Genomic DNA, 72,089 nt, shown 5'->3' on the forward strand with positions numbered 1-72,089 from the left:
AGTCTTCTGCCTTATAGTTGTCAGATCGGTGATCTTCTTTTCTCCAGTCCTAGTGTAAAAATATGTATGAAACTTCTTCTCTAGGTTAGCCCAATTGACAGTAGAATTGACTAGCAATGATGAAAACCAAGTGAAGGCAGGTCCTAATAGGGACAAGGAGAAGAAACAAATGCGATGGGCATCCTCAGCTGATGCTTCACCCAATTGTGTAAGATACCGACTGACATGTTCTATCGTGCTTGTACTGTCTTGGCCAGTGAACTTAGCAAATTCTGGAAGCCTATAATTTGCAGGAAGAGCTACCAAATCATACCATTCTGGATATGGGTGTTCGTACGAGAAGGTCAGCCCTTTTGGCTTCAGACCGAACTGATTTTTCATCATCTTAGTCACCTTCAGCAGCAACTCATCAGCATTTGAATTTGGATTTCTCTGCACCTACTGACCCATCTATGGATTGAAATCCCATATGCCTTGGTATCCTAGATTCAGAATCATGTGAAGGGTGTTATAATTTATGCCATAGTGATAACCCTGTGGAATCTCCATCTGCTGGGTCCTTTGCTGGCTTGCTGCTTGAAGTCTCTGATTATAGACATAAGGATCTATATCTCTATGGATCCTTTGAATTGATGGTGCTATTTTTTGAGCCGACAATGGTATGTGGCCTGATGTGCCAAAATTGATCACCTGGTTCTAGCCTTGCCCCGTCAACTGTTGCACATGCTGTACTAATGGTCTAGGATTATATCGTATCTGATTCGTAGTAGTTCCTTGAGCCTGTTTAGATGAACCCTTAACTGCCTGGACATCACCATTACTAGCTGGTGCTACTTCTTGATGGCTGGTACCGACTTGATTAGTCCCTTGGGTAGACGGGTCTAGAATGTTGTAATAAGCCGGTCCAACTTGAAACCCATGAATCGCTTCTTTCATGGCGTTATGGATTGTGTCTAAAAAAGCTTCATTCTGACTTGATATGGCATCACAAACATATGTCTACAACTTTCGTAAAGAAATGCCTGTCTTCAGCTTCGGTTGTGTCTGTCTGCCTGTGTAATAGAACTCTCGGTAGTGGAAATTTCTGAACAATTGTGTTGTCACGTGTTTTGGTGTAGGACAACAAACATTTGCTCTGAAATTCTTCTGTAGCTTTGCCGATGACATCTTTATCTCCATCAGGTAGATCTTTATAATGTATCATAAGGATGTCGTTGTTGTTGTGAGCTGCCATGATGATTGTGGGGTCCCACCAGGCGTGCCAGAAACGTGTGTCAACACGGAATTTTTGTCTCATGCCGAGGACACACGAGCAAGCCGAAAGGGTCCACTCAATGGAGCTAGAGATCCGCCTAGCTTCAGCGCAGGGGTGGTCGATTCTACGTGCTCCTCCCGAGACGTGCCAGTCAATTTGACCCTGCAATTGACAAGGAGAGAAAGTTTATCAGTAATTAAGGGCGGAACGTGCCGGTGTTGCCAGACAGTCCCGAATGTGCGGCTCTGAGAGCCGATATGAAAGGAGATTGACTAAATAGTCGATTCCAACATATTCATAAGAATAAATCAGTTAAAGCTCATGGGGTTGTGTAAGAAGAATCGGTTGTCATTCAGGATGAATATCATTATTTAAACAAATATTGGTCATTGGCAAAAGGATATCAATAATGATTAATTTATGCTAAGCCAATGACTGCAAGTAACCGAACCCCTTTTATGTAAAAGAAATAGTTCATCATCATTCAACCATTTAATAAAGATAAATCTAATGAACATATTAGATCTCATCTATCGCTATGACCTGTGGGGCATGAGGCAGAATCATGCAGGCCGTAGAAACAACAATAGACTCAACGACCCTAACTTATTACTAATATTAGTGGGGCATGAGGTAGAATCATGTAGGCTGTAATACAATAATAAGATCATGGGGCTAACACATCTTTGAACCTATCTCTACTTCAACCATCTCGTGATGTGAACTATTTGTGAAAGCGCTCGATATCGGCTAAAACAGTCGATTCAGGCATAGTGCACAGTTAAGGTCATGCCCTCTCAGGAACGGATCTATCAAATAACGATCCCCACTCCACAGTGCTAACAGTGGGGTGTGAGGCAGAATCACATAGGCTGTGATAACGGGCCATGGAACAGTTTTCGCTAACTAATAGATCTACTCAAGATCAGACACGCCTTAACCGCACACTATGCACGATCAAGATTGATATAAAACAGTCGATAAAACATAACTCATCATTTAAAGTGTAGATTAAATCAAATTCAGATTAACAAACAATGAGTTAAAAAGGATATAAGGCCAATCTAGATCAATCCCAATCAGGCAAAGTGATATTGTTGTAATTAAATAAATACTGGAAGCAATAAGCAATATCGATAACTTAATGAATCTATCCGAAGGAACGCCACCCTTAGATAGAGCCGATAACTTGACCTTAATCTAGTTCGAGCAGTGGAGGTCGACCGAATCGATGTAGCCTTACTTGAATTAGACAAGAATCGATAACTAACTCATACCAGAGTCGCAGTGGAGGTCGACCAAATCGATGTAGCCGTACGAACAGAGGTATAAGTCATGACGGTACTTACAGACAAGCAGTGGAGGTCGACTGGATCGATGCAGCCTTACTTGCTGAAGAACTGGCCGAGATCTACTCTACTCCTACTCCTAAGGGGTGGCCGGAGCAAAAAAAGTAAAGAACTTGTATTTGATTGATTGTGTGTTTTACAATATCAGGACTTTGATATTTATACCCAGGACCTGCACATGACTTCTATCTAAGCATGACTCGTCACATTCTTTGACCCTAAAGAAAACATTCCTAATTTAAGATAACTTGGACTCTAATCTTTCCCTTTTTGTAGAGTCCAACATGTCTTGTCCCGACACCGATCGTAGGCTTTGTCGTTATCTACTGGCGCTATCTAAAGAAAGCCGATTCCCATTTTTGTATTCGAATCAGCTAATACCGTCCTACACGCGATTGTTTCCTTGATGACATGATCTTGGGAGCTTTTAAGTCCCTGAGACTCTTCTTCCAAATTTTGGTGTAAACACACATCCATACTAAATGATTCAAACAAGCAATTTTTAGCTCTAGCATTGAAATGAATTTCCTTTTCTTCACCCTTCGTGAGTTTATCGGGATTCTTAATGGTTTTCATCCCATCACGAGTGACTCCAAACACCCAAATCAACCGCCTCAAGGTGGCAAGCTATTCTAGCTTTATAATAGGGAAAGTTAGTGCCGTCAAAGTGCAGAGGCCTAGAGGTATCCATGCCAACCACTCTAAAAAGCGTCGACTCAACGACAGCGAAGCCGAAAGTCTAAATTGAGCCAACCTGGCTCTGATACCACTTGTAGAGGACCGTGACGCCTAAGAGGGGGGTGAATTAGGCAACTTAAAAATCTAACTCTAAACTTTGGCCTCTTTTTCTAACCTTAGCAAAACCTATGCAAAAGATAAACTATCTAAATGTGCAACTACGGTTTTGCTAGTGTGTTGCTATCTCTACCGCAAAAAGAGTAATACAATCAATGTAAATGCGGAAGCTAAAGAGCAAGGTAGAGATATGCAAACTCCTGTCGATGACTCCGGTGTTTTTACTGAGGTATCAAGAAGCACGCAAGCTTCTCCCTAGTCCTCGTTGGAGCCCCTCGCAAGGAATCACTCGCAAGGGCCAAGCTCCCGGTCAGGTAACTCCATGGATACCCTCGGGCCTTCCCCATGTGCAAGTGGTTCTCCGACATGCCTTCTGGCAAGCCTCTCCTAGATGCTCCCCGCCGTCTTCACTATCAAGCTTCCGGCCAAAACGCCGCGGGCCTTGTTCCCTCTGGTACACGGTGGCGGCCACACCACAACCGCGGTTGGTGTGATCTTGCAAGACTACAACCCCTCTGATGTACAACAATGGTGCACGCAAGCACCGAGTGGTAAGAGGTATGCAAACCTCACTAAACACTAGGCCTAAACCTAGAGCAAGCGCATAAGTGGTGGTCTAATCAACCTAAGCACTTCGCAAAGCACCTACGCTAATCACCTAATGAATCACTAAGCGCTATGCAAGTGGAGATCACTTAAATGGTGTATCAACACCCTTAATATGTTTCCTCAGCTCCACACATCTCAAAAGGCTGGTTGGGGGGTCTATCTATAAGCCCCACTGAGAAAGTAGCCGTTGGGGACGAAATCCCGCTTTTCTGCTACTAACCGGACTCTGACCAGCGTCCGGTCAGCACAGACCGGACGCGTCCGGTCATGAAAACTGCTCTCTAGAACCTTACTGATGTTGACCAGACTCTGGCACCCAGCGTCCAGTCACTTTGCTGCTCAGCGTCTGGTCCAGCGTCCGATCACTACTGCTGACGCCTGCTGTTGCCGAGCCTCTTGATCGGAGCATCCGGTCACTTTCCGCCAGCGTCCGGTCCAGCGTCCAGTTACCTCTACGAGCTCGTTTCTTCATGATCTTGCATACTACTTGGTTCCTATCTTCGTGCTTGGACTTTACTTGATATCTTGGGTCTTCTCTTGTGCTCCTAGGGTCTTACTTATGGTGTTGATCATCGAATCATCACGTCGCCTTCGTCCAAGTCACGTCTTGCACCCTATTGAACTACAAAACAATCACTTGCGAATTCATTAGTCCAATTTGGTTGTATTGGTCATCAAACACCAAAATCCAAAGTAAATGGGTCTAGGGTCTATTTTCCTTACAACCTCCCCCTTTTTGGTGATTGATGACAACACGACCAAAGCAAGCAAATAATTGAAATTTGGAATTTTAAAAAACTATCTACTTGCTAGGATGCAATGAAAGGGACAAGGTTATATGATGATAAAAGATACTATTTGTAGGACTAGAAGATACCACTTGAAAACTTATCTTGCCCTTGCAAAAATCCCCATGTGGTATTATGGATTTAAGCCTTGCTTCCTACAAATTCTCCCCATTACATAGACTAATCTATAATCCACTATCCTCCCTTTCTCGGACCATTATCACTTGTAGACCATTACTATTTATAAATTATTATGATCTAGCTTTTGGTCCTACAAATTAATGCTTGCTTTTGGTCCTCTAAATTCTCCCCCTTTGGAATCAAGCACCAAAAAGGAAGACATTAGTAGCACAAGGGAGGGTCAAACTTTGTGAATCTTTGTATGTAGAGTGAAATATGTCACAAAATTTGACTCTCACATTATATAGACTAAGCTCCCCCTAAATATATGCATACATATGGTAGAAGGCAAAGCATATGCATAATTAGTAAATTATTGCTCAAGGGAATTTAATCTATATAATGCATGGAGAAAGCATATAAATATCAAAATAAAATCAACATGATGATATCGGTTTAGAAATACCATATGTGGAAATCAATTTGATTTCTACCACTTCCAATTGGTGGTGGATATTTGAAGTATGATGCTTAACTCTGGAGACTCCATTTTCCTTGCAATGAGACAACAACACACATGATAAGCTTGAAAAGGTGTTAGTCTCAAAGTATCCAACTTGTAGAGTAACCTCCCCTAAATTTGTCCACACAAGTATGGAATACTTGTAGGAAACATGCACATTGATTTTAGAATCAAAAATACCACTTGAAAGATGACATCACATGAATGTGAGAGTTATTTTCGAAGGCGATATTCGGGAGAAACTATCTACAATTTGGACTTTGGCACATATTAGATGAACAATCGAAAGACAAGCTATGTGCCGTGCACCTAAACAATTTTAAACCATGTAGAATTGCTCCGAGGAATAAGAATGAAACCGAGCAAGCCTACCATAAGATATACCTAGTGTATGCATGACAAAAGATATAAGCATGCAAATGCAAACCTAGGCAAGAAGAGTAACTAGATGCTTAAAGATGCCACTAGTTAGGAAATTAAATCTAGTAACACTTGAAGAAAAATGCATCTAGTTACCTAATATGGGAAGGGGAATTTGGGTCCATAGTATTCACTAACCCACTTGGCAATGATTTTGTCCATCATGATGCACCCCATGAAATGCATCCATACTTTGCCAAGTCTCCAAATTCCCCGACGTCCATCGGACCTCTCACTTCCCTTTTAGGATCCAAACCTTCTTGGTGCTCTTCATGTTGGAAAAATGATTTCCTTTGGCACCCAAAAGCATTTGAGCCCATTGATGGCTTGCTTGTTCACCTTGATGGCCACCACCTTGTCATTTTTCTTCTTCTTTAACAAGTATGGTGTAGAGGCCTTCTTGTCCACCTTGTTGGTGTAGGTGTTGGAGAGCTTGCTTGTTTGCTTCTTCTCTTTCTTCTTTGCTCCTCCCCTATTCTTCATCTTACACTCATAGGACTTGTGACCTTCCTTGTGGCACACGTAGCAAACCACGGTTTGTCCTTCATCAAGCTTCTTTACTCTCTTGATGGTGTTATCTTGATGAAGTTGGGCTTGCTCCGCCTTGCCTTTCACTTGTGTCAAGTCCTTGGTGAGGCGAGCTACTTCTTGCTTGAGTTGCTCATTCTCCTTTGCAACCTCTTGTGTGCATGTATCTACAACAACTTTCTTAACACAAACTTAGTTGCACAAGGATGAGTCTAAACATAAATCATTACAAGAAGAAGATGCGTCCTTTTTAGATAGGTTAAAGATAGAACCTACGCTAATCATCTAATGAATCACTAAGCACTATGCAAGTGGAGATCACTTAAATGGTGTATCAACACCCTTGATATGTTTCCTCAACTCCACACATCTCAAATGGCTGGTTGGGGTCTATTTATAAGCCCCACTGAGAAAGTAGCCGTTGGGGACGAAATCCTGCTTTTCTGCTACTGACCGGACTCTGACCATCGTTCGGTCAGCACTGACCGGACGCGTCCGGTCACAAAAACTGCTCTCTAGAACCTTACTAATGTTGACCGGACTCTAGCACCCAGCATCCGGTCACTTTGCTGCTCAGCATCTGGTCTAGTGTCCGGTCACTGCTGCTGACACCTGTTGTTGCCGAGCCTCTTGATCGAAGCGTCCGGTCACTTTCCGCCAGCGTCCGGTCCAGCGTTCGGTCACCTCTATGAGGTCATTTCTTCGTGATCTTGCGTACGGCTTGGTTCCTATCTTTGTGCTTGGACTTTGCTTGATATCTTGGGTCTTCTCTTGTACTCCTAGGGTCTTGCTTATGGTGTTGATCATCGAATCATCACATCGCCTTCGTCCAAGTCACGTCTTGCACCCTATTGAACTACAAAACAATCACTTGCAAATTCATTAGTCCAATTTGGTTGTGTTGGTCATCAAACACCAAAATCCAAAGTAAATGGGCCTAGGGTCCATTTTCCTTATAGGGAACACAAACACCGTGATCGTGAAGCCCTAAGGCCCGAGGCATTACGAGCAAACAACATATTTATCAAGGGTAGAAAGCATTCAAGTAATGCTTACAAAGGTTCCAAGTACTAAAATAGAGTTCCAACAGGTGCGGATTATGTATATACATTGACTTAGGTAACAAAGAAACTAAAACGGCAGCATGATTCAGATGACAGCAAAAGGGTTGAGTGATCTTGCTTAATATTGCAAACATCTTCACGCTAACTCACATATTCGGATATTCCCAGATAGGTAGGCTTGACGGGACCTTCGGCTGTCTACTTTCACCTGTCCATGGTGTACATGCAAAGACAAAAATACTCTCAATTCTCAAAATTAGTACCCCTGTTGTGTCGCTGGAATGCCCCTCAAGATGACCTGCTGTCACACACAATTTTAAGGATAAAATAGGATGCAAAATCTTATATGCGCTCAGAGATCAGTCACACACATAAGCCAACAAATTATGAATAGTATCATCACAACTGTTTATTACATCATGAATATTAAGACAGTCTTCACATAGATATACCGGAAGTAATAATGAAAATCATCTGTTACCCATCCGGGATTTTTATCGAAATAATGAAAATAAACAAGCGTAAGTACATGTCATACTCAACAAGTGTAACAGGGGGTTCATGAGGCTCAAAAGGCTTGACACAGGTTTAACAGCATTCAGCTTTTAGTTGTCACAATTTTAGCATAAGAATAGCAACAAATTGTTTCAATTCTCAATGCAAAACACATGATCAATGTAAACATGAATAATGAATAGCATAAACAGGTAATTCTTAGTGTTCATCTATTCCATAAGGGTTCCAAGGCTGCTTGTGACCATGAGCACGGCTGATATACCGGTTTTACACTCTGCAAAGGTTGTACACTTTCACTGTGAGTCGTGATACCCATATGCCCGAGTTAATTACTCTCAAAACACTTCCAAGGTGAGCAGGCAGAGGTCATTATGAAGCCTTTCAAAGGTTCGTCTAACAAGTTAGGGCCATTAGATTCACTCGGCAAACAGATATGAGAACCCCCTTGTGGAATGCAAAATTCTAGCGCGGCTATACACATAAGAGTAGAGGTTGTCCTATACCCGATTCGGCGAGCCATTCTTACGCCAATAAAGGTAACCACTAACAAGCTAGAAAAGGTCCTCATACTGAGCTAAAGCTAGAGCCATGTAGCCCTCACAGCTGTACTGTAAGTCCCGGATGATCACTTACAGATATGTCCTTAGGGAGAGGAATCTATAGCATTTAGAAAGTAGCTAAATACTCTAGCCCCCTGTTTCCAAGTTGCTAAAAAGTCATATTTTAATGTTTATTGCATATACCATTAGTCAAGTTATAAGATCATGGTTTAATTGAGCACTAGCAAAGCTACCCAATGCATAACCCGTAGGTAACAAGGTAAAAGTTCAATTCTAGGGAATTCCTATCAAGGTCACACATGCAACATGAATTTAATGAATTAAAGTGAATAGGAAACAAGGATGATCCCATGCTATACTTGCCTTGAGCAAAGTACTCCTGCTGATCCTGCTCGTTAAAATAGTACCCTTGATCTCCCACGAATTGCTCACCGTCTATATTCGATAATCACAGCAACATACAAGCATCTAGGAGCAATCATGCATAGCAAACAAAAGCTATAGATTAGAACAGTACACCAACAGCATAAAATCAAGATGAAAAGTTTGGAAAATGAATCTACGTCTCACTACGAACACACAGACGTGAAGATCACAAAAATCAGAGCTAAAACGAAGAAGTTATGAATTAAACAAGATTTCCTATAGTAAAATAATAGATTAAATCTAACCTCGAATTTTAAAAGTTGAAAACCTACTAAACAGTAGTATAAACATGTAGATTACTTAATTACGAACCTAACGCAACTTGAACGGATCAAATCAGAGTTAAAATGGAGATTTTATGGCTAAAACAAGTTGAGTGGCAAAACTATAAATGGCTGAAAACGTATTTTCAATCTAACCGAACCAAAGTACGCTTTCAGAAAAAGAAAACGAAATCCGGAAACCCGCTTTGGACTGTGGGTTAAGTCCCAAATATTTGTAAGGGGCTTTTTGTAAATCTAACAGTGAAGGGGTAACTTTGATCTGGGGCCGTCGGATTAGAATTGGATGGCTGAGATTGGATCTGGCGGGTGGAAAAAAACATTGCCGGCCAGAACAGGACCGGCGGCGAGGTAACGGCGGTGGCGCCATGGAAGAGCTCGCCGGAGCTCTCGGTTTAGGGCCTACGGTGATTGGTTCGATGAACGAAAAACATTGGGAGAGAGCAGAGGGGGTGGGGATCTCACCCGAACCGAAAGAAGCGAGCGGGAAGCGATGAAGGCTGTGCGGTGCTCCGGTGAAATAGCAATGGCTCTCAAGCTTGCGGCGGCGCTAGGGTTGACCACCTCAGCTCGAGCAGAGGTGAATTCTTGCTGCGAGAAGGTATAGGGAGGCGGAGCGGGATTGGCCGGCTATTTATGAGGCGGAGATTTCTTGAGAGGCACGGCGTAGGGCGTAGCAGAACCGGACACGGCGGCGTCGGCGCGGTGTCCAAGCCGGCCACGAGCAGGAGAAAGGAGGGGCACCTGACGGCTAGGCCTAGCACGTCAATGGGTAGGAGGGAGATCACGCGCGGCGCGGGCATCTGGCTAGGTCGGGCGCTCGGCTGGCCCGCAGCGGGAAGAGAGAGGCGTGGGGCATAGCGCGACCTGGCTGGGCTGGGCAAAGGAAAGGCCTCGGCGCAGGAAGAGAAGGAGAACGGCAGCCTATGGAGAGGAAAGAGCGGGCCACGAGCGAGGCAGGCCGACTAGGCTGACGGGAGGACCAAAGTCGAGTGGGCCAAAAGCGGGCGAAAGGAAAAAGAAATCCTTTTCTATTTTCCAAACCAATTTGGAAGGCAAAATTCAAATCAAGTTGAAATTTGATTTCAAATCAAACCATTCAAAAATTAATATGCAATAGCATGAATGCACACACATGGTCGTTGACCTATATTTGATTTTAATTTAATAAAATTAATATTTTCCTAAATTCAAATGCCCACAAAAATGCATAATTAATCATTTTCTCCTATTTCAAAGTTATGCAAATTTTAGGGTGTTACAATTCTACCCCCCTTAAAACGAATCTCGTCCTCAATATTCGAACAATGCTTACTCAAATAACTACGGGTATGTTTTCCTACAATCCTCTTCTCTTTCCCAAGTAGCATCATCTTCTGTATACCGATTCCACTGAACCTTACACGTCTTTATAACTTGGCTCCTTGTAACTCTTTCTGCCATCTCCAAAATCCTTACCGGAAACTCCTCATATATGAGATCTTCCTTAACAGTAAGCTCTTCTAACGGTATTTGCTCCTTAGGTACACGCAAACACTTCTTTAGTTGAGACACATGGAACACATCATGTACACCTGACAAACTCTCAGGCAATTCCAACTGATAAGCTACTTCTCCACGTCTCTCTAAAATCTTGAAAGGCCCAATATACCTTAGTGCTAACTTCCCTTTCATGTTAAACCTTCTCACGCTTCTCATAGGTGACACCTTCAAATAAACATAATCACCTACATCGAAAACCAATTCTCTTCTCTTAGTGTCGGCATAACTCTTCTGTCGAGACTGAGCCACTCTCAAGTTATCTCTGATCATCCTTACTTGCTCTTCTGCGTCTCTTAAAACATCTAGTCTGAACACTTGAGTTTCTCCCATTTGATTCCAAAACAACAGGGTTCTACACTTTCATCCATACAAAGCTTCGAAAGGTGCCATATTGATACTCTTCTGATAATTGTTGTTATATGAGAACTCTGCATAAGGCAAACTCTTGTCCCAACTTGTACCATACTGCAATGCACAAGCTCTCAAGATATCCTCTAATATCTGATTAATTCTCTCAGTTTGCCCATCTATCTGAGGATGATATGTTGTACTAAAATTCAACTTTGTTCCCAATGAACTATGTACTTGCTGCCAAAAATGAGATGTAAATTGAGTACCTCGATCAGACACAATTTTCTTGGGGACTCCATGTAGACACACTATTCTCTCCATTTATAATTGGGCTAACCTCGGTCCATTATAAGTAGTCTTGACCGGTATAAAATGAGCAACTTTAGTTAACCGATCCACTATTACCCAGATTGAATCGTAACCTCTCTGAGTTCGTGGTAACCCAACTATAAAGTCCATACCAACTTCTTCCCACTTCCACTCAGGTATCTTCATTGGTTGTAGCAATCCTGCAGGTCTTTGATGTTCAGCTTTGACTCTCTAACACGTATCACACAAAGCAACATATTCAGCAATATCTGTTTAGTCCGTACCACCAATACTTCTCTTTCAGATTTAAATACATCTTAGTTCTCCTAGGATGAATAGAATAAGCAGACTCATGTGCCTCATTAAGAATTGCCTCTCGTATAGCCTTATCCTCAGGCACACATAGTCTTTTCCCAAACCACATAGTTCCATTGTCATCCATACGGAAACTTAGTGCCTTACCAATCACTATGTTTTCTGCTATCTCTTTCAACTTCGCATCCTGTAACTGACCCTTACGTATTTCTTGCTCCAATTTAGGCTCCAACACCAACTCCACTGCATTAGTGACAAAGCCCAAATTTAGTCACTCCAATTCAGCACACAACTCACTTGACATAGATGCCACTTGCACCTCATTGGCATAACTCTTCCTGCTAAGAGCATCAGCAACAACATTCACCTTTCCAAGATGATAGTGTACCTCTAGATCATAATCTTTGATCAACTCTAACCATCGACACTGTCACGTATTTAGTTCCATTTGAGTGAAAATGTACTTCAGACTCTTGTGATCAGTATAGATGTCACTCTTATGCCCGATAAGATAGTGCCTCCATATCTTCAAAGCATAAACCACTGCTGCTAACTCCAAGTCATGAGTAGGATAATTTAACTCATGCTTACTCAACTGTCGGGATGCATAGGCCACTACTCTGCCTTCTTGCATAAGAACACATCCAAGACCTTGACGAGATGCATCACAATAGATCGAAAAGCTCTTGTTCAAATCTGGTAAAACCAACACTGGAGCTGTAGTTAATCTCTTCTTTAATTCTTCAAAGTTAGCCTGGCACTTCTCGGACCACACAAACTTAGCATTTTTCTCCAACAAAGTTGTCATAGGCCTGGCAAGTTTAGACAAACCTTCTATGAACCTTCTGTAGTATCCAGCTAATCCCAAGAAACTTCGAATCTCTCCCACATCTATTGGTGGTTTCCAATTCAATACATCTTTCACCTTGCTTGGATCTACTGCTATTCCACCATTAGAAACAACATGGCCTAGGAAAGAAACTTCCTTCAACCAGAATTCACACTTGCTTCGCTTGGCATACAACTTGTGTTCTCTGAGCTTCTGCAAGACCAACCTTAGATGTTTAGCATGCTCTTCTTCCATTTTAGAGAATACCAATATATCATCGATGAATACCACCACAAACTTATCCAAAAACTCCATGAACACCTTATTCATCAAGTACATAAAGTAGTTAGGTGCATTGGTCAAACCAAAGGACATAACGGTGTACTCATACAAACCATACCTTGTAGTAAAAGTTGTCTTGGGTATGTCATTTGCACGAATCTTCAACTGATGATAACCAGAACGTAGATCAATATTAGAGAAAACACAAGCACCTCTCAACTGATCAAACAAATCATCAATTCTAGGCAATAGATACTTGTTCTTGATAGTAACCTCATTGAGTGACCGATAATCAACACACATCCTCTGAGTACCATCCTTCTTGTCAACAAATATAACCGGTGCTCCCCAAGGTGACGAACTAGGACAAATGAAACATTTCTCCTATAACTCCTTTATTTGTTTCTTAAGTTCTTCTAATTCATTAACCCCCATTCTATATGGACGCTTAGCTATAGGTGCAGTTTCAGGTAATAATTCAATAATAAACTCAATGTCACGGTCAGGTGGCATACGTGGCAAGTCATCGGGGAACACATCCAGAAATTCAACCACCACTGGGTCCTCCTTGTTGACGCTATCATCAAGCTGGTTCCCTGTGGCTGTCGGCTGTGCTTGTATTACAACATCAACACTGATTCTTTCCCCATTCGGTGCGGTCACAACAACTACCTTCTCCTTACACTGAATCACTGCTTGTTGTTGCTTCATCCAGTCCATACCTAGAATCACATCAATACCAGATGCTCTCAACACAATGGGGCTCACTTTAAACTCTACCCCCCTTAAGAATAGACTAGTCAGAAGACAACGATATGAAGCTTGCATACTTCCTCCCGGCGAGTTTACTAATATGGGATTTTGCATGGCACATAATGGTATGCTATGGTTTTTAACAAATGCTTGTGATATGAATGAATGCGAAGCTCCAGAATCAAAAAGAACAGTGGCAGGGGTCGAGTTGACATTGAACGTACCAAGCATGACTTTTGGTTCTGCAAGCGCCGTCTCCGTAGACACATGGTTCACCTTTCCTGTGTTGGGTGCTGGCTTCTGCGGTGTTCCCTTTTGATTACTATGCTGACCTTGGGGTGTTTGTTGATTCTGCTTCCTGGGGCAATGGTTAGCATAATGCCCAACTTCTCCACAATAATAGCATACATTGGGGGTACTAGGTGCACTGGTCTTCATGGGAGTGTTGGTGGATGTTCCCTGTCATGGTGTCTGCTGACCACTCTGTTGCTGGGGACGTGGATTACAATTCTGCTGCTGGTTCGGGTTGCGCTGAGGGTACTGACCACGATTCCACTGATTGAGTGATCCCTAGAACCTCTGCTAGAAACCTTGCTGAGGGTTGGTGCATGGACGAGTATTACTTCCAGAGGCCTGTCCCTGAAGCCTCCTCTTCTTGGACTCCATTTCTTTGCGCTTATTGTCAATAACAATAGCGTGATTCACCAGCGTCTAAAAATTGGGGTAGGTATTGTACATAAGCTGGAGTTGCAAACCATCATACAGACCCTTGAGAAAACAGCATTGCTTATCAGCATCATCAGCCACTTCATTTGAAGCATATCGTGACAATTGAGCAAACTTGTCACGATATTCAGCCACGGACATGGATCCCTGCTTCAGAGCTCTGAATTCCTCCTGCTTGAGCTCTATCAATCCCTCTGGTATGTGGTAAGATCTGAAATTCTCTCTAAACTCCTGCCAGGTGATAGGAGGAGCATTGGCGAGACGTCCATACTCGAATGACTCCCACCAGTCTTGAGCTTCTCCCTAGAGCTGTCCGGAAGCGTACAACACTTTCTGCTGATCATCGCACTACGCTATGTTGAGCTATTTTTCCACTGCACAAAGTCAATCATCTGCTTCTAATGGATCAGTGGCATGAGAGAACACCGGGGAATGGCCCTTCAAAAATTCACCACGCTTATCACGCGGTGCTCCACCAACCTGTTGGTTTTGCTAATTCTGCACCAGCGCTTGCATGAGCCATGTCTGCACTGCCAGAAGTTACTCAATTGTCGATGGTGGTGGTGGTGGTGGATGTGGGGGGACACCTCCACGACCTTGGCCTCTTCCTCTTCCAGACATCTGCCATTCAACACAAATATTCAAAATTTAGGAATTTCCAAGTTAGAATACATTCTGAAAATGTTCTGGACAAGTCTCAACATCAGCAGCTCGGTAAAACAGTCATATCTCGAGTTCTAGATATCCAAAAGAGGCGTACTTTATATGGTTGGAAAGTTAAGAAATTATCTACACCTTTTATTTAGACCACATTCCCAGATTCTGTCGTTAGGTTACTCAAAAAATAGGATACAATCGAAACTGTTTCCAGATTCCAGACTGCGCAGAAACTTTATCTTGAAGCAGCGATATCTCACAAACTAGATCAGATATGAGGGTGATTCCTGAGGCATTGGAAATATACTTAAGTCTAGTTATTTCCATAAAAATTTCATAATTTTTGGTCAAGTAAATTTTAATTGGCATGAAGATAAAGGCAGACTGCTCCAAAAATCAGATTCCGAGAGAACAAGATATACCAAACCCAACTATTTATTTATTGACCCAAACTTTAATATTCTTAACTATGGTACTTGCGGACATGCCCACAAAGTTCTAGCACTCATTACAAAGATCCAACTCACACATAAACATAATAACAAATCAACTAGGCACACCAATGTTCATACCTCACTAATAGACTCAACTTGACTCGTTCTACTATCGTTTTATTACATAAAAGGGACTCCAACATCCATGGGCGAGGTTTATGGGGAAGCTCCTCGTACATCTTTGGCAAGTTGAGGCACACCCTTTGCTCATCTATCACCTGTCGGTGCCTCTTAATGGTTTTCTGCAGTGCCTTCAACTGACCCTCCAGTCGGTGAATCTTTGCTACGGACTCATAGCCAAAGTGTACCATCACTTGGGTTGTTGGATCTGTGCCCTACGGGTCCATCATTGCCCATCCCAATTCCGGGTGTTGGTGAGGGAGGAATCGATATTGGTCATTCTTCATATCCTCGAATCGACGCCCACGGAGGCCTATGCAAGCTTCAGCGGCTGCATCTTCTATGCTGTCCTCCATGGTGGCACAGTCGGCATGATGCGCATAGTTTGAATCCAACTGATATGCGCCCTTCTGTTCGTCCTTGATGGAGATGCACACCCTGGTCTTCCAATAGGTGTCTTCTAGAGGGTGCGTATGTTCTTCGTAGACGTACTCCACAGCTACATCCCAGTCATCGTAGTAGGTCTGAAGCATGCTCATGAGTCGGTGGTGTGAAACGGAGGATTCACATCTTGGCTTATACCACACCTTTGTCGTCCACCCTAGGGAAGGGATTGGCTCATCCTCTTCAACGGCGTCTTCCTCATCATCACCGTCAGACAGTTGGATGACCTCGACTTCTTCGGGTTCCTCCTGGACTGGCTCAGGCGTAGGTACAGGTGTTGGTGAATCAAATTCTTGTTCCTAGGGTTCCTCCTCCTCAGGCTCCATGGACAAACCACGAGGCGAGTAGTAACCTCCGGTGCTGATGCGGGCAGTCTTACTGTCATGAGGCATCTACAGAATTAGATTTAGTTAGATTAGATTAGAAGCAATAATTTTCATAATAGAGTAGGGCAAAAGAAGCATAAAACTTTAGCAAATAACAAGGGTGAGATAGAAAGCAAGAAATGAGTGAAGCAAAAGAAGCTAAAATAACCATTGCTAACTAGGCTTGCGTACTACAGTCAACTTGGCTCTGATACCAATCTATCACACCCAATTTGAAGGATAAAATAGGATGCAAAATCTTATGTGCGCCTAGAGATCAGTCACACACATAAGCGGACAAATTTTGAATAGTATCATCACAAGTGTTTATTATATCACGAATATTAAGACAAAGTCTTCACATAGATATAGCGGAAGTAATAAAAGATCTCTCGCGGAAGCTCCATTTCATAGGGATGTCGACTGATTGACCAGTCTAGAAGTCCTCAGGAAAATCATCATACCCATAGCCATCTGTTAGCCATCCGGGATTTTTATCCAAATAATGAAAATAAACAAGCGTAAGTACATGTCATACTCAACAAGTGTAACAGGGGGTTCATGAGGCTCAAAAAGCTTGACACAGGTTTAACAGCATTTAGCTTTTAGTTGTCACAATTTTAGCATAAGAATAGCAACAAATTGTTTCAATTCCCAATGCAAAACACATGATCAATGTAAACATGAATAATGAATAGCATAAACAGGTAATTCTTAGTGTTCATCTATTCCATAAGGGTTCCAAGGCCACTCGTGACCGTGAGCACGGTTGATATACCAGTTTTACACTCTGCAGAGGTTGTACACTTTCACGGTGAGTCGTGATACCCATATGCCTGGGTTAATTACTCCCAAAACACTTCCAATGTGAGCAGGCAGGGGTCATTATGAAGCCTTTCAAAGATTCGTCTAACAAGTTAGGGCCATTAGATTCACTCGACAAACAGATATAGGAACCCCCCGTCGAATGGCACAATTTCATCGCGGCTATACACATAAGAGTAAAGGCTGTCCTATACCCAATTCGGTAAGCCATTCTTACGCAAATAAAGGTAACCACTAACAAGCTAGAAAAGGTCCTCATACTGAGCTAAAGCCAGAGCCATATGGCCCTCACAGCTGTACTGTAAGTCCTGGATGATCACTTATAGATAAGTCCTTAGGTAGAGGAATCTGGAGCATTTAGAAAGTAGCTAAATACTCCGGTCCCCTGTTTCCAAGTTGCTAAAAAGTCATATTTTAATGTTTATTGCATATACCATTAGTCAAGTTACAAGATCATGGTTTAATTGAACACTAGCAAAGCTACCCAATGCATAACCTGTAGGTAACAAGATAAAAGTTCAATTCTACGGAATTCCTATCCAGGTGACACATGCAACATGAATTTAATGAATTAAAGTGAATAGGAAACAAGGATGATCCCATGCTATACTTGCCTTGAGCAAAGTACTCCTGCTAATCCTGCTCGTCAAAATAGTACCCTTGATCTCTCACGAATTGCTCACCGTCTATATTCAATAATCACAGCAACATACAAGCATCCAGAAGCAATCAAGCATAGCAAACAAAAGCTATTGATTAGAACAGTACACCAACAGCATAAAATCAAAATGAAAAGTTTGGAAAACAAATCTACGTCTCACTACGAACACACAGACGCGAAGATCACAAAAATCGGAGCTAAAACGAAGAAGTTATGAATTAAACAATATTTCCTATAGTAAAATAATAGATTAAATCTAACCTCGAATTTTAAAAGTTGAAAACCTACTAAACAGTAGTATAAACATGTAGATTACTTAATTATGAACCTAACACAACTTGAACGGATCAAATAGGAGTTAAAACGGAGATTTTATGGCTAAAACAAGTTCAGTGGCAAAACTGTAAATAGCTAAAAACGTATTTTCAATCTAACTGAACCAAAGTATGCTTGCAGGAAAAGAAAACGAAATCCCAAAACCCGCTTTGGACTGCGGGTTAAGTCCCAAATATTTGCAAGGGGCTTTTTGTAAATCTAACACTGAAGGGGTAACTTTGATCTGGGACCGTCGTATTAGAATTGGATGGCTGAGATTGGATCTGGCGGGTGGAAAAAAAACATTGCCGGTCGGAACAGGATCGGCGGCGAGGTAACGGTGGCGGCACCATGGAAGAGCTCGCTGGAGCTCTCGGTTTAGGGCATACGGTGATCGGTTCGACGAACGAAAAACACTGGGAGAGAGCGGAGGGGATGAGGATCTCACCCAAACCGAAAGAAGCGAGCGGGAAGCGATGAAGGTTGTGCGGCGCTCCGGCGAAATAGCGATGGCTCTCAAGCTTGCGGCGGCGCTAGGGTTGACCGCCTCGGCTCGAGCAGGGGCGAATTCTTGCTGCGAGAAGGTATAGGGAGGCGGAGCGGGATTGGCCGGCTATTTATGAGGCGGAGATTTCTTAAGAGGCACGGCGCAGGGCGTAGCAGAGCCGGACATGGTGGCGTCGGCGTGGTGTCTGAGCCGGCCACGACCGGGGGGGAGGAGGGGCACCTGACGGCCTAGCCCGGCATGTCAGTGGGTAGAAGGGAGATCACGCGCGGCGCGGGCGTCTGGCTGGGCCGGGCGCTCTGCTGGGCCGCAGCGGGAAGAGAGAGGCACGGGGCGCAGCGCGACCTGGCTGGGCCGGGCGAAGGAAAGGCCTCGGCGAGGGAAGAGAAGGAGAACGGCGGCCTATGGAGCAAAGCCGAGTGGGCCAAAAGCGGGGGAAGGGAAAAAGAAATCATTTTCTATTTTCCAAACCAATTTTAAAGGCAAAATTCAAATCAAGTTGAAATTTGATTTCAAATCAAACCATTCAAAAATTAATATGCAACAGCACGAATGCACATACATGGTCGTTGACCTATATTTGATTCTAATTTAATAAAATTATTATTTTCCTAAATTCAAATGCCCACAAAAATGCATAATTAATCATTTTCTCCTATTTCAAAGTTATGCAAATTTTGGGGTGTTACACCATGTGCAGATATCAGAAAGAACACATCTTTCCGAAGGCCCTTGGAAGTTGGAACCGATGATTCCAGGAAATTCAGACTGAACATGTTGTGAACTTATCTAGAATATATCAGCATGCTGGTTAACTGTTCATATGTCAGCATGCATGTATAGCTACAAAAAGAAAAAAAGACAGTAGTCCAGCACACAAAACAATTTCATTTTACTTTAAGGATTCCATCAAATCCTAAAAGAATCCTAAAAGGGCATAAATTCAAACACTTTACCAGTTTGCAGTACCTATAAAATGAGCTGGTTCTTTAGACTCGGTAACAAGTGACATACCTTTTCTGAACTGAAGATCTCAAAGTGATATTAAACGGCTTGTTTGTCAAAAGCAAACTTTAAACCAGTTTCCAAATATAACCCAGGAGAGCTCCAGATCTATTAACATATAACCATTACTCATGGAAAATATATATGGAAAAAATAAATCAAGCCGAAGTGTGACCGATGTACTTAATTAGATAGCCAATTCATAAATACTTACAAATCGGTGACATTGAGGTCCTTAATTAATTTCCAAAGCATTGTATCAAAATTAGATATGTCAGCTAGCTTAACTGCAATTGAGACACATTAATGTCAGCCATTTGCTCTAAATAGAGAAGAATCAGATAAGGGCATGAGAGTTCCTAAAATAACGAACAAGTAAAACTGGGACAGGAAAACTGATTCCTCAAACAGCTAGCAATTAATCATCCATATAGTCAGAGACTTTGTTCCCAAGCATGCAAGAGCCCAGTCCAACCAACCATACCAATTCACACCAATGAGCTAAATTTAGTGATGGATTTGGGTAACAATCAACTCAATGAAAAACATATACAAGAGACTGACACATAGGATTTGATATTTCCATACAAAAACAGTAGGGTTAGATGATAGAGATGAAGCAAACAGCTAGAATACAAAATCAGTGTAAACTTGGTAACCTGTTTGTCAATCTATGGCGTTTTTTTTTCTTCCTACCCTACCCAATCCCAGATAGGATATACTGAGGTGCTTAGCTGCTTTCTTAGCTGCTTTAGATAATCTTTTTATTACCTGTTTAAAAAAAAAACAAATCAAGGCCCACTTGGAATTTAAATGGATTTGTTTACTCCAACAGTCCAACATGGACCACTACGGAGGCTGGATGAAATCAGAAAGTAAAATAGTAGCATTATATAAATTATAAATCGAAAAGTATAGAAGACCATGAAATAACATTTACGCTCACCATATTGATCCATGTGAGTTGACCATTATTCTAGACCACCATTAGTTGTAGAACATGAACGCTAGACAAACTTCTTAATAGAAATAAATTGGTAGCTCTTATTTATAATAAATATAATATTCTAAGGTCACCATTAGGCTAGAGAAAATGTGAACATGATTTGAGAAGGTCACCGTCGTACCACTTTTACCCCTACACCCAGTGGACTACACACAACACACAACACACAACAAACCTATAAACCTACAACTGTGTCGCTGACTAAAATCTTCCTCCGCCCATTCCTCGCCCTCGGACACTTCCCCTGCCTTGGCCCCGGCGTCGAAAATCTCTTCTACCACCACCTGCTTTATCTGGGCCTCTGAAGGCGAACATGCTCATCCATAACGTTCAGCATCTGAACTCTCCGCCCCACCACTGAAAACATCTGCCCCACCATGAAAAACATTATATTGACACTGAATTCAACATTCTGGCATTGGTGTTGTAAAATAATCTGGAAAGTTATGCATCACCACAACAGAGAATCAGACTAACATGCATATCTAGGTGTTCCTGCAGTTGCCTTGCCAACTCCTCATCTCGGAACCAGTGGCTTTCCTCTTCTCCCATTCATCAAGGGTACCTGAGCATCTTCTTCCTTAACTTTGCCCTTGACCAATTATAACGAGTAAATTGATATGAAAGGTAAGGTTTTGGAGGGTCACCTATATATCTTGAGCAATTTGTTTTGATTTACCTTGCTTTCAATAGTGTCTTTGTTCACATTGTTCAAATCCTCATTCATTTGTTTGCCGTCATAGTTAACTGGCACATGGTCATGAGCAACTGCCAACTTCCTAGCTTTATGAAAGGAAGATAGATCCAATCCGCCCCCACTAAATTCACCAGAGAAAAAGGGATTAAGTTCACTGTATTTGAAGCCTATATAAGTTTCGCTATTTCAAAAGAGAACAGAAAAGCATGGTTCGTTATTTCAGAACAGGACAGAAAAGCATGGAAGAAAAGCATGGTTCGCCATTTCAGAACAGGGACGTTTCCGTCTTGTGGCCGCACGCCATAGTGGACGCACCCGCTTGGCGGGAGGAAGTCGGAGGGACAGGATCCGGCTGTAAGAGAGGCGGGACGAGTTCCCAAGCAGGCAACTTTCGATGCAGGCGGCGAGCACGACGTACGGCATGGCTCGGATCTTACAACGCAGACTTTAAGGGGCATTTCATTGAAGGGCTTACCTGCACGGAAATAGTGACTGTGAGTTGAGCACACTGGCGCATGAGGAACGGGGGAGGGACGGCTTGGCGGTGTGCGCTCGCCATGGTTGCAGCCGCAACCGGAGCCCTATAGATCAGCCATGGCCGCCGCCGCCATTCATGGACTTGTGGCCCTGGTCTCCGGAATGCATAAGAGGGAGAGGGAGCCAGAAGATGATCACGTACGCGAATGTGGTGACGCGTCGAGAGGGCAGCCACGGCATCGATCCGGCTGATGATGGAGTCGATCCGACCACCTCAACACTAATCCAGTTGGGGGAGATGAAGGGGCGGCGCGTCCACGCGAGGGCAGCCACGGCGTTGATCCGGAAGACGGCGTCGATCTAGCCGCCCCATGCAGATCCAGCCGACGGAGGCGGCCACGACGCCGATCCAGGAGACGGCGTTGATTTAACAGAGGGAGACGGAGCGTGCGGCGGCGGCGCGCGGTGGATGCGTAGCGGTGCAGATGAATCACGGGAGCTATCCTTCATTTTCAAATCACGGGAGCGAGGTTTGAGGCTGAATCAGAGCAGCGGTTTCGTTTTAGCTCTTTCCTTTTAAATATCGTAAGGGACCACCACGCGTCGGAGCGAGGATACGAGAACACAGCAGGCAGGACGATGGACCACGTTGGAATGTAAGCACCAAAAAATATCAACGCTTTATTCTTTTTAGTTTTAGGATGTAGTGTGTATATATATATATATATATATATATATATATATATATATATATATATATATATATATATATATATGTGTGTGTGTATATATATGTGTGTGTGTGTGTTTGTTTGTTTGTTAGGCGCTCTGATCTATTTATATACGTTAGGAATGGTTTTATACTACCTCTTACTTGAAATGATCAATGGTGGACGATAAATACAGTATGTATGCACGCTTGACGCCTCAGCTAGGCCAACAAATTTATTTTCTTTATCTAAAGCAGGTCAGATGGAGCTTAATTATGTTTACGTTTGATCAACTACTAGACAGTAGACACTCTCCAACTATCAGTACGGGACCCACAGGATACCCCGCAAGGAAGGAAGAAGACCTAGTCTAATTAGGATTCTTCTCCTATAATCTTAGTAGTAGTATTACTCTGTAATCCTACTAGGAACTCTCATTGTAAACCGACTAGGATTCTGTCCTCCTGACTATATAAAGGAGGGCAGGGCACCTTGGATCGAGAGTTCAACAGAGCAATTGTACGACACAACACTTTACAATCAATTCAACGCAAAGGCTAACACCGACTGGACGTAGGGTTATTACTCGATCTATGATCGAGGGCCCGAACCAGGATAAATCGGCTGTCTCTTGCGTTAACCATCGAGTTCTGCATACGCTGAAGCCCGAACATACTGCCCCGAGTACCCTCGTGGCAGGCTATCGATGGTCAAACATCGACAGCTGGCGCGCCAGGTAGGGGCTTTCGACGACTTTGCATCCGAGAGCTTGATGGACCTCGATAACATGATCTTCTCAAAGGGGTCAACCTTCATCTTCGGTTCATGGATCTGCAAGGCAGGCGACGATGGCAAGCTCCAAGGCCGTCTCCTTGAAGATCCAGATCATCATCAGGACCATCCTATTTCGACGATAACGACAGATCAGCTTGCCGGAAGATTCACACAGCTCAATCCGACTCAGTTCTCGCAAGTTCATGCATCCGACTCAAACTCAAGTTCCGCTTCCGAAACGAAGCCTTATCCGAGTTCTTTCGGAAAACCAAGTTCTTTTCTGACAAAGCTCCGGGACATGACGTCAACCTATCAAGAATACTACTCGGAATACACCGAGAATACTTCAAAGAAGTCAGGTCTTTTTCCGTTCGGACTCCACAACATGGCAACATCCTATCAGGCATGGCACGAAGGATCCACTTATCCCATGCTTAGAATGCCACTAAAGGGAGCCCAGGAAGGTCTCGTTTTAACCATAACATCTCAAGACTGCATCATTCACTGGCCAGAAACGGTTCCTAAGGATGATGACGCCCAACTAGTCAATGATATGACAACAACAATTCTACCCTACCAAGAAGGAGATTCCATCTATGACTTTGAGACCTCTACTGAAGTCATCAACAGCTCTGCCACTACGGAAATCAACGACGATGATAGAACAACTCACGCTAGAGAAGTACTCATGATTCGTCGTCCTCGACCACCATTGATCCCCCCAGAAGCACCCGACGTAAGATCTTCAGATGAATCCGAGTCCAATATATCACCATTTATCCAGGGATACGATGGTGAGACTGAGAGCCAGAGGCAAGCAAGAGAAAGAAAGAACAAATTGAAACAAGGACGACAACGCCGTGCGAAACAGCGGAAAGACACATGGATCAAATATGAATCAGACCTAGCCGAGTACAATAGAAGAAAATCAGAACGAGAAATCAAAGAAGGACGAGCAGCAAATACTCCCTACGATAAGATCCGGGAAGCACTAGAAGAACTCAGGGCGACCTCACATCCCAATGAGAAACAAGAACAGCTCCAAGATTTCCTCCGATCAACAGTCTTTAAAACGAACGATGGAAAGGCAACATCTCATGAACAGGAAGATCAAAATCAAAGGAAGTATGCTTTCGATAGACTAGGACCGAGTGGAAGTCACAACGGAGGAAGCCAAAGAAATCACAGTCAAAATAACCGAGTCGAGCAACCAAGAAAGGACAGAAGCAGAGCACCTACTCGGACGGCCACACAAAACTACTCTTACCAAGATGACAGTTGGCAAAAAGGGGGCGCAGAATCAGAATATACAGAAGCCAGAACACACGATAGATTTCCCTGTTTTGCAAATAGACTCGCATTGATTCGACTACCTCACAAGTTCAAGTCATCCAACCACTCCAAATACGACGGCAAGACCAAACCAAAGCAATGGCTTAGGATTTACTCACAATCGATTGAATTAGCCAGAGGAGATGATGACATCAAAACCTTGTTCTTCCCCATGGCCCTAGAAACCATGCCGCTTCAATGGTTTGACAAATTAAATCCCGGATCAATCAGAAATTGGGAAGACTTACAAAGAGCTTTCTGTGAAAATTTTGCGGGAATTATTACACATCCAATCACCCACGCGGAATTAAAAGGACTCAAGCAGAAAGGAGGTGAAAGTCTCAAAAATTACTATCGACGATTTGGCGAACTACGAGCTCAAGTACATGACATCACACAACGAGAAGTAATCGAAGCTTTCTCTCACGGAATCGTGGCTAGGTGGCAATTCCAAGACTTCTGCAAAGAAAACCCAAGAAATAACGAAGAATTCAGAAGAACAGTAGAAAAGATGATTACTGCAGAAGAAAAAACGAAAGAAAGATTCCCAGAAAGGAACAACAGAGACAACCCGGACAGGCAAAATCCTCGAAACAACAGACATCAGGAGAGAAAGCGAGGTCCAGACAACACGGTGGCAATGGCTGACAAATCAAAGAAATTTACCAAGCCCAGAAGATATGACGACATCGAGAACATGCGTTGCCCTTTGCACCCCAACAGGAGGCACACCATCGGAAATTGCTACACCTTCAACGAAAGGTACACTAGAAAAGATAGCAAGGCAAACAATAAAGAAGACAATCAGAAAAAAGAAGGAGACAACCATGATGACAAGGGATTCCAAAAATCTAGAGGGACAGTAGCAGTAATCTTTGCCGGAATTCTAGACTCCAGAAGCAAACATCAAGAAAAGCTCGCGCTACGAACAATTATGGCCGCAGAACCCGCTACACCAAGGTATCTCAACTGGTCAGAATACCCAATCCAATTCTCAAGAGAAGACCAGTGGACCAGCGTAGGAAACACAGGCCATTACCCATTGGTTCTAGATCCAACCATTGCCGGCATGACGGTCACAAAAGTACTAATTGACGGAGGAGCAGGACTCAACATCATCTTTTCAGAAACTCTAAGGAAGATGGGACTATAACTCGCCGGGATGATCACACCAACAAGCACACCTTTTTATGGCATAGTACCCGGCAAGGCAGCAATGCCACTTGGACAAATCACTATACCAGTTACCTTTGGGACTCCCTCGAACTACCGCACAGAGTTCATCAAATTTGAAGTCGCAGATTTCGATTCCTCATATCATGCAATTCTTGGGCACCCGGCACTAGCAAAATTCATGGCAATACCGCATTATCCATACCTGTTGCTCAAGATGCCAGGGCCTAACGGGGTTCTTTCTCTTCGGAGCGACTTAAAGCGCGCATTTGACTATGACGTATAGGCGATCCAAATTGCAGCAAAGGCACAGGCAAACGATGGAAGAAAAGAAATAGCCACTATCGCCGTAGAAACAAGCCAAGAAGAACTAGAGATACCGGCTAAGAGACCAAGCATCCTAGCACCACCAAAAGAAGCCAATGTGAAGCAAATCGACCTAGGCACCGGTGATCCCACAAAAATAGCAACCATCAGTGCCCACCTATCGGCAAAATAGGAACTCGCGCTCACCAACTTTCTTTGGGACAACAAGGATATCTTCGCTTGGAAGCCGGCCGACATGCCAGGGGTCCCAAGAGAGTTGGCTGAGCACGGAATTGATATCAATGAAGGCTCCAAGCCTGTAAAGCAACGACTACGACAATTCTCTCCCGACAAGAAGGCAGCAATTAAAAAGGAAATTACAAAACTAATGGTAGCTGGATTCATTAGGGAAATTCTCCATCCGGATTGGCTAGCAAACCCAGTTCTGGTACAGAAAAAGAACACAGACGAGTGGCGCATGTGTGTTGACTACACAGATCTCAACAAACACTGCCCAAAAGATCCGTTCAGGCTACCACGCATTGATCAGATAGTTGATTCAACAGCAGGATCTGCCCTATTATCTTTTCTTGATTGCTATTCCGGGTATCACCAGATCGCATTAAAAGAACAGGACTAAAGCAAGACATCTTTCATCACTTCGTTCGGCGCCTACTGCTATAGGACAATGTCATTTGGACTTAAGAATACTGGAGCCACTTACCAAAGAGCCATCCAAACATGCCTCGGTGATCAGATCGGCGAAAACGTAGAAGCATACGTGGACGACGTGGTTGTAAAAACAAAGAACCCGGATACATTGATTGAAGACTTAAAACAAACCTTCGAGAATCTAAAGAGGTGGAGGTGAAAATTAAACCCAAACAAGTGTGTATTTGGAGTTCCCTCAGGACAACTACTCGGATTCTTGGTCAGTCATCGCGGAATCGAAGCAAGCACCAAGCAAATTCGAGCAATAACAGAGATGGGCCCTCCTCGAAACATCAAAGAAGTACAAAAACTAACAGGCTGCATGGCGGCACTCAACCGTTTCATATCAAGACTCGGTGAAAAAGGGTTGCCTTTCTTTAAACTACTAAAGAAGACAGACAAGTTTGAGTGGACGAAAGAAGCCAATGAAGCTTTCAAGAAACTTAAGGCATACCTCACCTCCTCACCAGTCCTCACACCTCCAAAGAAAGACGAAGAAATGATGCTATACATTGCAGCAACTACTAATATAGTCAGCACGGCAATAGTAGTGGAAAGAGAAGAAGAAGAGCACGTGTATAAAGTACAATACCCAGTATACTATATCAGCAAAGTGCTATCAGAATCAAAAATCCGGTATCCGCATGTGCAAAAACTACTCTACGCCTTACTGATCACTTCACGCAAGCTTCGTCACTATTTTGAAAGCCACAAGATTACCGTGGTGACAGATTTCCCACTAGGAGACATCTTACGCAACAAAGATGCAATAGGACGCATATCCAAGTGGGCGGTTGAACTCTGTGCTCTCAACGTTGATTTCACCCTGCGGAAAGCAATTAAATCTCAAGCCCTTGCTGATTTTGTTGCCGAATGGACAGAAATTCAATAACCCATATCAAGCGCCATCCTTGATCATTGGAAGATGTACTTTGATGGATCACTTAAGCTAGGCGGAGCGGGTGCAGGCGTCCTCCTAATTTCTCTAGATGGAAGACAACTAAAGTATGTCCTTCAGATATTATGTCAAGCCACCAACAACGAAGTAGAATATGAAGCTCTCATACACGGGCTAAGAGTGGCTATTACACTCAGAATCAAGCGACTACTCATATACGGCGATTCGGCAGTAGTAATCAACCAAGTCAATAAAGATTGGGATTGCACCAAAGAAAACATGGGTGCTTACTGTGCTGAAATCTGAAAACTCGAAAAACACTTCCAAGGACTAGAAATTCTACATGTCCTGCGGGATTCCAACATTGCAGCAGATGTTCTTGCCAAGCTTGGATCCGACAGAGCAGAGGTCCCACCCGGCGTATTCATAGAGGAGTTATCAGCTCCTTCTATCAAACAACCCAGTGAGACAACCACAGAACTCACAGCCAAAGGCAACCGGATTCTGGTGATCAACACATCATGGACACAGGTTTTTATTGATTACATCAAAGAGAATAAGTTGCCAGTAGAAAAATAGCAAGCCAAACAAGTCATCCGCAGAAGCAAGAATTACATCCTAGTAGGAGACAAGCTATACAGAAGAGCCGCATCATCAGGAGTACTCCTAAAATGCGTCTCGTTTGAAGAAAGCAAACAAATCCTAGACGAAATACACTCAGGCTGCTGCGAAAATCACGCCACTTCAAGAACACTAGTTGGCAAAGCATTCCGCACTAGTTTCTACTGGCCAACCGCTTTGAAAGACATAGAAGAACTCATCAAAAGATGCAAAAGTTGTCAGATGTTCGCAAGACAAGCTCATGTGCCAGCCCACAACCTCATATGCATTCCACCCGCTTGGCCTTTCTCCTGCTGGGGGCTGGATCAAGTGGGACCTCTCAAGAAAGCAAAGGGCGGTTTCAAGTACATCTTTGTAGCAATCAACAAGTTCACCAAGTGGATCGAATACAAACCACTCGCAAAATACAGCGCAGCCAAAGCGGTCGAGTTCATCCAAGATATTATGCACCGCTTCGGCATGCCCAATCGAATCATCACAGATTTGGGTTCTCCCTTCACAGCTATAGAATTCAAAAGTTGGGCACAGGATTGTGGCTTCAGTATAGATTACGCATCAGTCGCACATCCAGAAGCCAACGGACAAGTAGAAAGGGCTAATGGACTCATACTAGCCGGATTAAAACCAAGATTGTATGAAGAACTAGTAGACTATGGGTCAAAATGGATCAAAGAATTACCCAAAGTTGTATGGGGACTACGGACTCAAATAAGCAGAGCCACCGGATACTCACCTTTCTTCCTGGTATACGGATCAGAAGCCGTACTACCTGCAGACCTGATCTGGATGTCACCAAGGATAGAACAATACGACGAAGGAGAAGCAGAACACACCTGAAGATTAGAACTCGACAGCATAGAAGAAGTCAGAGTAAACGCTACCCTACAATCAGCGAAATACCTCTAAGGACTAAGATGCCACTACAACAAGAATACACAGTCTTGATCGTTACAAATCGGAGACCTAGCACTAAGAAGGATACAAAAAACCGACGGACGCCACAAACTACTCAGTCCATGGGAAGGTCCTTTTATCGTCGCAAAAGTCATCGGACCAGGCACATACAAGCTCATAACTGAAGATGGAAAAGAAGTCAACAATACATGGCACATCAGTCAGCTACGAAGATTCTACGCATAAAAACAACTCAAGGGAGAATATGTATACAAGACACAAGAGATCAACGTTCATGATCAACAAAGATACCACAGTGTACCATTGTAACACATCAATATTCATGATCAATAAAGATGATTATTTCTCGACAAACATATATCTCATGGCTCTATCAGAGTTGTCTCTTAAATGCAAAATGGCTGAAAAGACGCCTGAGCATCCCGATCGAGAGCAAAATAGCTGAAAAGACGCTTGAGCCCACCGATGAGGGTAGCTAACAAGCTAACACCTGAAATAAAATGCAAAATGGCTTAAAAGACGCCTGAGCATCCCGGCCGAGAGCAAAATAGCTGAAAAGACGCTTGAGCCCGCTGATGAGGGTAGCTAACAAGCTAACACCCAAAATAAAATGCAAAATAGCTGAAAAGACGCCTGAGCATCCTGGCGGAGAGCAGCTGAAAAGATGCTTGAGCCCACCGATGAGGGTAGCTAACAAGCTAACACCCAAAATAAAATGCAAAATGGCTGAAAAGACGCCTAAGCATCCCGGCCAAGAGCAAAATAGTCGAAAAGACACTTGAGCCCGCCGATGAGGGTAGCTAACAAGCTAACACCCGAAATAAAATGCAAAATGACTAAAAATACGCCTGAGCATCCCGGCCGAGAGCAAAATAGTTGAAAAGACACTTGAGCCCGCCGATGAGGGTAGCTAACAAGCTAGAACCCGAAATAAAATCAAAACGACTGAAACTAAGCCTGGACATAGACCAGAGCAATATCAAAAGCAAGACCCTCTAGCTACTTGTACAAAATAGCAAGAGGCTTGGGGGCTACACTGGAGATACCCAAGAACACAAAGATCTACATATAACGAGTTGTTTACAACTCGACGGATCAAGAAAGGTCGTCAACACAAAGATCTACATATAACGAGTTGTTTACAGGGCACAAGAGAAGGCCAGACAAGCACTCGACAGATCAAGAAAGGTCATCAACATGAGTTGTTTACTTAAACAGAAAAGTACTCGACAAATCGTCCGAGGAATAGGCAGGGCATTCAGGCAAAGAAGACATCAACAAAAAGACCTTCATTCAAAAAAGAAGTATAATGTCATATTACAAGGCACGGGCATAAAAGTCAAATACATCAAGCCTCATCATCAGGAGAAGGGAGAACGATATTAAGATTATCTACTATCCTACTAGCTAAGTCTTCAACTTCAGGCTCCATCCTCTCAACAGCATCGATGTATTCTTGACTATTAGTTTCCTCTGCTATCTTGGACAAAGGAGCCGCTGGAGCAAGAACCCGGACTTGGGCCAGAACATTCTTGGTACACAGTTGAGCGCACCTCTTCACAAACTGCCAACAAGTCAGAATTCGAGGAATCAACTAAGCCCAAGATTGCCCGTCATCTGCTGGCGTTCGAAGAACGTCGGCTACTGAACGAAAGGATTTCCATAAAGCCTTCTAGTTCTCAGTAGCCGTCACCAACCTACCAGACAAGTCTTCAATGGTTTTCTGAGCCTGCACAAGATCTCTATCAGCTCCATGCCTAATCAACTTAGCAAGCACAAGTTCCTCTTCAGCATGAGTAATTACCTCCTCAGCCTTGTTATGACTTGTACGAACAAGAGTCTTCATTTCTTCAACGCCCTCCGAGAGTTTTATTTCTCAACCCGAAGAGCTAGACGAAGCAGCAGACAACAAGTCAGCAGAAAGGAAAGTTTGAATACAAAAAGAAACAAAAATAACCCTCAATACTGTTGCACTCCTTCTTCACGGACTCCAAGTCCTTCACGGCCTCCGAGTTCTTTCGAGCCTCCTGAAGAGCGGCATCCCTCTGCTTCTAGATTTCAATAGCCCGGGCATGAAGAGATTTTTCTTCATCCTATTGCGTTTGATGCTCAGCCTCCAGCTCGGCCCGGAGGAGATCAAGATCAGCTTTCAGGGTGCTCACTTCTGAAGACAACTTTTTCTCATTTTCGGACGAGAAGAAGCCGGTATGATCATGAGAGAAGGACTGAGCAAAAAGATAACAAAGAAAAACAAAGAAAAAGGACCAAAGAAAAGCGAACATCCAAAGAAGGAACGATGAAAAAGCTTACCTAGAGCTTTTCTCCAAAAGAAGTTGCAAGGGACGACAAGTTTCCCCAGGCAGCAGTTAATTCCGATAGCCGATAAGTGGCATCGAACTGCTGCACCACATCATCGGCAAAAGGAGGACTACCGGAGGCAAGAGAAGGAGAAGGAGAGGCTGGCCGAGGCGAAGAAGGAACGACCAGAGAGACCTCCCGGGAAGCCGAGGCCAATCCCTCAGAAGGACCCGACGCAATGGCCACGGTCACCTCCGGGGCGGCCAAGTCTGCAGCGGCACCATCGCCAGAAAGCTTCGTAGCCCCTACAGCCACTTCACCAACAGTACGCTGCGAGTCCTGAGGCTCGGTACTCGGTGGCACGATGGAGGGCTAAGAAGAAGTCGACAAAGAAGCGGGAGAAGACGAAGGACTGAAAATTGATAAAAGAAATCGCCGATGAGAACCAACAAAAAGGAGAACAGAAGCAAAAAGATGAAGCTAGAATCTACTCACCCAGCCACCTTCTTCCTCGCAAAGCCAAAAGAAGACCTCGCAGGGGAACCACGGTGGCAAAAACGTCCCCGCCACTTGGCGACAGGAGCGGTATAGCTGGTACCGGAGCCCCAGAAGAAGCCAGGGCTGGAGCTACGGAAAAACTCAGCACCAGAGGTGCGGAAGAGCTCAGTACTAAGGCTACCAAAGAACTCAACACCGGAGCTTCAGAAGAAGCTAGCGCGGGAGCCTCAGAAGAACTCGTACCCGACGTCCGGTTACTTCAAAAAGATCAAGACTAAAAGTCAAGATAAAGAAGAGAAATTCAATGGAAGGGGAATATGAAAACAACTCACCGCCGCATGATGAGGGGTACTTCATCATCCTCTTCCCCCTCGGTCTCAACCAAGGCCACCAGAGCACCCGCTGAAAAAAGAATAAAAGTACTCGGTTCAAGATAAAAACAAGAAAACAAAGGGACAGAGAGTATTAAATATGCTCACCTAAGAGCATGCTAGCTACAACTGGAGTACCTGGAAGAGTACTTGGCTTGCGAGACTTCTTGGAAGTAGGCAGGCCAGATGAAGACCCATCTGTTCGCCCCCTCTTCGGGACACTACGAGGACCACGGGGGACTAGACGAGGAACATATTTTTCATATACATCAACAAATCCGAAAGAAACTCCAGGAAGCGTTGTGGAGATTGGGAACTTACTAGTTGCGGAAGCTCCAACAAGTTTCTCCCCAGTTTTCGCCACGGCAGGGAGAGCATCAAGAGGGATCGGGTCAACAAAGTTGCGCCCAAACTCCTACGAAAAAGAATAAAACAACAAGACAGGGAAAAGTTAAACAAAAATGGATATAGTAAGAATACATAAAGTACCCAAACAAAGAGATAAACAACTTACAGCTGGAGGCGGGTTGTTGGCAGAGAACTCAGAGACAGTAAGCGGGACAACGCTTGCTCCTTTCAGCATCTTCTGGAGACGCTCGAGTACCTCCTCATTGGTCAGCTCAAGAGCTAGGACCATGCGTGAAGGATCCTCAGCCCCAGAGTACTCGAAGCCAAGGTGCTCTCGCTCCTTCAAAGGCTAAACTCGACGATGAAGAAAACTCGAGACAATACCGAAACCGGTTAAACCCTGTTGTTTCAATATACTAATCCTATCAAGGAATGGCTGGATTGCCTGGACCTCAGCGGGCGACACCGGGTTCTTATCCCATCAGTCATTAACCATGGGACCAGATCCAGAGTGGATAGCAAGGGAAGGGATCAGATTGGCGGCATAAAACCAGTCGGCACGCCAATCTCTTATAGAATCAACCAGGTCATAGTCAAAGAACTTGCTCTTAAGACCCTGGCGAAATTGAATCCCACAACCACCAAGAACACTGGTTTCTTCACGGCGGGGTTGGGGTTTCAGGCGAAAGAAGTAATAAAACAGAGAAAGAGAAGGGGGAATTCCAAGGAAAGCTTCACAAAGATGAACAAAGACAGAAAGGTGAAGAACTGCATTAGGAGCAAGATGGTTCAAGCAAATCCCAAAATAGCTGAGAAATTGATGAAGAAAAGCAGAAGCGGGAAGGCAAAGTCCAGCGTGAATGAAAGAGGCAAAAAGAACGATCTCACCAGGACTTGGAGCAGGGACCCGATGCTCGCCTAGAACTCTCCATTCAGCAAAAGCCTTGCTCTAGATCAAGCCGTCACTGACAAGCTCGTGGAGCTACTCTTCGGTGGTGGTCGGAGTCGGCCAAGACTTCTGGGCGGCCCTCATGGCAACAAACTCCTGATTCTCGATCACGGAGAGTGATGTCTCCTCATCCACGAAAGAAGACTGGGACTTACTTGTGGTTTTCTTCTTACCCATGAACTAACGGAGGCAAAAAGCAATTAGGGGAAAAGAAAGCCTAGATGGCGGCGCTAAAGACAGTGGCGGCAATGGCGACGGCGGATGACTGAGGGCTAGGGTTTGAAGGCAAGAGAAAGGCAGTAGAGAAAAAGAAGACGAAGGGTCTTTAAATAGATTTTACAGCGTTAAAAACGGCCCACCAGGCCCGTTAAAGCACAGTGTGAGAAGGCAACGGTCCATTTACCGACACAGCTAAAATGACGGAGGGCACAAATCCATACAACGGTATAATTCAACGGGCAGATTTCAGACTTATCCATCCAGCAATACTACGGAGTTATCAGATAACTGCAACAACAACCCGTCAACAAAGAAAAAAAGAAAGGCAACTTCAAAAGGAACATAAGAACTTGGTTCTTACGAAAAGAACTTGGGAATATCATGAGCAACCGGAACTACAGCAGAAAAGTAAATAACAACTCAGAAGACAAAGATTCTTTCCATTACAAGCTACTTCAAAAATAGAAGATTACAAATCTTACAAGACCCAACGTGCTCGGTACCATGAAAAGCAAAGTAGCAAAGAAGAACACGGACACGGCTGGGCTCTGGAACGACTATGTGTCCCAAATTGCTACTCGGAAGGATAAACCGCCATCGGCTACATTGTTTTCTTCAATGGATGGACGCAGTGCATCCAAGGCGGAAATCAGCAGCACGGCAGGACAACATGGAGCAGAGAAGGCCGGCAGGCATCTGTCTACCCAAGACCGATGTGATGCTGGATATGGTGTTGATCTGCACCGGATAGTCTCAAGATAGGCGACGAGGATCAACCCAGAACTACCAGATGAAGGAACGAAGTCCACATCACAAGACTTCCTCCAACTACCGCCACGTACATCATGGTACATTGCTGCCGCGGGATTAGCCAACCTCTAATCCCTATCACAAGACTTCCTCCAACTACGACAAGATACACAGGAACTACGAAACACGTCCGGGGGCTGCTCTACTTCACAAACTACCATGTTAGTGATCATAAAGATTTCAACAGAATGTTCAATGGATGAAAGCAAATACTCCGGGAGGGTATTTATAGATCAAAGGAGCGGTGCACATGGACTAGGAGTACCAACAAAATAAGACTAACAAAGGGCACAGTGAAAAGACAGGACTCAATAATGGAAGACTCAGGCGAGAGGGAACAGTACTCGAAGACGGGCATATTCGGAAGAATATACCGACATAGTACAACCCGTGAACAAAAGGAATTCAAACTCAACCACCATCATACAACTACATCTGACAACAGCAGACTACCAGAGAATATGCCAAAACCCTGCTTCCGAGTTCTTCCTGAACAAAACAACCCGGATATATGCTCGGGGGCTACAAGAGGAGAGGTATACAGTTCTATCAAACAACTCAGATTCAAGACCCTCCAACTTTTTGTTCCAAATAGCAAGAGGCTCGGGGGCTACACTCAGTGAGTGCACTTTTTTCTCCAAAAAAGTGCACACCACTCAGAATGTTTCTTCAAGACAGACGGCGTCAGGGCCACAAGACAAAAAGAACCCGAACACAGCATCAGAGCTCTTTTCAACAAGGTAGTCGGGGAGCCTTTCAACGAAGAATCAGGAAAGACCCTCAACCTCCTTCTGCCAAACAGCAAGAGGCTCGGGGGCTACATCCAAATGGGAGTACTTTTTTCTCCAAAAAAGTACACACCATGCAAAGATCTCACGAAGCGCTACACGGTTTCGCTCAAGAAAGCACTCGGACGACGCTTGTTCCTGCTCAACGAGACTTGAAGGAACAAGACAAGGCTTCCAGAACTCAACCATGAAGTGCTCGGGGGCTTGTCGGTACGGGACCCACAGGATACCCCGCAAGGAAGGAAGAAGACCTAGTCTAATTAGGATTCTTCTCCTGTAATCTTAGTAGTAGTATTACTCTGTAATCCTACTAGGAACTCTCATTGTAAACCGACTAGGATTCTGGCCTCCTGACTATATAAAGGAGGGCAGGGCACCTTGGATCGAGAGTTCAACAGAGCAATTGTATGACACAACACTTTACAATCAATCCAACGCAAAGGCTAACACCGACTGGACGTAGGGTTATTACTCAATCTATGATCGAGGGCCCGAACTAGGATAAATCGACTGTCTCTTGCGTTAACCATCGAGTTCTGCATACGCTGAAGCCCGAACATACTGCCCTGGGTACCCCCGTGGCAGGCTATCGGTGGTCAAACATCGACACCAACCAAACCGAGGATAACTATTAGAATTATATTCCCTATGTTTCAAATTATAAGCCGCTTTGACTTTTTTAGTACACCCAATTTGCTATGTATCTACACATACTTTATATCTAGATGCATAGCAAATTTGAGGTACTAAAAAAAGTATATATATATATATCACCATATCCTAGATTAGATATATCACCCTATGAAATATATTCAGACATGATCCAACTCCGCCCTGCATGCAAACAAACAATTTAGAACATGAGAAGTGTTGGATCCAAGTTGGAATGAAAGGAGTTAACCTAGGGTTGAAGGGGAAACATTTCAACCAAATCAGCAAACTTAACAGTGAACATTCTTGGTTGAGCCATCTTGAGCATCCACATCACAAAGGCGGTGGATCAGAGGGCTGGGGTTAAACCCCCTGGCCAGTCGGCCCCACACCACTGCACACTCAACCGCTTCAAACAGTTTCATAACCACCTCTAGGATGTGAGGCGTCCAATGAAAGGTTAGCGCATTCCTGGGCTAGCCAACTCCACCTCCACTTTAGTGCTCCGTCACCTATAAAAGGCGGTGCCATTGCCACACACCTAGCTAGATCATTGTGACACAAACCACTTTGGAACTCTCCACTTCACTTTGGTTGTGTCTTAGAGTTAGTTTAGGGTAGCTGGAAGTTAGAGTTAAGTCGAGCTTGTCTCAATGTTTCAAAATCATCCTCACATTTTGATAAAGCTATAATATCCTTTACCTTTTCCTCTTGTAAGGCTTTGAGCCTTTTAATAGTAGTACTTTCCTATTTTACTTTGAGCTACAATTTATTTTTTGCAGAATAGTGACAATAGTATCTTGGTTGAGTTATTGTATATTGCTTTCGTTGCTTCCAAGGATCTCGCCTCATGCTAGTGGATCCTTGTGGAAGATATGAATCTCGAGTATCGCTAAGAAAGGATTATCTGGCAGATCGAGATCAAGATAGGGTAGGACTCAGCCTCGAGGATCTCACCTCATTCTAGTGGAGCCTTGTAGTTTTTCATCCAACCATTACTGAAGGAAAAAAGTAGCATCTCTCACTAAAACAGAAGAAGCATTATCATCATCGGCTCAGAAACCCTCATTACTGTCGATTTAGCGCTTCGGTGATGATGCTTAGGTTCATCACCGCTGGTTTGAAACCAATGGTGAAACCTAATTAACAAAACAAAAAAGGATACCTGGTCGCCAAGGATTGTTGCCCTCACGTAGATCTAGGCCCTCGTGTCGTGCCTTCGGCATCCATCCGCACCTGTGCCCATTGCCCTAACGCCTACTGACACCATGCCATCATTCATCTCTGTCACACAAATATGAGGTAGGGCATCATGCTATACTATGGCCTCGCCTTGCCTTCGTGCATATTCAAGTCAGAGCCACCGGAGGGGGGCATCATGGGTGAGAGACGACGGGTGAGGGAGAGAGAGGGGCTAGTGCTATGTCGGGGATGGGAGGGAGGGAGAGAGAGAGAGGTGGGCAGGTGGGGACTGGTGGGCTAGGATTTGTGGCTGGTTATATACATACTCGAGGTCGTTTTTCACCACTAGTTTGTCACTCAAACCAGGAGTGAAAACTAGGTCAATTTTCAATGCTAGTTTGTGGCTTAAACTGGGAGTGAAAACTAGGTCGATTTTCACCGTCATTCCCATTACGAAATGGCCGTGATATACTATCACTAGGAGTTTTAAATCTATTTCTATAGTAGGGATCTCAATCATTTCTGTAGTATAATATAGTCCCTCACACATGACGGAACATACATTTCTGTTGTGTAAGAAGAAAGAGGTCTCTTAGTATGCTTATACACAGGACTTCTTGGGAAAATGTTTTTGATTGCATATATAATTAGACTTAGACTTGGCAACAGGAGAAAGCACTGCACCCTTTGCTTCTCACCGACATCGTCGTCTAGGGCCTCTCTCCTTCTTTCTCATTGGTGAGTCTGGTGATGGCAAGGAGAGGGGACCCATCTCTTGGTCACCAAAATTCTTAAGATCTAGTTTGCTTAGGTTTAGTTCAAATAAATGTACTGGTAAAATTAGATGTTTTTTGGTTGAGATCTTGTTACCTATGATGATGATTTCGGTGATTGCCACGATAAGATCGCTGTTGCAGGTATCGATTTTATCGGCAAGCGGCCAGTCTGTGGCCAATATATGCAAGGGGAGAGGTGCTCTCTAGCATGTCCGAATAAGGACAGTTACTTCAGGTCATCAATCTCATCATCGATTGTCGTTGAGAGCAGTCAAGGATTGAAGGAGATGATGAATCTGCAGCCTATACTATACTTGACGATGCAACTAACTATGTTCTTTCATCGATTCAGATGTGTTTTGGACCGGTTTCAGAACATTTGATTTTGCGGCATGTGTAATGTTTTGGGATTGATCGTTGGATTCGACGTAAGGATCGTTGTACTCAGGCTTTGGTGTTCAATAAGGATATGTTCACGTAGAGCATCGGCTGCATCGAGAAAAGCTGCTGGCGATGAAGGTGATGGTAGAATCAAACTAGAATATTGCATCTTTTTTATTTGGGATGAAATTTGGAGAAGAATTCAGCATAAAGGCGACTTTGATCTTCGATGACCGAGGCCGTTGGAAGTGCATGAAATAACAGAATCTTTATTTCAGATGATTTCACACGTAATTTGAAAAATACTGTACATGCCAATTTTTAATATAACCCCCCTCTCTTTAAAAAAGATAATTAGATTTAGAGATTGCATTTGTTGTTTCGGTATGTCGTGGATGCTGCGCTAGAACCGAACGGCCGATAATGCCGAGGTCACGAATAGTGATTGGTAGCAAAAGCTAAGCTCCTCGAGTCCCTCCGGTCTTTCCGACAAGTTTAAATGAAATAAAATTAAAACTGTGATGGTTTTAGAGATGCTTTTCAATAATGGAGTCTTAATACTTTTTTTTCTGTTGTGGACGGTTAGTTTTGTGAAGATATCCCTCGAGTCCTTGGTTTTGACTTTTGAACAGCATGTTTTGGAGTTTTTGGTCTGCTTGCATTGTAACGGGTTTGAGCTGCGGTGCCGGAACTAACAGCTGGCACAATGCAAAAACTACAGTTATCCAATTGCACCATTTCCATTCGGAAAAACTACGCGCTTCCCCTGCTGTATTTTGGCCCGAAGGCTGGAGGTGTGTTTGGGCCGAGCCCACCTTTGTACCTCGTCGGGTGTTTTACGTGGACCGCCATGATCCTTGAACAGTACTACATATTTTTTGGAATGAATTTAGGATGCTAGTAAAAGAGTTCCTGATTCTCAAAAAAAGTAAAAGAGTTCCTAATTCATATGAATATTTTTATAATTTTTTAAATATTTTCCATTTTCTTGTGGAACTAGAAAACATATTTTACATTAACCTACAATATTTTCTCGCAAAGATGGAACATTATTCTCCTAAATCTAGAACAAATTACATCATAAACATGTGTTCTAGGTGTGTAAGCCTTCTTTCTTCTTATCAGCCTGTTCACTTGTTGGTTTCAATCAGGGCTTATCAGCCAACCAACAGTATTTTTCTCTCACAATAAACCAGTACCAATCGGGCTTATCAGCCCAGAAACCAACCAGCGAACAGGCTCTATGTATTTCGGGCATTATTTTCTTCCCTACTCCTCCCTCTATTCCAAAAAGTAAGGTGCCTCAGTTTTGTCTTAAATTAAATTTCACTAATATAAACCAAAATCAGAGGGAAAAATTATTAACGTCTATGATCATCTCTTACTAGACGAATTTCGCACCATGCTCTCCGGCATCTCGTTTTGCCACGTCGCTGGAATTTCTCGGGTGTTCCATTCACGTGTTGACCTCGATCGAGCCGTCCACACATCCATTCTCCCTGCCTCCCCTCCTCTCTGTCTCTCGAGATCTCACGGCGGCGGCGCAGAGGCCCCGACACGGCTGCGAGGCAGCCATGGCGGGGCGCAGTTGGGCGAGGTGGCACTGGCCCCCGACCATGGCCATGGCAGGGCGAGGCGCCCTCGGCCACCGGCGCGGCGGCGAGGTGTCCCGGGCGCGGCTCGATGGGCCCTCGGCGCACGGCGGCTCCCCCGGCGCCGCGGCGCTCGGGCAGGGTGGACTCCAACGCCGTCGCGGGCTACAACGTCGAGCGAGCTTGAGGTAGCAGCGGGGGGATGCGGCCGTTGATTCCCATCGCGCCATTGTTGCTCTGATTGGCTCCGCTACAGGCTCCTTCCTCAAGTTCATCGATCTCTAATTCTCTATGATGTTTTAGTCTTCCCTCCCTATTCGCGCCAGCACGCCGCCTGTTTCTTCCCGTTCGCTGCCTGTGTCTTTCGCCGCCTTCCTCAGCATCACCTCTGCCGGCACCATCCCGGCGAAGCCAATAGCATCGCAAGCATGCCTCTTCCACTCGTGGGTCATGGCAGTTAGGTGTTCGATGTAATGCCATGAACACCATGGTGCACCAAGGTGTCATGACCGGTCAAGCCATGGCGCGAGTCACAGCTTCATTCATTTGATTGGGCTCTTGGCGTCGTGACTAGCCAAGAATGGAGCAAATGTGGCGATTAGAAACCTTGGCAGCCAAGATTTTTATATTTGACAGGGCATTGGCCATTGCATTGCTGCACAGGTAGCCTGCAAAGGCACTGCTCACCTCCACTGCCTGGTACGACTCTTATTTTTTGCTTTGTAGTTTGTGTACAGCACTCATGAGAACAGACGGGAGGCAAGCTTAGGAGCCAGGAAGCTAGATAGCCCAGTCTATTTCCTCTCCTCTGCCTGGCTTTGCCTCCCCCGCTCCGAGCTGTTCAAACGAATAAATATCCATGTGGCATCTACTGCAGATTCTTTTTTTGTGTGTAGGCTAACGGCAGCTACGATTTGTAAGTTTATCTAAATATATTTTTGTCAGAAAATCAAATCTATAATGTAGAAACCTTATTGTATATGCTATGAAGTTTTAGCTGATCCATAAGAGATACGTTCCGCTACTCCTACATTTGATGCATTTTTACAAGTTCTACAAGAAGGAAACATGTTGGTGATTAAGCAGTTTCTTCTAGAACTTCACACAACATGTGCTAATAGCTTCAGCGGTTGTCATAATTAAGACTCCATTGGTACTGCCCATTGATTGATTCCTTATTTTTAGCTTACCTTACCATAACCAGATGCTAATGGAAATTTCACCAACACTTTTTCTTATAATCTTGTATAGTGCGAGAATCAGATTACTTGAATTTTTTGGGTGATGCATCCCCATCACTACATTGATATTTTGTGCATGTGTTGGAAGCAACTCTAGGCTATGATCCTTGACATGTAGAGTCGGATCTCATGGGTTAACAATATAGACCAGAAGGTCATCACAACCAATTCTTGACCTTATACAGACTAAGGCACAATGGTGTGAATTCTCAGTAAAGATTTTTTTTTCGTTTTTCCTCTGGTTCTGTCCAAGAAAAGGCGTTCAGTGACAATTTTGACATTATCATGTACTTTGCCACCACATCTTAATGCTGTTATCTTATGTTTTTTTTTACCTAGGCAGCTAAAGCCATAGCTGATGTGTTGACCTTGTTTTAAAATATTCTTAGAGTAGTAATGTAGCATACATCCTTAGATAGCGTAGAATATACTATTCTCTGTCTTGAGCTGTCTGCTTACCACGTTGTCTCTGTTCCAGAGTTCTTAAGATCAACCCAAAATTTTTGCATATTTCATATTCCACTTCTACTATAAGACTGCGACACTTTGCTGCAGGTGAAGCGACAGGAGTTATCACTGTAACGTTTGCTCCACTTTGAGCAGTGTTATGTTGTAGTTTTTTTCTCGAGTACACGTAGGTGAGCTGCATATATTTCTACTAATAATATTGAAAACATTGTAGTTGTATGTTTAGATTTCAAAGGAAGTTATTTTCTGTGTTCTGCTTTTGGTCTATTAAATTCAATAGCTAAACATTATTCTTCCTTTGTGTTGCATTTAGGGGACAGTACACAAATTTCTACAAATAAGCAAGGACTAGTTGTTATTATCATCAGGTGCATGGTTGAGATTTTCATGCGTTTTTCTCCCTACACCATTGATCACTGTGATATTCCAAATTTTGCATGCTTCTCTCCCATTTTGCACTAATAAACATGCCCAGATTTCCACATGAATAAGAATCCTTGCCATTTATGAGCATGCGAAGCAAAACAGAAAAAGAAGAAATAAAACGAAAAACTGAACTACTGTACTATCCCAAGATATCCATGTTATTTGATATGCTGAAATATGAATGCTTTTTCTAAAGCAATAACTTATTCCAGTAAAAATACCATGCACAGCGTCAGCACCTAATTTTGAGCTGTGGTTGATAAATTTGTAGGGTATAAACTTAGTGCCATTAATTTATTTTGATCAAGTTATGTAGTACGCCTAAGATATGTTCCAATATTTAAATTAATTGGTTTATGTGTCATACAGGAGGAACACAGTTACTGAGCACGAGCATACAGTGGGTGCCAAACAATATTACACTGACGATCTCCTATGGTCTATGGACACTTGAGATACTCAGATTAAGGGTGTTTCCAGAGCTACTTAGATATTACCTTTCTCTCATACCATTTCCTGATTTGATAAGCTCCCAAAATGTAATCCATGTTTGCATATTGGCTAAATTCTAGAAGTTGCATGGGTAATTATACTCATTGCTAGGAAACAATTAAGAAGAAATCGCATTATTGGCTGGGTTCGTCATATTTTATACATTCTATACGTAATCCGTGGAGCACCTGTTGGAGAAACTATAGGCAGTGATTTGCTTCTCTGGGCCATGAACGAGCTGCCTTAACAGCTGTCCACGGGGGCAGGGAAATGCACACGTCACTGCCGGCGGAGAGGCAGAGGAGGGGATGATTGGGTTCGCAAGCGGAAGGAGTACCGGAGTATTGCAACCTATGAGTCAGTGCGTTAGTATATTTCAGGCATGTTTAGTTTGCCAGATTCTAGAATTTGGCACTATGCAAAAAGAAGATTCCCCGTCACATCAAATTTGTGGTACATATATGGAGTACTAAATGTTGACAAAATTTAAAACTAATTGCACAGTTTGGTTGTACTTTACGAGACGAACATTTTGAGTCTAATTAGTCAACGATTGGACAATTATTACCAAATAAAAACAAAATGCTACAGTACTCAGCAGTGTCGCTACAGTGCCGAAAATTTCGGCGGCGCCGAATCAGGAGGCCAACTAAACGCGGCCTCAATATCACAATTACTAGACCATGTATACCGACATAATTTGTGCAAATCATACATGTTCCTGTGAGGGGCGGAGCTACATAGACAACATACAATAGAGAGAAGCAGAATCGAATTTATTCCTATCAAATGTTGAGAAGATACCTACCACCAAAAGCTACCTTGAGCTTTCACACTCTCAAACCATGGGCAAAAAAACAAGATGGGATATCAAAGATACAACATGGGTTATCGAAGATGGCGCGGCAACACCGCGCCCAAGTTTTCTAGTGCACTCTAAACTTTCACAATTGCTGAAAATTGCTACCCACAATACACCCAGGTCGTGGTACCATCATTATACATCCACAATAGGGTCTATTTGGATGTTGCCTGCCACGCAGCTAACCAGGCAATAATCCAGACTTCAGGATGAGAAAATCATACGTCTGGGAGCACCTGCCATCGATCTAGGTCTGTTTGGTTCGCTGTCTCGATCTTCTGGGAGCCGCGGCCAGGCAAGCGCATCCGACCTCAGGCATTCGAACCGAGTCGTTGCCTGGGCCAGGCACGGTTTGCAGGGTACGAACCAAACACACCTAGCTGTGGCTGACATGTTTTCTAGGGTCTCAAGCAAACACACCCATAGTGTGAGCACTTATCAATAATCTAGATAGACTCTAGTGCCGCCGTATCAAAATTTGGAAATGACACCTCAACTTATGCAAAGGTGAATTTGCATTAGCATGAGCCTCGGTGAGGAACCTGATATGACGAAGACTGATGACAAATGCTAGGCCGCCTGGCATGCGGATTTGGTAGTGTTCCTTCCATCATCACCATTATGGAACCTCGTCTTCGCCGGTGGAGTACCCCCACCTCTTCCGATCCTCCTCCTCTTGAAACCGATCGATGGACAAGTTCGCCACTGCCTTGCTTGCCTACTGGCTAGTGGCTTCATATGCATATTAATTATTGCGTCATATGTGTTGTCGCATCGTAAAACTGATGAGAGTTTGCATCACTTCATCTCGTATCTGTCATCGTTCTTCTTTTCTACTGCCGCCGCCCCACCATCGCCTCCAAAATGAGCTGAGAATGAACTGATGGCTTCTGATGGACTTCCACGCGTGATGAGTCACCTGCAAACACCCAATGCGGCATGCAAACCTGTCGCGGCACTCTATATATGTTGAATTTCTTTTAGTCATATTCATCAGATCGGGATATTTTGCATAGGAATAGAATACATGTTCGGGATTTACATGAGAGGCAGAGAGAAGGGGAGTGTGATGTAGCAAACCATCGAAGGCCGTAGTGGTCGAAGCACCGGCCGGGGTCTCGTTGGCGGACGCCATCTGCGCGCCGGCAGCGACGTTCGGTGGAGAGGGAGGAGTCGGCGCTGTGGCGTCCTCGGTGGCGGCGTGTGCGTCGGGGTGGCGTTGCCGGCGTCGGTGGTGCTTCCCGTCGCTGGCAGCGCCCCTTCTCAAGACCGGGTTAGGGTTAGGATGTCGGTGGGGTGACTGGCAGCGTGGTGAACCTCGTACTGCGAGCCCCGGCCCCCACCTTTCCTTTATAGCGTTGTGCGACGGGGCCCACCAATCATGTAGGGTTGGGCGCCTCCGATCAGGGCGCGAGAACAAGGCCCAAAAAGGCCGTTGGGCCTAACTGGTGGGAGATCAAGCCTAACATTCTCCCCCTTGATCTCTCATCTATTCTTCGCTCTTTAATTTCATACTCAAAACTTTCAATTCATATTTTTCTTGCTTCCATCCTATTTCATCACAGATTAGTGCATAGAACTGTCCCATCGTTATAGCAATTAGTGCCGTTAGACTAACAGCCACAATACACTTCTCCGTTTTGAAATGTAAACTTTCTTTGGGCCCTTCGTATGTTCGGGAATCATAGGCTTTCCCTTAAACCCATGCCAGCTACGTGTTCTCTGAACACAATGGGTGGTAAGCCCTTTGTGAGCGGATCCGCGAGCATTTTCTCTGTACTAATATGCTCAAGATTTATTACAGGATCCCGAATTTTATCTTTCACAACATAGTACTTTATGTCAATGTGTTTGGCAGCACCACTTGACCTATTGTTGTGAGCGTACTGTACCGCTGGATTGTTATCATAATACAATCTCAGTGGTTCATTTATATCATCAATCACTTTCAATCTGGGTATGAATTTCTTCAGCCAATTCACCTGCCCCGTTGCCTCATAGCATGCTACAAACTCGGCATATATTGTCGAGGATGTAGTCACGGTTTGTTTGGAGCTTTTCCACGATATAGCTCCTCCTGCGAGAGTAAATACATATCCTGACGTGGATTTTCTTTCATCTCCCGCATAATCAGAATCTGAATACCCCTCTATCTGCAGGGAATCAGATCTTCTATACGTAAGCATGAGGCCTTTCGTACCCTGCAAATAACGCAAGACTTTCTTCACTAATTTCCAATGTTCAATTCCTGGATTCTTTTGATATCTGCCAAGTAACCCGGTAACAAAAGCTAAGTCAGGACGTGTACACACTTGAACATATTGTAAACTTCCAACAGCTGAAGCATATGGTACCGCTTTCATTCGGTCAATTTCATATTGGTTCTTGGGACACTAATGTTCCCAAAACCTATCGCCCTTGACTATAGGAGCAGGTGAAGGACTGCACGTATGCATACTAAATTTCTTCAGGACCTTTTCTATGTATGCCTTTTGCGATAATCCTAGAACCTTTTTTCTCCTGTCTCGGTGAATCTCTATTCCCAAAACGAACGAGGCCTCACCGAGATCTTTCATATCAAAATTTGAGGACAAGAATTTCTTCGTTTCCATTAGTAGATTGATATCACTACTAGCAAGCAAGATATCATCCACATACAAAATTAGGAATATGTACTTTCCATTCTTGAACTTTGCATAAACGCAATTGTCCTCAACATTTTCTTCAAACCCAAAACCTTTTATCGTTCTATCAAACTTCAAATACCACTGTCTTGAAGCTTGCTTCAATCCGTAGATTGATTTCTTCAGGCGGCATCCCATATTTTCCTTTCCTTTTACGACAAAACCTTTCGGTTGTGCCATATAAATATTTTCTTCCAAATCCCCGTTTAGGAAAGCTGTCTTTACATCCATTTGATGTAACTCCAAATCATAGTGGGCTACAAGTGTCATTATAATTCTGAAGGAATCTTTACATGAGACTGGAGAAAACGTCTCATTGTAATCAATCCCTTCTCTTTGCGTGAAGCCTTTCACCATAAGTCGCGCTTTAAATCTTTCTATATTCCCTTAGGAGTCATATTTCGTTTTGTAGACCCATTTACAGCCTACTGTTTTGGATCCTTTAGGAATATTTTCTAAGTCCCAAACTTTATTGGTAATCATTGATTTCAATTCATCTTCCATGGCCTTAAGCCACTTTAATGAGTGGTCGCTTCTCATGGCTTCTTCAAATGAGGTGGGATCATCCCCCATCTGACATTCTTCTGTTTCATAAACTTCATAGTCATCAGTAATAGCTGACCTTCTTATTCTTTGAGACCTTCTAGGTGCCTCCGGCACTTGTTCCACATTTGGTTGTTGTTGTTCTTCCTCATATGCAACATTTGGTTCTATAGGTTCCTCAAGGATAGGTTCCTCAAGGACAGGTTCCTCATATTCATTCATTGTCGCCATGGGAGAACTTGCAATAGGTGTTGGCACTACAGTGTCCTGCACTGTCGGTGCAACAGCAGCAGGTAGCGTGAAGAATGGTTCTTCAACCATCGGAGTGGGTACATGTACCCGCTTCTCCTGTAGGCTGATTTCTCGTGCTACCATGCTCCCTCTGATTATGTTATCCTCCAAGAACACAGCGTGTCTTGTTTCTACAATCTTCGTATGTCTGTCAGGACAATAGAAGCGATATCCTTTCGATCTTTCTGGATAGCCAATAAAATGGCAGCTGACTGTCTTGGAGTCTAACTTTCCTATGTTTGGGTTAAACACTTTTACCTCAGCCAGACAGCCCCACACACGCAAATGGTTAAGTGAGGGTTCCCTTCCTGTCCATAATTCATACGGTGTTTTAGGCACCGATTTACTCGGTACTCGATTAAGTATGTGAATGGCGGTTTTCAGTGCCTCCATCCATAAACTAATCGGTAATGTGGAGTAACTTATCTTGCTTCTTACCATATCCATTAAGGTACGGTTACGTCTTTCAGCCACTCCATTCTGCTGAGGCTCCCCCGGTGTCGAGTACTGAGCAACTATGCTATTTTCCTGTAGGAACCTTGCAAATGGTTCAGGAATTTGGCCATATGGGGTATGTCGCCTATAGTACTCTCCACCTCGGTCTGATCGTACTATCTTGATTTTCTTATTGTGCTGATTTTCAACTTCAGCTTTAAATATTTTGAATTTATCCAATGCTTCCGATCTTTCTTTAATTGGATAAATATTGCCATAACGAGAGTAGTCGTTTGTGAATGTTATAAACGAGTCATAACCATCCATACTTTTCACAGGAAAAGGACCACATATGTCTGTGTGGATTATTTCTAAAATTCCTGTGCTTCGTTTGGCACCTTTCTTAATTTTCTTGACATACTTTCCTTTGATGCAATCAATACATTGTTCTAAATCTGAAAATTCTAAGTGCAAGAGAATTGATTCCTTAACCAATCGTTCCATTCTCCCCTCGAAATATGGCCCAAGCGATAATGCCATAATTTCGAAGAGACAGTATCAATTCTCTTCCGCTTCTTAGTTACATCCACAGATGGGGAATCATTCACATTCTCATCGCATACATTGTTCGCATTCTCAGCAAGAGATAATAAATAAAGCTTGTCTTGTCGGAAGGCACGACCAACACATTTATTATTAACCAGTATCTTACACTTGCCATCACTAAAATGGCAATCAATTCCATCATCATCAAGTTTCGAAACACTTATCAAATTTCTACGCAAAGAGGGAACATAAAGTACTTCTTTAAGTCTAAGTACAAAACCATTATTCAATTCTAAAGAAAAAACTCCAATGGCTTCAACATTGGCTTACACTCCATTTGCAACTTTAATCGTTCTTTCTCCTCTTTGCAAGGTTCTTGTCCCACTTAACCCCTGTAAGGAATTTGCAACATGAGTAGTTGCACCTGAATCAACCCACCAAGTGGATTTATCATAACATAAATACAGGGATTCATCTACAAATATAATAAATTCATCACTTTTCTTTAGCAGAGATTTCAGGAAGTCTGGACAATCCCTCTTGTAGTGTCCCTTCTTGAAGCAGTGCTTGCACTGATCCTTTTCAGCTCCACCATACTGCTGATTTCAGAATCCTAGGGTTTCTTTCCCTGTGAATTGCAGGAAGAGGCCTTATCCCACTTAGGTTTCCCTTGTGGTTTAGAATTCTTGCTATTAAAGTTCTTTCTTTTGTTATCCTTCACAAAATGAGCAGATTCACCTTGTGGGGACTTTATCCTCTCCTCTTCTTGAGCACACATTGAGATGAGTCTTTCTATGCCCCATCTTTCAGGCTGCATATTGTAATTCACAATAAAGATGTCATATTCTTTTGGCAAAGAAGCAAAAATCAAATGAATCAGGAAATTCTCCTCCTTCAAATTCATTTCTTTTAGCTTAGATGCCATAGTGTTCATCTTCAAAATGTGCTCTCTTATGCTACCACCAGTGAATTTCTCATTCACAATCTTGTTAATCAGTGAACTTGCTGTGGCCTTGGTAGACCTAGTAAACTGACTCTTGATTTTCTCAAGATATTCTTTGGCAGTAGCACATTCAGGGATTGAGCCCCTTATCTGTTCTTCTATGGTGGCTTTGGCTACCAACAGGCACTTGCGGTTGGAGAGAGTCCATTGCCTATATTCAAGGTCATATTTCATTCTTATTTCAGCATGATCACGCTTTCGAGTAGCGAAATCAGCGTCAGATTCATTTTCACCTCTCACCGGGTCCTCTGGCTCAGTAGGACACGGTGAGGTGATGGCAAAATCGACCTCTCCCAACGCAAGTTCCAATTCATACTTCTCCCGCCACACACGGTGATTGGTCCCATTGAGTGTCGGGATGTTGGCAATGTTCACAATGCATTTGCCTCCTGAAATCACACCAGAGTAAGTAAAAAACATTTATACATAAAATTTCATGCTTTAACTCAACGTTGGTCAAATTAAAACTTATAATTCATCCATGCAAAACATTTTACATCACCGTTGGGCAGAAGTAAAATTAATGCATAATTTCTCATGGGTCAAAAAATTATAATATTGTTATTAACAACGTTGGTCAGAAAATAACAATATCATAATCGCATCAAAATTATCAGAAATTCATTTCTCTTAAAATTAAATTATCCCGTTGGTTCAAATTTAATCAAAGAGAACAATAATTATCATGCATAGCAGAAACATTAATAATCTTTTCATATTATTATTTTCCAGAAGCACTAAAAAATTCTCTGTTTTCTAAGCAAAATATCGTTGGATAAAATTTGCACAGAAAATCTGTATCAAAATCATTCAAATTCATCAAAAAATATGCATTAAAATTGCTCCTGGAAAATAATAAGAAAAAAATTTCTTCTTCTTTCATTTCAGCCCGGCGCGGCCCAAAACGGCAAAAAACCGCCTCGGCCCAGTCCTCCGCGCGCGCCCAGGCCGCACCCAGGGCCTGGGCCGGCAAAGTGCCTCGGCAGCGCGCTCCTGCCTGGGCCTCAAGTTGGCCCATCGAATCTCGAGCATCCGTCTCGATCCGACGGCCAGGCGTCCATTTCGGCCGGATCAAAAACGTCGCCGCGCTGGTGCCTTGGAAAACCCTAGCGCATTCGTCCCTGCCCTTTCTCTCTCTTCTTCGCCGCGCTCTCTCTTCTCAGCCGCAGCGATGACAGCAGCCACCGAGCAGCCGCGAGCGAGGACGGCAGAGCGGGCAGCCATGGCGAGCCTTGGCGCCGTCGCCAGCCCCCTCGCCGGCGCGCGTGCTCCCCAACGGGTGAGCATGCCGCCGTCGAGCGGCCTAGCCGCGGCGCTTCCTTGGCCGAGCCCGGCGAGCCAGCGCCCCTGGCTCGGCTTCTTCTCCTGCGCCGGCGAAGGTTCATCCGACGCACCCTAACCCTAACCCCACTTTCCCCTTTCTGTTTTGAGTTGTTCTTTTCGGGTTCATCCGAATGGGAAACTAGGGTTAGGGTTAGGGTTCGTTCTTACCGATTCGGTTTTCTGCTTTCGATTTCTTTCTTTTTCGTTCATCCGAATGGGAAACTGGGGTTAGGGTTAGGGTTCCGACCCTTCTTTTCTTTCTTCTTCCCCTTCTTCCCTCTTTCGGATTTGGGTCTAGGGTTTTCTCTTATCTGAAAGGATTTAGGTCTAGGGTTCTTGTTTCTATTTTCTTTTTCCGGTCCGGTTTCTTCTCGGAACCTCGCTTTGATACCATTGTTGAATTTCTTTTAGTCATATTCATCAGATCGGGATATTTTGCATAGGAATAAAATACATGTTCGGGATTTACATGAGAGGCAGAGAGAAGGGGAGTGTGATGTAGCAAACCATCGAAGGCCGTAGTGGTCGAAGCACCGGCCGAGGTCTCGTTGGCGGACGCCATCTGCGCGCCGGCAGCGACGTTCGGTGGAGAGGGAGGAGTCGGCGTTGTGGCGTCCTCGGCGGCGGCGTGTGTGTCGGGGTGGCGTTGCCGGCGTCGGTGGTGCTTCCCGTCGCTGGCAGCGCCCTTTCTCAAGATCGGGTTAGGGTTAGGATGTCGGTAGGGTGACTGGCGGCGCGGTGAACCTCGTACTGCGAGCCCCGGCCCCCACCTTTCCTTTATAGCGCTGTGCGATGGGGGCCCACCAACCATGTAGGGTTGGGCGCCCCCGATCAGGACGCGAGAACAAAGCCCAAAAAGGCCGTTGGGCCTAACTGGTGGGAGATCAAACCTAACAATATACACTATACGTACGTACGTATGAAGCGAATCCGTCTTCTCGGATTTCCAATCCCATACGTACAGACAGACGATCGAGCGAGACAAGCTAACGTCCTATTAACAGTGACTAGGTAGCTGATGTGATGCTAGCTAGCACCTAGCAGGTAAGGTAGCTGATGATCTATGGATCGAGATGGTACATTAACGTAGCCTGTCGCGGAATTCCATCGATCTCTCTCTACCTTAGCTTGCTGCGAGGTGCAAGCAGCTACACGCCGTACGTTATGTATTTACTCTTAAAAGTCTTCTTTTTTTTCTTTTTGGAAAGCTACCGTCGACAAACACTGTGGCTGTGCGGCGGCATGCAGTCACTGCATGTAACTGTAACCACGGCGGCCACACACCACTTGTGAGTGAGATGGAAGAATTAATTCGACAGATGGATCGGCCGGAGTAGCAACTAGCAACATGTATGTATATGTATACATACATATACAATACAACGAGAGCTGCCGCGCGGTCGTTTTCGCCGTGTCCTTGGACTACTGTTCAGTTTCTTGCTCAGAAGGGAACGCGATTAATTATGCAATAATCAATGCACTTAGACTCAGACAGACACGCCATAAACATAATCTTCCCTGAGTATTTTATGGCAGCCGTTGTAGGGAACTGTAAACAGTGTATACATTAACACTAAGCAAATTAAATCGATCGCTACTATAAATGACATGATGCAATATGGAAAACAAAATCTAAATGTGAACAACCTCAATTATTGGGCAACGTACTACTATATGTACTGGATGATAAGTCACTGATCACAGCAAACGATCGAATTACCATTTACCACTTTTTTCTTTTTCCCCTATCTCTAGATATCTCTCGCAAATCTTTACACACTACGTACTATAATTTTTTTTTAATAATAAATCAAATTACTTTGACGACGATGATTATAGTCTGCTAAATTTCTATTTTTGCGAGTGTCTATACAATTTATCACTTTTTCTATAACATCTGAAGATTCTGTACGTGGTGCCCTCAAAATGGGCCTATAATTAGTGACACCAACATTTGATCAATTCTCTGCTTGGACTGGAGCAGCAGCGCAATTCTCTGCTTTCGTCATGATCTATGTAGCCTCTCTAGGTAATATCGAAAAGTCAAAGCCTTTCTGCTTTCATCCTAGAATATAGCTATGTTTAGCGTTTCTAAGGCATATTCAGGAGTATGGTAAAATAGCAAATACGTATGCCCATCACTGAACATGTCCCTACATGCGCCCACGGTCAATGTATAGCAGCAATCACTACCGGATTCAGGTTCTTTGCCGAGTGCCTGAGGCACTCAGCAAAGGCTAGATTATACTCGGCAAAGCCTTTATCGAGTGCGGCACTCGGCAAAGCACACACGGCAAAAAATTGATCGGCAAAGCACTCTTTGCCGAGTATATTTTATCGGGCACTCGGCAAAGAAAAGCGACCGTCACGGTGCCGGTCCCGTTGACGGTCACTTTGCCGAGTGTCAACCCTGCAGGCACTCGGCAAATATTTTTTTAATTTTTTTAAAAAATTTCTTTGCCGAGTGCCAACCCGTGAGGCGCTCGGCAAAGATTTTTTATTTTCTTTTTGAAAATTTTCACTCGGCAAAGATTTTCTATTTTTTTTAAAAAAAATTCTTTGCCGAGCGCCAACCTGGAAGGCACTCGGCAAAGAGCTTTTATTTTTCTTTTGAAAATTTTCTTTGCCGAGTGCCAACCCGCCAGACACTCGGCAAATATTTTTTATTTTTTTAAAAAAAAAATTCTTTGCCGAGCACCAACCCGGAAGGCACTCGGCAAAGAGCTTTTATTTTTTTTTTGAAAATTTTCTTTGCCGAGTGCCAACACGCCAGGCACTTGGCAAAGAGAAAAAAAATTAATTTCTTTGCCGAGTGTTATAGTCACAGCACTCGGCAAAGCTGGAAAATCTGTTTTCTGGTCGCCCATTTTGCCAGCTTTGCCGAGTGTTGTGACCATTGCGCTCGGCAAAGTGACCCAAAACGGTATTTTTTTTTTGCATTCCATCATGACAAATACATTCATACAAACATATATCACATATATATCTCATCCATCACATATATATCTCATCCATCGCATATATATCTCATCCATCACATATATATCTCATCCATCCACACATCCATCCGCCCATATCACATCCATCACAATATATAATAATAAGTGCTCAAGTCCATCCAAATAAGTCCACAAGTCCATCAAAGTCCACAAGTGCATCACAAGTATATCACAAGTCCATCACCAAGTGAACAACAAATGTAAAAAATACAACATGCACTCATCTCGGCCACTGCGACTGTGGTGAAGGCCCAGATACATCATTCGTAGGTGCATGAGGTGGATTATTCGAACCACCGTCAGATGAAGACTACACAAAGGAGAAAAGATTGCATGTGAGACAAGATTATTTTGATAGCTAATCTAGGACGATAGAGGCCATACAAGCAAAGCACAAGCGAAAGTAAAAAACTTTGATACTCACAGGAGTAGCTGTAGCTGTAGGACGCGGAGGCGGAGGTGGAACCAATAGCCCAGGTGGCAGAGACAAGCCCATACGTTGCCCAAGCCCTTGTAGGAAATCCGTAATGTCCATCAGCCTCTGCGCCTGGGCCTGCTGCTCGGCCCGCTCGGCCTCTAGCTGGGCCCCCAGCTCCTGACGTTCCTTCATTTCTTGTTCCAGCCGAGCCTGCAATATTTCACTCCAATGTTTCAGTAATGCAAAGTTAATTAAGGTGTGTAAAGATCAATGTATGACGAGTAAAACAGGAATAACCTCGAGTGCGTCGACCCGGTGCTATGCAGCGGTCGGCCGTGTGCGAATGGCCGGGCTCTCGCTCATGCTCCGTGCTCGGATCTAGGAGAGAGAGGGAGTAGAGGCCGTGTCGATGACGCCGTCACCAAGCCAGAACCGCCCATGCTTTTTGCCTTGCCCCGCCCTCATGACAGCCTCTCCATCGAAGTCCTGGGTGCTTGGATCGTGGTCTGCCCCATGGAGCGACCTCGCCATCTCAGTGTACTCACTGATGCGGGAGTGGACGCTCGGGTTCGTGTATGCCTCGGGCGGGTCCTCCAGGTTGAAGGAGACGTCGGACGTCGCCTTGCCCTTGTGGGCCATACACCATGCCTGGAAGTCTGAGCAAGCCTGTCCACTATGTGACGCCGACTGCGAAAAAGACAGCACGATGATTAGAAATCAGACAGAACTGAGTGTGACAATAGATAAATCAATTCGCGTACCCATGCTTCTTTGTATCCGACTAGGTTGCGGCTGCCTTGATGGTGTGCTGGACCTTGCATCAGCAAACGACGGTCCCGGGCATCCCTGTGCATCTTGAGGTACTCCTCCGTGAACCACCTGTCCACCATCATCGCCCAGCACTCGGGATACGCTTGGCACCACCAGGGAATCACCTATACGTCATCAAGTATTGGACATATAAGAAGATCAAATTAAACCAACTTCGTATGTGACAACGTGCACGAAATCTTCTGAAATTTTTATCATAGCCTCCACATATGATATCACGACATCTCAACAAGTTTCATGATTTTCGGACTTCGTTTGCTTTTTATAGAATTTATAAACACTTCACACGCAATTTCGCGGACATGTTTCGTGAACAAGATGTCCGAAATTTCTGGTCCGTTTCTGGATACGGCCTCTCACAACACTCACTAACATGACTATCAATTTTCGAATAATTAAACTCCATTATTCGTACCACGTGCAGCTCAAATTTCTAATTTCTGAAAAAATTCAAGTAAACGAAATAAAGTAACTAAATATAACAAAAAGCCACAAAAAATCCCCAAATTATAACTGGGAGTTCCTGGTGCTTTAAAAAGGCTGCACAAAAAAATTGGAGGCCAAAAACAAAAAAACAAAAAAAACTTTGCCGAGTGCCGGTGCATGGCACTCGGCAAAGGGTGTCTTTGCCGAGTGCCAGCCATCAGGCACTCGGCAAAGAATGTTTTAAATTTTTTTTAAAATTTCCTCTTTGCCGAGTGCATCCACAGGAGCACTCGGCAAAGAAATAATAAAAAATAAATAAATCTTTGCCGAGTGCCGTCCCAGGGGCACTCGGCAAAGTATTTTAAAAATAAAAAAAAAATTCTTTGCCGAGTGCCAAATCTGAGACGCTCGGCAAAGAATTTTTTTAAAAAAAAATTTAAATCTTTGCCGAGTGCTAGATCTGGGGCACTCGGCAAAGAAATTTAAAAAAAACAAATCTTTGCCGAGTGCCTAACTGCAGGCGCTCGGCAAAGAAGGCCGTGACCGGACGCCGTTTTCACGGGCAGCCTATGCCGAGTGTAGAGATTTTGCCGAGAGTCTGGCACTCGGCAAAGAAGTTCTTTGCCGAGTGCCCGTGTTTGCCGAGTGCCCGGCACTCGACAAAAAAATCTTTGCCGAGTGCCCGATTTTTGACACCCGGCAAAGAATTTTGCACTCGGCAAAGTCTCTGTTTTCTGGTAGTGAATGCCTGCCTTGCATGTCTTCGTATAAATTCTTAAATTCGATGCAAATTAATGTGCATCCTGCAATTAATTTATTTCCACTAATCACACACACAAATCAAGCAGGGGGTAATTTAGTCTATTCCTGCTTTCAAGCTTCCCTAGGAACCATACATACTCTCTCGGTCCCTTAAGAAATCAATTTTTTAAGTTATCTTAAATCAAACTTTTAAAGTTTAACCAAATTTAGTTAAAAGAGCGCTAAGATTTGTGACACCAAATTAGTATCATTAGATACACCATATACTATATTTCATAATATGGTCATTTGGTGTCACAAATATATATACTTTTTTATATAACTTCGGTTAAATATTAAAAAGTTTGAGTTAATACAACTATAGAAATTGATTTATTCAAGAACGGAGGGTTTTATTCTGGGATAAAATTTGAGTGCTAATAAATGTAGTTATATTATGTATCGGAGGGAGTAGTTTATTTTACTGCATAGATCCATTGAGAAAAAGGGTACTAGAATACATGTTCTGTTGTTTTCTTATTGAATTAATCAAAGTTATATAGAATAAGTCAGACTTATGTAATTTGAAGCAGAGAAAATAATATTATGCTTTGATTGCACGGTAGCCAATCTCTTCTGCCCGTTCAGTATAAGCTCAAACCGTCCGCCCAAAAGGAAAATGGCAATGTAAAAGCTAGCCTGTCCAATCCAGGTAAAGTATACATTGAGTTTGGGTCCAAAAAAAGATCCAACCCAAGCACTTGCACATGTTCAGAAATTAATTTAATACCACACCGCCATATCAACAACCAAAAAGAACCAGCAGCCAAAGAGTATATACATGCATTGCAAAGGTTGTGTTTGGTTCGAGGAATTGGGTGGTCCATCATGTACTAGTATACGAGGAATAGAGTCACTCCACCAAATTTGATAAATAAACTTTGCATCACCTCATCTAGGATAGAGTGGCTCGTAAACCAAACACCCTAAACAGCTTATAATAAATAATAAAGAACGGATGGAATAGAAGTAGTGTTCGAACATAAAACACTCGCCCCCACGTCGTCCCTCTCGGGCGGAAACTCAACCTTGGCCGCTAGGCCCCTCTCCCTCCTTCCCTCCACCTCGCCGTCACCTGACCATGCCTCCAGGAGCCGATGGCTGCAAGGATGGCGGCGGCGAGGCTCCTTAACATCTCCCATCTCCTCATGGCGACCCTCACAGAGCTTCATCGTGGTGGCGGCCAACTCCTCCAGAGGCTTCTTCGGCGGGGCTCCAGCTAGATCCGGCGGTGTGGTGTCCGGATCCGGTTGCCCGATGGCTGGATCTGGCTGGCCGGCGCTTGGACGACCGTGGGCTGGCACGACACTAGCGCTCGGACTTGGCTCTGGTGGTCTCGTTGACGACTAGCCAGGGGCTACGGCGTCCGTGCGGTTGGGCCCCGTGGCGGCCTCGTGCATCGACCCTCCGGCTGCGTGCATCAAGCTCCCGGCGGCCTACGTCCTCCACTCCCCGATAAGGTCGGCTGCTAGGTGCCGGTCTCACACTGGCATGGGCTGGCAACCGGATCTGCCTAGCCCGGGACTGGGGCTTTCTGCATCCTTCCTCGGCCAGGCCCCGGAAGGTCGCAGCAAGCGGTGGTTGAGTCTAGGGCGAAACCCCGAACAATGACATTTGTGGACGCCGCTACCTCCTTGGAGGCGTCCTCTTCGTTCCTCTTCCCTTGCCCCTGTTGGCGTGGATGCTTGCCGGTGTGCGCCTCCCACCATCGCGGGCGAGTCCAAGTATGGCTCCACGTGGTGTGGCGGCAACCAGCACCCCCTCCGTCTAGATATGGACATTTGTCGGTGCACACCTCCCACCATCATGGGCGAGTCCGGGATGGCTCCACGCGCTGTGGCGGCGATCGGCACACCCCCGACCCTGTCCGGGCGCAGACGTTTGCCGGTGCGCGCCTCCCACTATCGCGGGCGAGTTCGGGAACGGCTCTGTGCGGTGTGGAGGCGACCGACACACCCCTCCATCCAGGCGGTGTGTGTCTCCCATCGTCACGAGCGAGTCCAGGAACGGCTCCGCGCGGTGCGGCGGCGGCAGCCACCTCCCCCCTCTCCATGCATGGACACTTGCTGGTGCGTGCCTCGCACTAACGCGGGCGAGTCCGGGAACGGCTCCGCATGGTGTGGCGGCCGCCGACACCCTCCCTTTCTCCGTCTAGGCACGGACACTTGCCGGTGCGTGCCCTCCATCGTCGCGGTCGAGTTTAGGAACGGCTCCGCACGGTGTGGCGGCGCCCGGCATCACTCACCTCCCTCCGTCCAGGCGTGGACGCTTGCTGGTGGGCGCCTCCCACCATCGTGGGCAAGTCCAGAAACAGCTCCGCACAGTGTGGCGGCGGCCGGCACCCCCTCCGTCGCGGTGCAGCTATCCCTCAACACAAGGCTCGGGTGAAAACCTCGCTAGGCTCCAAATTTGCTGACGATGATTATGTGTTGGCGTCATTCACCTCCCTGGAGGCATCGTCGAAGAGCTCCTATGTCTTGTGGTAATTTTTGCATTTCGCTAGTTTATTTTTGGTTTATGCCACTCCTCGCCCTGGTGCTTGGGCGCTGTTGTTGTTGTTTTCCTCTTCCTCAACGTTGTAAAACATAAAACGAGCCGATTTGGGGCTATATTAATATACATTCAGGTGGGGAGTAATCCCCCTGGGGACATTCAAAAAAATAAATAATAAAGAACAGAAATACTCCACTGCAGGTGACTAATAACGGGCTTATCCGTCAGTCACCCGGCCCAAGCCAACGGAGCGAGCTCCTTTCACGCCCCGTCCGCACACCCCAGCACCACGACTTATCTCCCCACCTCTCTCTCTCTCTCTCTCTCTCTCTCTCTCTCTCTCTCTCTCTCTCTCTCTCTCTCCGGCGAGATCCTCCTCGGCGTACAGCGAGCTCCTCGTCACGCCGGCGCCCCACCACCTCCCCCCGCCCCCACCCGCGCTGGCTTGGGGTTACGGCGGGTCCAGCTCCGGCGGCGGCGGCTTCCTCCTCCTCCTCCTCCTGGATCTGCTCGTTAGGGTTTCGGTAAGCTCTCCCTCTCATCTTTCAAAACTCCGACGGGTGTAGAAGGGCTCGACCAAGGGGAGGCAGGCTGGGCAGGCGGTGGGGAAGGAGGCCGGACGGCTTAGGGGTCCTGGCGGCGGAAGGTTGCCGCTGCCGGAGCTCGCCGTGGCTGGAGGGTAAGGGGAAGAAGGCGGCCCCGGGGTCGAGTACGAGGTGGAGGGCACGGCCACCACCGAGGCAGGCGGGGTGGGCGTGAGGAGGAGGCCAGTGGAGCTGGAGGTTGAATATGACTGATTCAATGGTAAACTTTCAAGCACCTGGAGACACACCGAATAAAGAAACACTTTGCCTGTTGGTAAACTATTTCTCTGCATAGTCACCGTTCACCGTTACCGGATATCAAGAAGATTTAGGAGCTCCGTGCTCTCACTGGACGATCAGATGAGCATCACGATCTGAATCAGATCTGACGGCTGGTATTCAACACCATGATCTGCTAGCATTGGTCCCCAAAGGGGATAAGGTCAAGAGGCAATGTACTGGAATGATGGCGACACTGTGGTTTTTTTTTTTTTTTTTTTTTTTTGGCGATCGTGCCGTGGCACGTTTTTCATTAAGGGGACACTGTGTTATGGATGGCTGTCCCCTTTTATATTAGATCCCGTGAAGCTGGCTGCATGCATGCATCATGCACTGCACGGCCCCGGATGGCGCGGCGTGCATCATAGATCACGTACGCCTGCATGCTCCAGTCTTTCGACTCTCCTAATGATAATGATGCGTGTACTGGAGAAGGCATCAATCATTTGCTTAGCACAACACAGTTTACAAACTTTTATATATGCCTGTTGAACATATACGAGTCCTTACTAGTATTATTCTATGGATGCGGACGTACTCTCCTAGTTCAGAAAAAAAAACACAATTCTGGCTTTCCATCTGGACATGCGTCATGTCCAGATTCAAAGCTAGAATTATGTTGTTTTTTTTTAGGGAGGGTACCTCTTCGATCAAATTGCTCCTATCCAATATAACAGATGGCGTACTAAGTTTCATATTGATGCTTATTTTAATTTCTCTCTTGGATCAGCAGTCCCACAAAGTGGAATAATATATATACATATACATGGATTTTTCAGTATTGAATTTGTAAATTCCAGAGAGAGAGAGAGAGAGAGAGAGCTATATATATAGTAGTATACTCCCTCCGTCCCAAAAAGAGTGATGTTTTTTACTTTTAGACATCGTGTTTGACCTTTCATCTTATTAAAAAAATTTATGTAAATTATAAAAGAAATAAATCATTAGTAAAGTATCTCTAATGATAAAATAAGTCATAACAAAATATATGATATTTATACAAAAATTTTGAATAAGACGGATGGTCAAACAAGATGTCTAAAACTAAAAAAACGACATTTTTTTCGAGACCGATGGAGTATAGGTCACTAACAATAATGGATTGTTGTAGTTTGCACTTTCTACTAGTCTCCTACCACTATTCAGCTGTGTTGTTGGATCTCATCCTATATATACACTTTTGAGGGCAACTTGTGTGCAGTGCAGTGCGTATCCCCTTGTCCTCCAGCCTTTAACTCCCGTCGTCGTCTCCACATCCTTTTGACCGGAACCCACTGCCGTCATGAGAGTGCAAGACCACAACTCCACAAGGATGAGCTCAACCTGAAGAAGAAAACTACAAAATGGGCGTACGTGCAACAAAGGGCACATCGTCCTTGCAGGTTCAGACGTCGCTGCCAATGGGAACAGTGCCGTTCACTAGCTAGCTTAGTGTCCAGCCAATGCAGGTCTGTGTCCATGGAGATGGACGATCGATGGAGGGGCCGGGGGCTAGCGCTATCCAGTTATCCATGCCGAAACATGGAACTGTGGAGGAACATGACGAAATACAGTAATTGGGACGTCGATGTGCGATTCATTTTATTTTGGTGCTGTTTTTCTTCCTTGGAAATTTTAAAATATACATGACACTGCTGCAAAGGCCAACACAGCGCTGCTTGTTGCGAGACTCACACGTGTGGGTCTTGCTTCCACAGGCCAGTGATGAACTGATAATATATGGTATAACAACGACACCCAACAGCATCTACAACTGTTATCTATCTCTGTCATTATAACAAAAAATATCCCAAGTACTCTTGTATATATGTTTTTAATTAAATTAGCAAGTTCTGTTAAATTTAGTTAGACTTAATATCATCTTAATTACCGCCCAGCTCAACAGTAGAATTAATTAAGTTTGACCTTTGTCTGTGGGTGAATTGATGCCAACAACAAGATAATAGAACAACAACACTGTTATGGGCTATTAGGCCCCAGACGACTCGGTCAGTCATTGACTAACCCGATATCACTCCAACAGCAAGTTCCCCCATTGTTAGTATTGCGTAATTAATTTCCACGTACCAAATAACAAGATAAGTTAGACAACAAAGGATACCCTGTAAATTTGAATTGTTTTTTTGTGTTTTCTTATATCGGTCTTCCTTCAGTGTACACAATTTTTATATTACTCAAATGTATATATTCGCATAGTGTTGCTGTCAGCTAGCATCATAACTTAATTTAATACTCTTTCTACTAACATGCATATATCAATGCCTATATACCAAGTGGTTAACGGTGCTTGTATGTAATCAACCTTTGTTCAACATGGACACGGTCGTCATCGATCGCGGGCCCCCTCTGTCATCATCGGATATACACCATTTCGCCACCCTACAAAGCGGAAAAGCGCTGGCCGCTGGCCGGTCTCTCGAGTGGATGGCGCGGATCTAGGGTTTCACTAGCTTTTGAAAAAGTCGTGCCGCGCGCCGATGATTAGACCAGAGCGAGTGTAACCAACGCAATCAAAATCGATTCAGGCGGCTTTGGACACCGCAGAATATCTCAGACGACGACTAATCCCCCCTTCTAAAGACGAAAAGATGGAGACTCACAAGCTGCTGCTGTGTCAGTGTCACTATCTGATCCTGCATTCCTGCTTTAATATAATCGCATCACGGATTTCGATGCGCGCGCGGACGGTACGCGTACGTGGACCAATGGCAATGCATGTTAGTGTTAAGCAAAACATATAGTAGTATTACTATTGGACTAATTAAACTAGTGAGAGTGGAGTACGTGCTTGGGAGGCAGATTAATTGAATCCATTCATTATCTTCGGCCTGTTTCGTTTCGGCTGGATTGATTTATAAGTCATGGCTAAAAGTACTGCTGGCTGATTTGGTGTGAGAGAAAAATATTGTTCAAGTCATGGATTATAAACCAGATACGAGCAATCCAGTCAAAACGTACTTATTTCAAGAAGCAAGTGCATGCAATGCAAGTGTCCCAAAGCAAGGCAGAGCATAGATCCTGACTGGTGCGTCCAGGGGACTAGTAAACAAACAAGCGAGATGTATCCGTCCGAGAGCCCGTGGACGTAGCCACGTAGGCACAACAGTGCTGGGGTGCCACCACGGCATGCAGTGAAGGCGGAGGCAGGATCTGGATCTACACGCTGGACGCATGCATGCATATGCATGCCGTTGGTGTAAATAAATAAATATTATGGGGTGGGTGCATGCATGCATGTGCACCAACCATCACCTTTGGTATCCTCGTCTGTGTTTTCGATGCGTGTGCATATATATATTCTCAGGCTGTGCACCAGAGTTTTTATTATATATATGTAAATCGGTAAATATGGTATATATGTAAATATATATATATATGCTATTTGTTAATTAATATAATATATCCTCATGTTGTGCACCACTTTTTACAAGCATGTCACATCACAATTCTCACATGATTTGCTTGTTTGGTGAGATGGGAATAATGGAAGTTGGTGTCAAGCGCGGGTGCACAGCATCAACTCCGTACCGAAAGGATTAGATATCAGATTTACAATCAGGACCATAAATATTTCTCGGATGCTAGTTTAGGAACTAGAAAAATTGAGGATTTGTTTCGTTCTACCGCCAGGCAAGGTTGCTTGCCAAGCAGCGGATCCATGCTATCGATTTCGTTCACCGGTAGGCTAGGATTGATGCCTGCTAACGAGGAACCTACTCCCTCCATTTGAAATTATAAGTCGCTTTGACTTTTTGGGTAGACATAGCAAATTGATTGTATTAAAAAATCAAAGCGACTTATAATTTAGAACGTAGGGATCGAGTACCTGGCAGGCCACCAACCAAATACGTCATGAATCCTTCCAAAATAACAAGGCTTTAGTAAGTAAGTAAAAATCTAACACACACAGGCACTCACGCAAAGTTTAACTGCCATTGTAGATTGCCCTGGTATTTTTGTCCACTGCATGCGTAGTATCTCGGGTGCTCCACTGTTCCTGTTTGGATTACAAATTAACCCGAGTTTGAGTTACAATCATCTTTTCTTTACTCTCGTTCTTCTTAACATTGAGGGAATGAAATTAAGCTTTAATTCCTCACTCAAAGGTGTCTGTTTTCGGTTCCAAGAACGTTTGAACTGCCAACTGCATCTTACATCATATCATCCTCTTACAAGTGTTTGGTTCCTATTTCTTTTTTTAGAACACGACTTCGCGTGTATTTCATTAAAAAGAAAGAGTGCTGAAAGAATGGCTTACACAACGCATCTATGAGTCTTGGGAGATCCCATAGTACTGGTTAGAACCACCAAGAAAGTGGTTAGGAACCCAAACGACAACAGGACGGAAAGAAATGAGGCAAGGAGAGTAACCGACTAGACCTGCAAAATGTTTGGTTCAAATTTCAAAGGCTTGATACTTTTAATAAGGGGGGAGGAGTTTGGGTTTTTTTCGGATACATTATATATGTACGATCGTAAGTCCATTATTATTCCATATTCTTCCTCAGTCGTCACGCATGGTTCATTAGAATTTTAGTTATGTTATATGGGAGTTGTTATATTTCAGGTGTATGAATTTTTAGACAACAATCTTTGACCATCAACTAGTACGATTGTTATTACTCAAACAATAAAAAAATACATATTATCTGAATAACAACAAAATAATCAAGCACCTAAAATACAGAAGTGATGCTATATTTATTAATATAGACATCCTAGCAAGCTAAATGCTGCGCGGTCTCCATCATAAATTCTTAAAATGGTTAAGCACAATATGTATGAGAGGACACACATACACCTACCTACTTGATTCCTTTCACAAACACAAAAGGAAATAAACAAAACACACAAATAGAGAAAGCAAGGCAACTTTCTACCAACCAAATTTTGGTCTCATGCATGGACGATGCATGAGCGATCGATATGCACGTATAAGAAAAATAAGATAAACACACATTGGTGTCAATGCACGCTCGTGAGCCTGCATGCATGTCCGGTCAGATCATAGCATAGCAGCATAACATAACATATTCAACGTCGTTGCTGAGATGCGTGGAATCCTTATCGATGGAGCATGTGCGTGCATGGCATGCAGACAACGGGACAAGTCGTCGTGTCCATCGATTTCTGACGACGATGCCCCTCGGCTTGAGATTCTTCATCTCAGGCCGCATCCTGATGGTGCTGGATATATACACTGACACTTGTCAAATGGAGTGTACGTCGTCAGCCTTTTTGCAAGGGTAATCCATTGCGTTGCATTTCTCTAGTAGTACGAGCGTACGACTAGATGATAGCCGCTGCAGGGGCGGGCTCAGCGTGTCAGTGACGTGCGGATCCATATATATATACATGCATGCTATCGATGGATGGATCAGTGGTGTTCCCCGTCCGTTGCACACGGTGAATTATGCTGTGTGATGGATGAATGGATCGCCGGACGCCGGCGCCCAATCATAGCACCTGTGCTGTCCGAATGAAGAAGGCGCCTGTTTGCCGGCCGGCGAACTCCATTGACCGGCACCGCAACCGCATGCGACCGCAATGAATATAATGACTAGTGAGAGAGAGATGCAAGCAAATACTACCCCTACTATGCATGCAAATTCGTGCAGGGAAAGAAGGCCCATGCTGTGTGTCTGTGCGTCGCGCCTTGTCATTGATGCTCATAACTAGGAGCAGTGCACGTCGTTGTTACCATCTTTTTCCGTACAACAGTTTGTAGTAGGGGACCGGCCATTTGCCGACCCTACTAATCCATCTCGATCGCTGCGTATATACTCGTAGATAGATGCTGTCCTGGAGATCGATAGCGACGGAACCGACGCGGCATACGTACATCGTCTACTACTACTTTGTACGGATAACGTACGTACGTGATGGATTCGTCAGCGTATGCAAAGCAGCATGTATGTGAACAGCGTTGTCACTACACCTACGGTTGATCGATTGTGTGGTGCGTGCATACTGCATACGTGTGCGTACGTCCCTTTCTTTTTTGTCTGTCGCTGGGACTACTTGAAAAGGCTATATACAGGGTAATTTGTTTGGTTAAGTTTATAAGTTGTTTAGGGTCAAAGTCAAATGACGTGTTCTTTTTTTCTTTTCTGGCCACTCATGTCTTTTCTCTTATTATCGGCTTTCTTAAAAGCCGAGTTAATCTCTTTAAAAAAACATGTTTTTTTCTTTATTGCCTGTATTTTATATTAAAACGCAGGAACTAAGTTACATCATCTTATATTGATCACCGTGTTTTTTGTGTATTTGTAGCTTCGCGTTTCTCGTAAAAAAATTGTACCACACAGGCCATACATATATATGAGCATTGCTAGTGAAACTCGAAGGGTGTTTAGATACACGAAGCAAAATGGAGTGCCGGATAGATATGTGCCAAATCCTTCCTTATTCGGCGCGTGTGCGTCGGCATTAGGAAGCAACGCACAGACACGTGACGAGATATGTGAGTGGTGACCATCGTCTTATGCGGAAGACCCACAATGTTAGGGGAGGGCAGTGGCCGCATGGGGCAGGCAGGGTGTGGGCAGGCGGCGCGGTGACAGGGTAGAGGTGGTTAGTGTTAAGGCTCAGCTTTGAGCTTTGGGGCTCTCCGGTGTCTTCCAAACCTAGAGGGATGGCCGGGGGTGGCAGCCGGCCCGGCGACGGAGGCGGATCGTTGGGCGGCGAGATAAGACAGCAACGGCGCCTATAGCCAAGCGATGGAGGATACACTACACCATGACACACTTTTCCCCACTATTATCTGTTGATAAAGGGTTAGTATCATAGACACTTTATCTGTTGGCAAAAGAACGATCTTTTGGTGTGATCTCATCTGTCGACAATCATATAGGAAGACTACAAATTATCTGTCGGCGTTTCTCTGATGACTGATAAACTGTCGGCCAAACTCAGTAGACAGACTACCTGTCGGCGTAGCAATAGCTTAGCTACTGGTCATCTGTCGGCCAAGGGTATGAGTACGAGTCCAGCCTGCACCTAGAGCACATGGCGCCATGACACGGAGCAGAAAAAACGTTTCTCGCTGAAATGAGGAGACGCAGGAAGGAAAATATTGGCCTGGCGCGCGCGGTCTTTGCAAAGGGCGTCGATGAAAATTTGACTCCGTGCCACACCTTCCCAAGTTCCACCTAAATAAATAAATAAAAATAAAAAAGAAAAGAAAAAGAATCACTAATCAGACGCTCAACGCCGCTGCCCGTCCGTCGTAGCAGCCATCCCGCGGCCGCGCATGCGTTCCCCGGACTCACTCGCACATCCCCGATGCCGAGCCCCGGCCGCCGCCCGTTCAAGCTCAGCGTCGAGCCCTGCTGCATCGCCACCCTCCGAGCTCCGCATGCCTCGCGCCACCAGATTCCAATCTCGTTCTCCTGCCCTCCGCCTTCGCCGTCCTGCCCCGGTCGCTGCCAGTGCACTCCATCGACGCCCGACACGGATCCCCCATCGCCTGCAGTTCCGCGTCGACGCAAGATGTGGCCCATCGGTTGCAGCTCCGGATCTGCGCGTAGGATTTGTTAGGGTTTGGAGTTCCAGCGACTGGCACCAAATCCTCCCGCCGCTGCTCGTGCACTGGGCTCCACTCCGGGTGCTCTCCTTTGTTCCAGGTAAGAGGCCCCCCTGCTCCTAGAGGCTGCACTCTCCTCGATTCGGCCCCTTTCACCCGATTCTAGGATTTACAATATCCCTGGATCTGAACAGATCCCTCTTTCCAAGGAGGTATATATGTCATAGAGGATCCTGCTACTGCCTATGCTCTCGAGAAAGCTGATAATGCACATGGAAAAAACAGAAATTTTAACAAATGGCTTCACTGTAAGTGTGCTTAGCCTTTGTTTTTTCTTGCCCAATGATTTTGGAATTGACTTCTATCCATCAGCATAACCTAAAATTCTAATCAAACTAGAGATTTTATAAAATATAGTTTCCAAATTTCTATCAGCGTGGAAGGGGGCTCTTTTTCAGCATTGTTTCTGAAAATACTTTGCAGACATTGTCTAAGTAGCGTACCATTGTTTCCCTTGTACTGCAGTGGGTCAAAGAAGCTGGTAGACATGAAAAGCTATGTGAAAAGCTTCTTAAGCAAAAGAAAGGACATAAACTTCCAACATTTATACCACCAAAGGTATTCAATTTCCGTCTCAGTTTTTAGTTCAAGTGGAATGTTTAAGTCCACTAAGAAATTACTGCCTTTATTCCTGTTTGTCTCAGCAGTATGATTTGAACTCTATGAAAGAGATGATAAGGAAAAAAACCATGGTTGCTGCTAGGTACTATAAGCCATAGTCTTCATGTCTGCAACAAAACAGGTAATGGCCATAGTCATGTCCGCAATAAAACAACTAATGCTTATCCATGTCTATTTATTTTTTTATAGATGCTGATCTCAAATAATTTCAGCCATACGTGGAGTAGATAAACTTTGTGTAATAATATGTTAAGGCCATTAAGGCTAATGGTTGTTGCTGCACTTTTCATGTGTGAAGCATGTTCTGAAATGTACTATCTTAATTTATCCTATATCTTTCAGTTTTAAGTTAATGCTAGATGGGAATCAGGTGTGGGTAGTCATTGCTATGGCTGTCATTGAGTAAAGATCTCAGGAAAAAAAAACATCTGAACAGCTTCAGAAATTTATCACTAGGATTTTTTATATATGTTAGCTTCCCTTAGAAAACAATCTTTAGCCATTATTTTTTAAATCATTGGTTTAGCTATGGCTGTTTGACATGATTCTGTCTACTGTTCCATGAACTCGAGTCTCAGTAGTTTTGCTAGTGAAAGCTATTTGTATTATCTCTATACAGGTTCTTGTTTTATCTCTGGACATGTTCTGAAATGTAGTATCTTAATTTATCCTCCTGGTGAAAGTTACATTCTTGAGCCTGCTGATGTGTATTGTGATGTTTTCGACTAATCCTGATAGCAGTTTTGGTGTGCATTCCATCATGGAAGTGATGTTGTCATCAATGACTCCACTGCTATTTTCTAGTCCTGATTAGTTCATAGATCACATTGTAGCAAAAGACAAATAGTAGGAAAAATTTGTAGGTTTGAGAAGCTCATATTATATATGCCATATCTAGAGATGTGTTACATTGTGGTATGTTGTTCACAATAAAATTGTCTTTGCCTATGACTTTTAGTTATCTATTCTTTCTTTTCTTCTAGAAGTGCGGCTATGGCTTAGCTCCTCAGAGTGTTTAGTTGATGGTTATGTGGTGCCACTGAGAAAGTTAGATAATGCTGAAATGGTACCACTCTGCCTTTCGCTAATGGCTGCAAAATATTGAAGTTACTAGTGGGTGGGAATTAGCCAATGAGATGTTTGGATGACCCCTTGCACTGTCAGATTTGATGTGTGCCACTCAGTCACTGTAGATCATTGTCTATGCATGCATTCTCAGGTTTGGGTGTTAGGATGATTCATATCTGCAACCAGCTATTCAGTGCAATTGAAAGTTCTTTTATTTTTCCAATTAACCATTGGCAACCAGGATTTACAAATCAAAAGATGCAGACTGATTCATTGTGAAGTTATTAGACTTTGTTGGCTCATAGTAGCCCTTTTTTTTGTACACTTGGAACATATTCTCATGGGTTTGGAATTTTTAATTTTAGGAACAATTGAAGGAGAAACACATGATGCTGATGATCTGTATAGAATTTCAGTAAAGAGAGACCAAATGTTCTATAAATTTTTTTCAGTGTTTCAAGATCAACAATGAGTTAAGAACTTTGATTTTATCATTACTTGGATCTATCTTATGTAGATTTCTGTTATCTTTTTCCTGCCTTCTAGATTTCTGGTTCTGTTATTTAACTTTAGAGTTTTAGTTAATGCTGTAAGACAGTACGTGTTGTATACCATACCATCTTGCCTCCGAGATCGGCAGGATTCTGATTATTTCAAATGCCCGAATATGACCATGAAGTTGATAGGTTAGCTATAAATAAATGCAGCACTGATGACAATTGTTTTAAGTATCCAAAATCATGTATGTTATGTAGTGTTTAAGATTACTAATGGTGTTCATTTATGTCATTATGAGATATGCAACCTGATTTGATTTGTCCCAGTTAATAATACTTTGCTTATGCAGGACTTACAAGTTACAAGTGCTTCACTACAAGGGTGCCGGAGCCTCTTACTTCCATAACAGCATGCTAAGACAAGGACACCTATTGCTGAACTTATTCACTTTTTTTCTTGAATTTATTCCAGTTACATCTATGTTGCTGGGGTGTAGAATTAGAGTGGGCTGTTGAAATGTCCTTGAGTGGTTTTGGTAATTGAATGACAACCTAGGTGGACTAATTGTGTTTATGTGAGATATACAGATGATTAGTCCACAGGTACATATGTGTGAGCAACATATGCCATGAAGGTGAAAATGGCTTGGAGATGTTGCAAAGCTCACACATGTGATGATGAAGGAGCTCATTGCACATGAGACATGACATTGAGTCATGTAATCAAGGTGGAGAAGATCAAGACAAGACTTGGCTTGATGGACCGGTTGCAAGCGTGAAGGGCAAGTCGGAGGCTTTAGAGCGATGGACCGTGTGGCGGTAAAGCTTGAGCAAGACTTGGCGCCAATGGACGAAGGCAACGGTGAAAAGAAAGTGAAGTCAAGATCGATGAACCAATATGATCACATGATGATATGAAGTGGATCATATCATTGTTGATCATGTTGGTGCATGTGTTGCATCGACATTGGAGGAGATGGAATGGAATGCGCAAGGCAAAGGTATAACCTAGGGCATTTCATTTCACCGGTCATAGGTGTGTAGAGAAGTTGATGACCGGGTTTAGGATAGATGGTCGTACTATCAAGAGGGGCAAACTTGTTTGCGTATCTGTCATCTAAGTGCCACTCGAGTGATCTAACTTTTCATCGTTGCTAGGATTGAGTGGCATGGCAAGTTGAGTGGCAAATCCTTTGGAAAAGGTTTGTGAAAATGCTAACACACATACACATGGTGGTGTACACTTGGTGGTGTTGGCACATTTACAAAGGAGATGAAGTTGGAGTTGATATGGATCAACTCGACGATGAAACAGAGGCGGGAAGGGTTTGGAACTCCACCGACGGAGTCCGACGGTGCCACCGGCGCCCTATATAGAAAAGATAGGGTCTCACAGAGTGGACCAGACGCTGGTCACGTGGTGATCAGACGCTGGGGTCCTGCGTCCGGTCAGTGGTGGCAGAGAGCGTGCAGGCGTCGGTCTTCGACCGAACGCTGGCGCTGGAAGTGACTGGACATTGGCAGGGTGCGTCCGGTCAGGCTGACGTACGGTGACGTAGGCGACACAGAAAAGTTGGAGAAGGACCGGACGCGTCCGATCGCGACTGGTACCTTACTGGAAACGACCGGACGCTGGGGTTGCTACGTCCGGTTAGTTTGTGCAGCTGCGTTCGGTCATCACTTGACCGTTGAGATCAAGTGACTGAGGTTGAATGGAGGCGACACATGGCGAGCATCCGTTGACCGGACGCTGAGGTCCTACGTCCGGTCGATACGAGTTTTGCCCAGTGAAGGGGTAACGGCTAGTTTAGCCCGTGGGGCTATAAATAGAAGGTGGCCTCGGCCATGGCTGGTGCTGAGCACCTCGGGGGACTTTGTGTCCATGCTTGTGAGTGTTTGGGAGCCCTCCATCTCACATATACTTGATAGTGATCATTCGATTATGTGAGAGAGCGATTCTAGTGCGATTGCATCTTGAGGTTGCATTGAGTGGCACTACGTGATCGAGTTGTAAGCCGATGGTGCTTGTTACTCTTGGAGGTTGCCACCTCCTAGATGGCTTGGTGGTGGTCTCCGTCGAAGCCTGCAAGAAGCTTGTGCGGTGCTTCGGAGAAGAGCTTTGTGAGGGGCATTGTGCTCGCCCCGCGGGAGCCACGAAGAGCAACTCTAGTTGAGCGTGTCATTGAGCTACCCTCATTTTTGGGGTAGGTTCTTGCGGTGCCCGACGTGCGGGCTTGGCGAGTGATGCCAATTAGCCGCCGAACCACCAAGTGAGCGGTCGACACAACGGGGACTAGCGTGTTGGCAAGCACGTGAACCTCGAGAGAAAAATCACCGTGTCAACCTTGTTCTCCCCATTGGTTTGCATCCTCGTTACACAAGCTTGTAATTACTTTCATATACATTGTGCTTGTGTAGTTGCTCTTGAGTTAAACTTGTGTAGCTCACTAGTTACCTTCTTGCTTGTGTAGCATAGAAGTGGCTTCCTTGCGTGGCTAATTTGGTTTGTGTAACATTGTTAGTCACATTGCTTAGTTTGTGTAGCTAAGTATTTACGCTCTCTAATTTGGCATTGGTTGCCTTGTTATTGAGCATTGCTAGTGAGCTTAGGTGGCTTTGTGTTTTTGCTTACTAACATGTGTAGGAGCTCCCTTTTTGCTTAAAGTACTAGTGGCATAGGTTTATGTGACCTTGCTTCTAGAATTTGTTAGGTGAGCTCTAGCTAGCCCGTCACCTTTGTTACTTAATTGGTATCTTTGGAAGGTGCTAGAGAACATAAATAGAGGGGTGTAGTCTTGGCTAGACTGATAGTTTTAATTCCGCACTTGTTTCGGTTAGCCGACACGATTAATTTTAGAAAGGACTATTCACCCCCCTCTAGTCCGCCATCTTGACCTTACAGCTGCTCATGCTTCGATGACACAAAGGGTTGGCTCTTAACGTGTGTGAGATCATGCT

General features: G+C 44.3%; 2 long non-coding RNA genes across 2 annotated transcripts; one reads left to right on the forward strand and one right to left on the reverse strand.

Moving 5' to 3' along the window:
- Positions 1–20,598: 20,598 nt before the first annotated feature.
- Positions 20,599–22,441, reverse strand: LOC136544758 (uncharacterized). Its single transcript, XR_010780825.1, has 4 exons — positions 22,115–22,441; positions 21,418–21,910; positions 21,216–21,330; positions 20,599–21,105 (listed from the first exon to the last, which is right to left on the reverse strand). It is a non-coding gene; the product is annotated as an uncharacterized lncRNA (long non-coding RNA).
- A 17,671-nt stretch (positions 22,442–40,112) lies between these two features.
- Positions 40,113–42,979, forward strand: LOC136544759 (uncharacterized). Its single transcript, XR_010780826.1, has 2 exons — positions 40,113–42,292; positions 42,720–42,979. It is a non-coding gene; the product is annotated as an uncharacterized lncRNA (long non-coding RNA).
- Positions 42,980–72,089: the final 29,110 nt, after the last annotated feature.

This window comes from Miscanthus floridulus, chromosome 3 (assembly GCF_019320115.1).
Source record: "Miscanthus floridulus cultivar M001 chromosome 3, ASM1932011v1, whole genome shotgun sequence".
NCBI lineage: Eukaryota > Viridiplantae > Streptophyta > Magnoliopsida > Poales > Poaceae > Miscanthus > Miscanthus floridulus.